General features: G+C 42.5%; 1 protein-coding gene across 1 annotated transcript; it reads right to left on the reverse strand.

Annotated features, from left to right (window-relative positions):
- Positions 1–17453: 17453 nt before the first annotated feature.
- Positions 17454–25865, reverse strand: LOC126235337 (mucin-5AC-like). The gene is made up of 2 exons (XM_049944059.1): positions 25796–25865; positions 17454–20666 (listed from the first exon to the last, which is right to left on the reverse strand). The coding sequence occupies exons 1-2, from the start codon at positions 25829–25831 to the stop codon at positions 17454–17456; spliced, it is 3249 nt and encodes a 1082-aa protein (XP_049800016.1). The 5' UTR covers positions 25832–25865.
- Positions 25866–72089: the final 46224 nt, after the last annotated feature.

Below are 72089 nucleotides of genomic sequence, written 5' to 3' on the forward strand. Positions count from 1 at the left end.
GGAAATGAAAACATCGCAACGCATACAACGAGACTGCCATGCCAAAAGAACAAAGTGAGTGACCATTACAGAACATTTTCGTGCAAACATCAGTCCACCTTCCAAAGTGACATCGCCTATTAGTAAGTTTTCTCTTCTTTCACAGGATGACCACCATATTTACGAAAAGACTATGTAACATCAGTATGATCTTATTGTAAAGTTGTTTTTGTAATGCCATTTAGCCTGAAGATGAGGTTTAACCCTCGAAACATGTGGCTAAATAAATGAGTAATACAATAGGTGACAAAGTTTGTGACTGGTAGTGGTAATTTAAAAAAAAACTTTACATTAACAGAGGTTACTGAACATATACAAATAACAGAAGCTCAAATGATCACAGGTTTCTTTGACTGACAGGAGAGCGCGACAGAGGTGTTGGGAAAATTTGAACTGGCAACTTTTGAACTCAAATTATTCCACGAAATCGTAAACACAAAGTTTCAATAACCGACAGTAAGCGATGAATCTACTGCAAGATATGTTAAGTACAATTCGTCACGACCATTTGTCTAGACCGAGAAGCTCCATAGCTGTATGACCACCTTCATTGGTCTCAACGTGTTATCCGTTACGCCCAGACACTGTTTCTCTACCTGACACATTACGACGTTCTCTAGAATGACATAACAGTAAACGGAAGGATAGGATCGTTTTCTCTCTAACTACGGTATTAGTTATCTCATTCTCATACTGTAGGCTGTAGTGACTGTGGATACAATTTGAACGTGAACGTGGTCATGAAGATCATGATTGCCACACTTACATACCACACAGACACGCATGACGTCACATGCATGCCTCCCGTACCTGTGAGGTCATTATCACCACACGACACGTCATGCGTCCTTTCTATGTCGTAGTCGAGACTCTCCCCTAACTTCACTATCCCCGCCCTCATGGTTGCATTGTGTCTAGAGTAAATATAGCTTTCCTACTTTTATGTTCTGGGAAATGTGGGAGTGACTGAATGTTGTGTTAATTTCGTAATTATAATAGTACTGATCTGAATGCAGCATCTGCCTAATAAATGAAGATATAGGGAGCACCAGCCATAAGATTCTAATTATATTGATTAAATAGATTTATCTTCACAAACAGAGGTTTTTTGGTCCATGGATATAAATAATTCACAAACCAGTATTACAAAAGGTCTTCCATTACTACCAACGACTTAACAATGTGCCCATCATTAATAAGAAACCTTTCAGGATCGTTACTGGTGTTTTTAATCGTGGTTGCTAAAAGGGAAACTCACAGTCGGGCTTTGATGCGAGGGTAACAGTGGAAGTTATTTACTTGGCGAATGTTAGGCTATTGGCAGTGTGTGTAAATGTACTGGCAGTATCTCCAGCTGACAGCGTCGACGCGTCAACGGTGCTGTCGTTTGACTACGGCCAGAACATGATGTCCAGTTTAGTGGTACGACTGTCAGGAGAAGCGTGGCAGAAAATCCCAAGTTTTCTTCAGATGTTAAATCAGTAAACGGATCGAAGACTTCTGTGCAGATAATTGGTGGCCGTAATGGAGAATGACAGACACAAATATAAAATATCTTTTTCCAAAATTGTTTCACTAAAGAGTATCGCACTGTGGTTACTGCTTTAAATCGTTGCATGAACGAAAAAAATGACATATATCGTAATAAATGACTCTGGGATAGAAAATCAACTGTAATCGCATAATAGGGCAAAGGTGACTGGACCTGACCAAAACCGACTCAAAGGAAGGCCTCGGAGCTTGTTGGTGACGTCACGTCAGATAGGCACGGCGAACGTCAGGTCTGTTGTAGGCAGAAACGCCTCGGCGTGCTTATCACTATCACTATAAATCTCTTTTGAACAAAATGTTTGGTATTGTTTTAGATTCTGCAGTTTTATTTAGATGAAAGATTTTCTTAGTATCGTAAAGCTACAAATGAAGATCATAGTTCTGTATTACTGAATCCTGTCGAAACATAGATCAATATGAGAAGACACTTTGCCCCATTCCAAGCTTCGGAAATTTTACATTCAAGTAACTATATTTACTTGATCCATTTTGTTATCGAAACTTACCCCAACCCCCTTACAATGAACTCGTTTCTTTTATTTATTTTCGTTTGAGATCGTCACTGGAAATGTGAACTAATTTACATGTGTAAATGTCCAACTGTTGCCAGTCATTAGATTACAGTCGTTTTCAACGAAAGGAATTCTAAACAGGATACAAAATAGCTTCATACATCGAAAATACTGCTGAGCTTAATTCTTTTTAAACATGCATGTTAGAAAAGAGAAATATTCCCCTCTTGTAACTGAAAGGAGAAACTTTATAAGAAAAAAAATATTTATTTGATAAAACAAGTATCTCTCTTTTGCCTCTTCTTCTGTCCCCCACCCCCTCCCCAAAAGTGTAAAATCGCAAGATATTTCATTAACATTCAGTGCTCCTCACCCCATAGTCAATCAAGATACCTAAAGAAGAGCACCAATATGTTCACAGTTTCTTGTAAAAGCAACCCAGTACAAACGTAACTTCCTCAGATATACAAAAGAGGTAAAGAAGTAGGAATTCTGTTGCTGCTGGACCATGAAGTTGTTTTTGTATGTCAATCCTTAAAACAGGTGGAAATTTAATTTCAGGAGTACATTATTTGTTAAGAATTGTAATGAATTACACAATTAATTGATTGCAGAAATCACTCTGAACAATGTGTGTTGGTCAACTACCGCCAATAGTTTCACATTTTCCTGTGTCAGGGAGGGAGACACCACCATTATGAGTATGCCTGCAACAGACCTGGCGTTCGCCGTGCCTAGCTGACGTGACGTCATGAACAAGCGCCGAGGCCTTCCTTTGAGTCGGTGTTGACCTGACAGGGTGCCAGTAAGATTCTACATAGGGCATGCAACAGAGCTTGCTCTTCTTCTAACAGCAGTGTACTGTAGTTTGCTCGAGGAGAGAAGCGTTCCTAATGATTAGAAAAAAGTGCACGTCATTTCCGTATTCAAGAAGGATCGTTGAGTAGACAAACAAACTAGAGACATATATCTCTGACTTCAGTCTGATGTAGAATTTTGGAACATGTTAGTCTCGTGTTTTATGAAATTTCCGGTGAGCGAAAATCTCCTCGGTAGAAATCAACTTGGGTTCCGAAAGTAACGATCGTGTGAAACTCATCTTCTTCCCCTTCGTCACTGAGAACCAGGAAGTGGCAGATACGGGCGCTAAGGGTGATGCCGTGTTTCTTGAAATCCGGAAGGAGTTCGAAGCAGTTTCGCACTGGCATATAATGAACAAAATACCAGTGTACGGAATGTCAGGCCACCCACGTGATTGGACTGAGGACTTCCCAGCAACCAGAACACAGAATGTAATACTGAAAAGGAGAGAAATCATCAAACGTAAAAGAAGCTTCAGACATACCACAAGTGAGTGTTATGGAGCCATTCCCTTCCACAATGTATACAAAGCCCTGGTGGATAACGTTGAAAGTTCCATGAGGCTACTGTTGTATACAGAGACGTCGCAACGCTGGAAAACTGTAATGAAAAGCAGGAAGACCTCCAGAGAATCCACGCTTGGTGGAGGGATTCGCTGTTGATGCTCTATATGAACAAATGTAACGTATTGAACGAAAAGGAGGCAGAATCACCCACTATTGTATGATTATACAATTGGAGTACAATCTCTTGGACACAGTCGTATCCATTAAATATCTAGAGGTATTAGAATGGAATTATTTAAAGTGGAACGACCATATAAATCTAGTTGCAGGTAAGGCACGTGGCAGACAGATTCATTGGAAGACCCCTAAGGAGGTGTAGTCTTTTAAGAAAAGTTAGCCAAAAAAACCAAGGATCCAAACAGGAGCAGGGCGTTCTTCAGGTCCAGCTAGTAAGAGCAAAACTTTCAAAGACGAGTTCAGCCAGTTCCAGTGCCAGATGCTGGAAAAGAGGCATTCTGCAACAGGGTGTGGTTTACTGTTCAAATTCTGAGAGTGTAGGTTTCTCGAAGAGGCAACCAATATATTGCTTCCTCCTAAGCACATATCGCGAAATCATGAGGGTAAAATTAGAGACGTTCAAGCTCACACAGAGGCTTACCAACAATCCTTCTTCACGCCAAGCATTCACGACTCAAAAAGGAAGCGAGGGAAGTGACAGTGGTGCACAATGTGGCCTCCGTCCCAAACCGTAGATGCAGATGTAGAAACGTTATGGAATTTTGGCGACTAAGACAAGTGTATATTATATGAACCAAACATGATCGCAGATCCAGTGAAGGTTTTCATGTCCAAAGTAATGAACTTCGTTATCTACCACCAAAAATTATGATGGTAGAAAATCACTCTCAACCGCTAAAAAAATTTGTTCCTAGAATGAATCTCGTCGCTCGGCATGTTTTATCTCAACAAGTTTCAACGTCCTTGCTTATGCAACCACTCGCAAAGTGCCTTTTTATCTGCTAATACCAGTTCCCACACGGCCTGACAATATGCGTTTGGTCCATCACTTGTCCGATACTTGTTCCAATATGGAATTCTCACTCCTTACTCCAAGCTGCACATTTGTTCATTGCTCTGGCACCACTCACAATCTGGCATAGATTGAAAATCTTTTCTGAATGCTATACCGCAATGCGCAAAGAGTAAGCTGCAGACTGCGTCTGTTTGCTGACGATGCTGTGGTGTATGGGATTGTGCCATCATTGAGCCACTCTAAGAGTATATGACTTAAAGAAAATTTGTAGTTGGTGTGATGAATAGCAGCTAGTTCTAAGAGCAGACAAATGTAAGTTAATGCAGATGAGTAGAGAAAACAAACCTATGATGTTCGATGCAGCATTAGTAGTGTGCTACTTGACACAGTCATGTCGGTTAAATATCGGCGGCTTGGCCAGCATCAGCTCCAACGAGCTTACGATTGAACAAGTTCACTTCTAGGCAATGACCCGCTTAATGACTACCTTGATCAGGCATGGCCTGCATCAGCTCCAATGGGCTGAGGATTGAACCAGTTCCCCTCTAGCCACTTATCCCCTTAATGGCTTCCTTCATGAGTCGTGGCGAGCCAGACGTTAGAGGGTGGGGTCTTACTGACTGTATGTGATCACTTATGTCGCCAGCCACTGCTGGCACAGACCACTGGCGCAGACAGCTGGTGCATCCAGTTCGCAACATAGCTGTGATGGTCTACACTGCCTGCAACTGACGCGACTCCGGCCAACGGCTGGGAATGCTTATCGCGTAAGTCGCTCCGCTACTGGGACATTCTGCTCCCTGGCAGCTGTGGTCGACGATATGGCGTTACAGTGTGGCTAAGGGCTGTGGGTTCGACACCCACATGTCCTACAACAGAACACGGGCGTACAAGAGAAATTAATCAATTATCTCCAAGATGATTGCGATTGCTTCCCATTAGAAAAACCGCTTACCCAGGGTGACGGAGTCAGACTCAACACACTGGTAAGTCAGCCCCTTATATCCCACCGTTGAGTGTGGCAGACGGTACCCAGCACTCTCAACGCTGGAAAAAATGAAACATCCAGTAGTGTCCACTGCTTGGTCCCATCAGTATACGGTATACTGATGTGACAAAAGTCATGGGATAGTTCCATACAGGTTGCAGATGGCGGTAGTATCGCATGCACAAGGTATAAAATGGCAGTGCATTGGCAGAACTGTCCTTCGTATTCGGATGATTATTGTGAAAAGATTTTAGACTTGATTATGGCCGCACGATGGGAATTAACCAACTTTGAACGTGGAATTTTATTTGGAGCTGGATCCATTTGACATTCTATTTTAGAAATCGTTGGAGAATTTAGTATTCTGTGATTCACAGTGTCGAAAGTGTGCTGAAAATACAATTCAGTCAATACTTCACACCACAGACAATGCAGTGGCCATCAGATTTCTGTTAACGACCAGCAGCAATGGCGTTTGCGTTGATTTGTCAGTGCTAACAGACAAACAACAAAGAAACCAAAGCGGGACTTACGAGAAACGTATCCTTTAGGACATCGCGTTGAATGTTGTCGTTAATGTACTACTGCAGCAAACGACCCAAGCGGGTGCCCTTGCTAACAGCACCACATAGCCGGCAGCGCCTCTCCTGGGGTCTTGACTATATCGGTTGATCACCGGCTGACTGCTAAACCGTGGCCTCGTCAGATGAGTCCCGATTTCAGTTTGTAAGAGCTGATGGTAGGGTTCGAGTGTGGCGCTGATCGCACGAAGCCACCAACCCATGATGTCACCGAGGCACCGTGCAAACTGGTGGTGGCTCCATAATGGTGTCGGTTGTGTTTATATGGAATGGTCTAGGTCCTCAGGTCAAACAGAATCTACTTGGAGACCATTTGCAGCCATTAATGGACTTCAGTGTTCCCAAAGAAACCTGGAATTTTTATAGATGGCAATGCGCAGTGCCACTGTGCCACAGTTGTTTGCGACGGGTTTGAAAAATATTGTGGACAATTCGAGCGAATTATTTGGCCACCCAAATCACCCGACATGAATCCCATAGAATATTTATGAGACATACGAGATCCAGAGCCAGTTCGAGCACAAAAACCTACACTGGCGACTCTTTCGCAATAGTCGACAGTTATAGAGGCAAGGCAGAGCTCAATATTTCTGCAGGGGCTTCCAGTGACTTGTTGAGTCCATGACACGTTGGTTTTCTGCACTACGCCGGGAAAAAGGAGGTCCGACATGATATTAGGAGGTATCCCATAATTTTTGCCACCTCAATGTACGTTAAAATAATGGCGATCATTTAATGTGTTAAAAATAATTTCTTGGCCCCATTACTTAAGGCCGTTGAGCCTCGAGATCCCGTGGCCCCATGGCACTGACCGTCCGCCTCGCCTACCCTGCCCTAGCTACCGGCTCCACCCTTCTGCTTCTGGTGCAGCTAGTCTCGGCGGAGCTGATGGATCGGCGCCGCCCTCGTTATATACATTCCGCGCGCGCCGCGACCGCCATAAATAACGGTGTCAGCTCAGCGCGCTTTTTATTATCACTGCCTTAATCCGGATCACGGTCCTTATTGTTATTCATGCGCCTGCACATTTATCCTCCCTTATTTATGTTCCGCTTTCGCCAGCCGTCCCTGCGCCCCGCTATCCGAAGGGCGGGCGGCTATTTCGTTGCGGGAGCCCGCCCTCAGTCTTAACGTGTAATTTCCTGTCCATTCATAACCGCGCCACGCCTGGCCCGTCATCTGTCACGGCGAACGCCCCTCCCCTCGACTCCTCCTCCGCCATCCGCCCATCCTCTCTGCAATATTTGCCTCACCACTTCTTCTGCTTCTCCCTCTTCTGCGCCAAATACTCGTCTCTTTAAGTGAATGACACTACATTTTCAGCCAATCTCTACTCCTCGAATAATGAAGATTAGATGAATGATGAGATTCGAGAATGTCAACACCGCTTTGAAACGGTAAACCTTTCTCGTGAACAGGTTGTGGTTAAGGGCGTGAGAGAGCGGCAATATCAAGATGGAAATCAAGGGTACGTACACGTTATTATTGGATACTTTCATCTGGATTACATTACTGAACATAATAAAGCAAAATGGATGTTTAGATTGACAAAAACGATGGGTCATCGATTTCATTAATCTCTTTCCATGAATGTAGAAGCAAGAAAAGTTGCTCTAGTAGTGTAAGGTGCACTATTTTCAGACAATGGCCTAATTCGGGATTGTAGTTGCAACACTTCTTTATTGACTACACATACACATGAATTCATCAGCAGTAATAATCAATTAACAACATTTGCATATCAAGGCCCTAGCCACAATTAGTATTTACAATATTAACCGTCACACTTGTGACAACGGCCCCTTTACGTGCCGGTAACAACAACCAAAATAATAGATGAAGTAGATAACCAAATGTTTACAATGCCGGCTATTGCCTTTCAAAAAATTGTTCAAATGGCTCTGAGCACTATGGGACTTGACATCTGAGGTCATCAGTCCCCTAGAACGTAGAACTAATTAAACCTAACTAACCTAAGGACATCACATACATCCATGCCCGAGGCAGGATTCGAACCTGCGACCGTAGCGGTCGCGCGATTCCAGACTGAAGCGCATAGAACCGCTCGGCCACACCGGCCGGGCTATTGCCTTTCTCACTCAGTTTTACACTTACTGAAAAGGTAAAATTAATTGATGCTATCTGACCTGAAGGGTACTATTAATTGTTCTGTTTACACTTAGCATTTTACTACACTCAAGGTTCGGAAGATTCTATACTTTATGCAACCTTAAGGTAATACGTCAATTTGATGAACGTGTGATGGACGCGAGCAAACGTTAATCTACTACGATTTCACAAACACACGACCCAAAAGGTGAACTTATATTCAACTTTGGGCAGTAGGAAATCTTCTGCCTAAAACAGGCCTCACGTTGAATGGAATAGAGAAATCGAGCATTAACGGGGTCCGGACGGCCCTGGGTTCAAATCCTGAGGTTTCCGTCACACTGCAAGCTCGCGGGGCGAGGTTTGCTCGCGTCGACCACTATACACGTTGCTGAAAACAGGAAAACATGAGCGTCAGACACACTGTAGCATATACAAGCTACACAAATATATATATAGAAAAGCAATACCTTAATATAAACATATTACAAGTTAACCAATGAACAGAATTAAGGAGCTTAGTTTCCTTTGACACAAAAAAAACTAGATACTAGGTGAAAAGATGTATTAGTCCACACCCAATGACTTACCTTACAACATAATCTGTCTTTGCTGAATGGCTGACACCACATAAATCAATCGTGCAGTACCTAACGTGACAATCAACCTTCAGATGGGTATTTGCAATAGAAAACTAATGTCACTTCAATAGGTCGCTAATGCAATAAGCACGGCCCCTATGGCCACAGACCAAAATACACACGGCCTCTATTCGACCATAAAACACAATGTTACCTGTATTTATCATGGCCACTTGCCTTCCATACACACAAGAAATTATTAAGAAACAACAACTACCACTAATTCGTAAAACCAGAAAATTCTAAATCTACAAGTAAATTAAGAAATGACGTTCAAGTGAACCAGCCACCTTCAGCGTGCCACTAAGCACCAAATCCAAATTTACAAATGCGTGGCGCTATTTCTAGCCACTTTAGTAACGTAATTTCATGGCCGTTCCAGAACATAACTCGCGTCGCCACCTCTGCAGTCATTGTTTTGCTGGACACTAGCACGAGCAACTGCAACAGTCAACAGTCCTTAAGTACACAATAACATTCACTGTATATGGAAGGAGAAACCCACCACGAAAGCTTGGCGATTAATTTTTTTCTTCTTCGTGTGAAATTTACACGCCATCCATCCGCATAGCGCTCGAGGTATTAGCAAATCCTGGTCGCCACTGGCCAGCCGTGTCAATACAACTTTAATACTTTCCGGCAGCGGCCCATGCTTCTTCGGTGCTCCAACTCAGCTAGTCCTCACGGCATACGGCCGTGACACGTGACATGGTGTCGTCAACTCCCACAACGACAACATCGAAAGCACGTTACGTCAAGACTGACTCGGCTCATGCGCGGACCCTCTTTCCTCGACTTGCGCACGCGCGCCACCATAAATAGCCTGCCTCAACGACGCAAAGAGAACAAGGCACAAGGGCAACGATCAAAGATAGAAGCAAGAATAGATATCACCTGGCGCCAGAAACCCACCGGCTCATCGGGATTGGTGCTGCTGAACTCCTGGTGCTTCCGCCATTTTCGTTCCAGCTAACCTGCTCGTAACTGTTTTTTTTTTTTTTTTTTTTCATCGTCCTACATTTGAATGTAATATTCTGTAGACACAATGTAAGCATCACAGTTGCGTGATAACTAGTTTGATATTTAGTCTAATTTATTAGCATTATTTATTTTAGTCTTATTTATTTAGTTTAATGACACTTGTGAGTTACCTAATTTCGGATGATGCTGGGGTGCCTAATTTCGACCAGTCAACAAATGGGCCCCATTATAGATTTCACATTTATTTCTCTTCAGGACCTGGCTGACAAGGGAAAAAAATGTTGGGAAGAGGAAAATATGAGGAACGCAGTGGAAGCCATAGAAGTAAAGAAATGAGGTTCTTAAAGACATCCACAATGTTTCAAGTATTAAAATATACACTTTTGGATTACGTAAAGACAGGAAACTTGGAAGAAAAACTAGGCTATATGATAACACAGAAATGTGCTTTATGGGGTGATCTTGAGAACTTTCAAAATATTGCCAAGTAATGGATGGGACATATCAGAAAAAGTACCGCCACAGTTCTATCTTGAGAATGTCGTAGATACCGTAGATATCCGAAAATAGGGCACCTTACCCTATGATGTGCTTCTCAGTCGTTATCGACAAATCTCGGATCAAAATTTTGCGAGCTTATTGAATGTCAAATGAGAGTAGCACCAAACACTTGTACCGCTGCCAGAAATCACTCTTTTTTCCCGTAAAGGTACAGTACTAAAAATGATAATAATCGTGGGACATTTGTGGTGATGTGTAGTCAATATGTAACAAGAAAAATGTTGATGAAATGCGAATATCGCACTTTTAAGTGACCACTTGCTGTCTTCGTCACTGCCATTACCAAATACTGTATACAGCTTAGAATATGACAACGATTTAACAACAGAATAATATGATGCGCTGCTAATGACTGACTGCTGAAGCACCCTACTCTATTGTTCTCATACGCTTGACACTTCCAATGTAACACAGCTGCGACATGAAGCCGCATAGGAGGCAGGCGACAGTGTTAAAAATGAACAGTAGTAATGCATAAAGGTTGGACTGGTTGCTAGTCAAAGAGCCATGTTCCTAAAATGGAACGACGTCATTGCTCGTAACGTGACGCAAATGTCTAGGAGCAACATTTTGCCCCTAGGTATATATGCTGCAAGATGAGCGTGCAACAATCATAAGCAGTCCGATGTACGCTAGAATAACTACCTGCTTCCACTGACAATATCAGCCCAAATGCTATCTTTTCGCTTGCCACCGAGTCAATAAAATAATTCAGTGCAAGACAAGTAATACGTTTGAACAAATATGCCTATAGCCTTCCTACAAATGTAACTGGTAACGAAATACACACACATTAACACATCTACAATTACACGAAAACAGGTTCTGACTACATAAAAGATGAATTGTTCTCTGGTTTCTACTGAATTATTGTGTGTAAACATATTTATCGAACCCCTTACTCTACGGAACTAATAGTATGTAAACGAGAGTGAATTATTAACATTTACTGTGTAAATTATGACAATATGAATGAGGTTAACAGTATGTGCTATCGGAATATTGGTAGCATGGTATAAGTACGGCTTTCATACAGTAAAGTCACTGGTGTATAAATTTTTATGAGACGCTAAAATTTGCAGCACTACTTCCGTGTAAAATAACAGATTGAAAAGTAAAGATTACAGACAAACATTTATGATTTCACAGTGAACTTAGTGGGACAACTTTGAACAGAAAGAAAATTTGAGTTGGAGTGGAGAATTCAAATGCAGTATTTAACCTATTATTCTTCTAGGCAACTATTTTTAATTTTTGTGTTTCTTTTACATTCGAGTAACTTTAGTTAACGTTCACGCGAAAGTCTGTGTGTAGATACATGGCTACGGAGATAAAAAGCATTATTCGGCACCGAGATCAATCACCGCAGTATTTCCTCAGCGCATCCGGGACGCTGCTGCTGCAACCATCAATCGATGGTGCCGTCATGCGGCATATATTCGGCAATTGACGGAAAAATGACAAGATGGTTGGTGCAATTTCCTCGGCGAAAAAAATTATTTAAATGATTCAAAGTAGGTTCCTGCCACTTCAGCGATGCACCGTCCCGGTGTAAAACTTTCACTGTTAGAACTCTTTAAATTCTTATATTTCCCTCTTCTACTTCGAGCTTCGCTTTCACCAACATAAAACTGCCTCTCCTTGGAATTATCCCTTTTTCGGGGATTCAACGACATGGTTCTGCATGGCCGTCTTTAGGTTACTGAATCGCAGCACTTGTTACTTTATCGTTAGCAAAATTTTTCACAGGCTCAACTTTTCCGACAGGACCAAAGCGTCCCCTTGCATGTAAATTGTACACAATTATGGTTACGGATAATAATGCAACATATTTTCAGAAAGTATTAAGTTTCCTTAGAAGTTACACAAAACAAAGAATAAAGGATATATACAGTGTGTTTCAAAAATGACCGGTATATTTGAAACGGCAATAAAAACTAAACGAGCAGCGATAGAAATACGCCGTTTGTTGCAATATGATTGGGACAACAGTACATTTTCAGGCAGACAAACTTTCGAAATTACAGTAGTTACAAATTTCAACAACAGATGGCGCTGCAAGTGATGTGAACGATATAGAAGACAACGCAGTCTGTGGGTGCGCCATTCTGTACGTCGTCTTTCTGCTGTAAGCGTGTGCTGTTCACAACGTGCAAGTGTGCTGTAGACAACATGGTTTATTCCTTAGAACAGAGGATTTTTCTGGTGTTGGAATTCCAGCGCCTAGAACACAGTGTTGCTGCAACAAGACGAAGTTTTCAACGGAGGTTTAATGTAATCAAAGGACCGAAAAGCGATACAATAAAAGATCTGTTTGAAAAATTTCAACGGACTGGGAACGTGACGGATGAACGTGCTGGAAAGGTAGGGCGACCGCGTACGGCAACCACAGAGGGCAACGCGCAGCTAGTGCAGCAGGTGATCCAACAGCGGCCTCGGGTTTCCGTTCGCCGTGTTGCAGCTGCGGTCCAAATGACGCCAACGTCCACGTATCGTCTCATGCGCCAGAGTTTACACCTCTATCCATACAAAATTCAAACGCGGCAACCCCTCAGCGCCGCTACCATTGCTGCACGAGAGACATTCGCTAACGATATAGTGCACAGGATTGATGACGGCGATATGCATGTGGGCAGCATTTGGTTTACTGACGAAGCTTATTTTTACCTGGACGGCTTCGTCAATAAACAGAACTGGCGCATATGGGGAACCGAAATGCCCCATGTTGCAGTCCCATCGTCCCTGCATCCTCAAAAAGTACTGGTCTGGGCCGCCATTTCTTCCAAAGGAATCATTGGCCTATTTTTCAGATCCGAAACGATTACTGCATCACGCTATCTGGACATTCTTCGTGAATTTGTGGCGGTACAAACTCCCTTAGACGACACTGCGAACACCTCGTGGTTTATGCAAGATGGTGCCCGGCCACATCGCACGGCCGACGTCTTTAATTTCCTGAATGAATATTTCGATGATCGTGTGATTGCTTTGGGCTATCCGAAACATACAGGAGGCGGCGTGGATTGGCCTCCCTATTCGCCAGATATGAACCCCTGTGACTTCTTTCTGTGGGGACACTTGAAAGACCAGGTGTACCGCCAGAATCCAGAAACAATTGAACAGCTGAAGCAGTTCATCTCATCTGCATGTGAAGCCATTCCGCCAGACACGTTGTCAAAGGTTTCGGGTAATTTCATTCAGAGACTACGCCATATTATTGCTACGCATGGTGGATATGTGGAAAATATCGTACTATAGAGTTTCCCAGACCGCAGCGCCATCTGTTGTTGAAAATTGTAACTACTGTAATTTCGAAAGTTTGTCTGCCTGAAAATGTACTGTTGTCCCAAGCATATTGCAACAAACGGTGTATTTCTATCGCTGCTCGTTTAGTTTTTATTGCCGTTTCAAATATACCGGTCATTTTTGAAACACCCTGTAAATACCTAGGATCTTCGTTACCCATGCAGTCGCACATTGAAAATGACTTACCTCAATTTTTCACAGGGAAAGTTTCCATTGCAGTACCACCATGATTTCCTTTTTGAAGATATATGATTGTTTATCGCGATTCAAATATCTGGTAGAGAATTAGGGGAAAATTGTGACAATTCGTGAATACAGTACGTTAAGAATTCTTGTTCGCTACTGTTCGACGCCTGCCAGTCTCGTATGGTATTCATAAAACTATGAACATCGCTACATTCCTTATGACTATATTTTATATCACATGTAATTTTTCTAAGTACCACATGACGTAAATATTTCTATAATTTGATTGGCTTTGTCATACCTGAAATTCACGCCTTGTATCTGTACAGTAACGTTTCTAAAGGCGTGCTAAAGAACATAGTTAGAAGCCACTATCTTGAACAGTATGGTTAACGAGACTCTAATTTCCTGTATTTGAGGATGAAGGAGATGTAATAAATGATATGCATGCTAGAATTTTTACGCACCCTAATCAGTAGATTAATGTCCCGTTTAAAATATAGCGAATGTCTCTCGTGAAAGTATTTTGTTCTTGCTGACATTTGAGTTCATGACATTACTGATTTAACTAAATCCAAAGCATTTGTTGTCTCACCTTGAAGATAGTTCGCTCTCTTTTTAACTAAGAGTTTGTAAGGTTAGGAGAGATATTCATGAAGTTGAAAATTAGCACCTCCATGAAACAGTGCAGCGAAAAAAGGTTAGTACGCAAACGACGTGTCCGAAATACTATTTCCTTTGAAAAAATTTTTGTGTTAAACTGTGAACGCAAAAACTGCATTTTAGATTTAGTCGAGTTTTGTTATAGTACAGTAGATATCTTACTAAAATTTATTCTTGTATGTACGCGAATACTGTAGATTGAAAGTATACTATCCTTTTTGGGGAGAAAACTGTTATTGTGTATACGAACTGAGAGCGCAGTCCGTGAATTTAGCGGCCAACATACACGCTTTTTTGTTTGCCACATATATTCCACTGGTAACGTTCTTACGTTTTTAAAACATGGCAGTTTGTTTTCCTTATGGCAAACAATTTCAAGTTGTCAGTTCCATCCGAGCTACATCTTACCAATACTATAACTCTTTATTTGGAAATTTTGTGCTCTGAACACAACTGCCCTGTGAAAGATAATGTATAATGTGTTACAGGGTAACCAGCGATAAATGAATTCTCGTAGGCGTTGAAGACAGCTTATACTTGCTCACGGATTGAAGGCAACGTAAACCGCAACCAGTCTGCATTCTTAGTTGGTAAAAATTGGTTACTTGCATTATCAACATTTTAACACTGTGTCGTTCCTTTTCTCAAACATTCTCTGCATCCTGGATTTGTAGAAAAAGGAATATGCATTTGTTTTCCAAATTCATAGCGGTCTTGATATGGGAGCATAATGTGAGCTACCCTCCTCGAATCAAACAAACAACGCAGTCTCAACCTCTTCTACAATATTTTCTCCCCAACTCGAACAAATTCCTCCCGAATGTTTCCATAATTTAATCTCTCCTTTTTATCACCGACGATGTACAACTTATAATGACAACTCTTCACAGATATCCACTTCCAATCTCCGTTTTTTATCAACTGCGTTAAGCAGTTCCATCATGATATTAAGCGAAATGGTATCTTTTGCTACGTGACGATCTTATCTATAACTCATAGAAATGTTTTATATGACTTCACGTGTTCAAAGTGCGTAAATCGAATTGTTACGCATCACGACGAACGTGTAAGTGGATTAACGACGTCTGAAGATGGCAGTCAACTGCCGAAATCGATAATCTGAGCATTATATGAATTAAGCGATCATGACGTAATAAATGATTGTGTTAAGTGGAATGGTGGTTTGCTTCTCTCTAGACCTGTCTGCAATTGAACTCAAAGAATCTATGCTTATAAGGAAAGAAAACAAAAAAAAATTACATAAAATTTATTTATTTCGGCACAGAGTCTATCGACTTCGGCACACCGATTGTCGAGTTTAGAAAGCCTAGCATTTCGACGTTGGTAGTACGATGTCCAAAATCAAACTGTAACGAAGCATCTGTAACAAGGATTGTTTATATTGTGCAGTGTAAGGGGCAAGAAAGCAAATAAACCTCGGGAAGTTGCGGTACGAGACAGAACGTATGGTTTTTTTTTTTTTTTTTTTTTTTTTGTCCGAGAATCGAAATCTTCAGTGCTCAACGTTTTCTGTATTGTGTTATTAGAGAAAAAGATACGAAGTATTGCTTTGTGTTAAACAATATTTGTGTTAAAAGTTTTGATGTTAAACGTTGTTCAGAATATTTTAAGTTTCAGAAAATTTGCTTATCGCTCGAAAGTAATTTTAAAAAATGGAACCTGAGTGATTAAAATATTTATAGCATCAGATTTACAAAAATTGTGGGGCAGAACGATAAAACCAGCCTAAGATGAAGTAAGTTTATAAAAGCCCCAAAATACTAAATGTGAACGTGTAACCAAGGTTTTTTCCGTCTTCAGTCTCCACTGACAACAAACGAAGAGCAGTGGACTTCAGAAAATGTAAAATGGCAAAAACCCCTTGTGTAAGTTGTACGCCAAATTTATAAAGAAAATATGTTTTTACCATATAAGTACCAAAGGTGTAAACATATATATACCATATTTCTGGAACAACTAATGAAGACGCTTTGTAAGAAAAAGCGAAAAGCGTTAGGTGGAAAACAATCCTAAATTGCAGTAATCTTAAGAAGGAAAGAAACATTAATAACTGATGAAACTTCCTGGCAGGTTAAAACTGTGTGCCGGACCGAGACTCGAACTCGGGACCTTTGCCTTTCGCGGGCAAGTGCAGAAGTAAAGCTGTGAGGACGGGAAGTGAGTCGTGCTTGGGTAGCTCAGTTGGTAGAGCACTTGCCCGCGAAAGGCAAAGGTCCCGAGTTCAAGTCTCGGTCCGGCACACAGTTTTAACCTGCCAGGAAGTTTCATATCAGCGCACACTCTGCTGCACAGTGAAAATCTCATTCTGGGACATTAATAACTGATGTATATCAGCTGCTGCAGAAGACTTGTGCACGTAAAGTTATATGCCTATGATCAGAAAACATAATACAGTTTTAAATATTATTTTTGTTTTGGTTCACTGTCTCATTGTCTTTTGAGAATAAGGACATGGTCTGTGCGTAAATCACACACGCACAGAAATCCGATGCATACCTATCCACATGTACCAGTGACTTAATAATACGTGAAATGAAGCGTGAAGCTTAAAATACACACTTTAAAATCACTAATTGTTGAGACTGGTCAATTGCACACATAATAAACAGATTAAAGACTACTTGAAACATGTTTTTATTCTCGTGAGACAGTGCCCCATTTCCCAATAATGAATTACTTCAATCTACAAGAGAAAGTTCAACGAGATCTGCAGTGCAGCCGATACGGTCGGTTAAAGTAAAAAGTATTTGTGATTGCCAACTACTGTTGTAGGTTTATTTACTAGAAGTTAATCAAAGAGTATCGAATTACAAGTTTTTATTTAGAAAATATGTACAAAATGGCGTTGCTAATTAAATGAAAGTGTAGAATATAAATAAGCGGCGTTTAGAGATTCCAGTGATCTTCAGTGTGATCAGTGGCGGAAGTCAAACATTCGGAACAGCGACCATCTTCTGTCCTCAGAGCTACCGGAATCGGAATCGGAGTCGGTATCGGAGTCGGAGTCGGAGTCGGAGTCGCCGTCGTCGTCGAACCAGTGACGAATGAGCGGGTCGGGCCTGCAGTCGGCGAGAGGCCGCCACACGCAGCGGCGCTCGCTGCGACTGAAGGCGCTGCCCCGGGGACAGCTTAGCTTGAGCGCGCGCCACTGCCATCCGGTGCGGTAGCACAGCACGAACTGGTCGCAGCTGTCGGCCGATGGCTGCGCGCCCGCCGCGCGGCACTCCGGGCTGGTGAGCGCGGCGCGCACCGCCGCGCGCAGCTGCCGCGACGCCAGCACCAGCCGCAGCTGCGACGCGACGTCGCCGCGCAGCTGCCCCGCCAAAGAGCCCAGCAGCTGCCGCCACTGGCGATCCGAGGTCGCCTCCTCCAGCTTGGCGGCGATCGTCTCCCAGTAGGGGCTCTCTCTGCGGTACGATTCCAGGACCTCCCTCACGCTCGACGTCATATCCCACACTGTCGGCTTATGAGAAGCGGACACTCTTCTGAAGACTTCGGTTACGTTCTTCCAGAAGTCGTTCACCACCTGGCGGCAGTGGACTTCTGCCAAACCTTCCAGAAACTTGGTCGACATCTCTTTCATGACGAGGATAGAATCTCCCACAAAGTCCCCTTCAGGGGTAGTTGGGAGCGATGTGGAAGCAACTGAATTCCCCTCCGAAGATGACAGTCCGGTGGGGGGCTGGCTTGTTGATCCAGGATTAGGCAGAAGTGATGTATAACCGACTGCATTCCCATCAGAAGACGACACTCCAAGCGTGGGCTGACTGGTGGATCCAGCAGGTTTAGATGGAAATGACGCCGAAGCAATTGAATTCCCTTCAGAAGATGACAACTCAACTGGGGACTGGCTGGTGGGTCCTGCAGGATTGAGTGGTAGTGAAGCAGAAACAACTGAATTTCCTTCAGAAGATGGCTCTCCAACTGGGGCCTGACTGGTGGGTCCAGCAGAGTTAGATGGAAGTGATCTGGAAGCAAGGGAATTTCCTTCAGAAGGTGACACTCCAACTGGGAATTGGCTGAAGGATCCAGCAGGATTAGGCGGTAGTGATGCAGAAGCAACTGAATTTCCTTCGGAAGAGGACACCCCATCTGGGAACTGGCTAGTGGATCCACCTGACAACCCAAGCTGTGGGGTAGACTTAGCACTCTGGTTGGAGCTGCTGACTCCTTCTGGTAATTTGGTACCTTTCGAGCCTGTAGAATCTGATACTTCAGAATTACTTGGTAATGTTTGTGATGAGAAGTCCACAGTCTGATTTTCTGATCTGTTATCAGAATTTCCCTCTGTTTCTGTAACTGACGTCTTTTGGCCACCATTTGCTTCGTTTTGGTTGTTTCTCAAGGGATCCTGCCCTGATGACGAGTTATTTGATGCTATTGTTGAACTCATTCCTCCACTAGTAGGCTGCTCTGCAGTTGAATTAGAATTTCCCAAATTTTCTTCCAGTATAACTGGTGGCTGCACTTTTGACTCCTCACCATTAATATGTGCTGGGTTTTGTGTGAGGGCAACTGTACTTTCTGTGCTGAAGACGGTCGATTCAGTTGTCGCTTCTACTAGATCCACTGTAGGCTCTGTTTTTGATGTAAATATTCCTTCTCCCTGATCTGGCTGCGTATCCTTAGCTGGTGAATCTTGTAGAACACCTTCTGCAGTCTGATGAATTGATGATTGTCCTCCGCTTGTTACTTGCTCTGAGACTAACGACTGTTCATTTTCAGTAGCTGAATCCCCATTCGTAGATTGCGTTGTGCCAAATTCTTGAGTTGGTATATTTTGCGAATTCAGATTCTGAACCTCAGAGAAAGCGTCGATGCTACTTTGCGCTTCCTTAATTATTCCAGTTTCCGGTCCCACGTCTGATGCTATGAATGTGGAGTTACTAACCTGTCCTACTTGGATTTCAGACTGTGCAGAAGACACACTAGCATTGCTTCCATGTCCTGCACCTTCAGTTTCCACTCTATTTATGTTACTTCCTGAAGAAGATATGTATAAGCCATCTGTCGCTACTTCTGTAGTAATAGGCGCTTCGGTTTCTGATGTTACACTAGTTGATAGCTGTTCCACATGCAGTTGCGCTTCACTTATCGACTCTTCTGTACCATTACTTCTGTCGTCTGGTACGTCCTTCTGTTCTTTCTCCAGTACATGGGTAGTATCAGGTGACTGATGCATGCTCGGCGTTTCACTAGAATTCTGGATGCCAGATTGCTGAATAAATAGTCCTCCCTCATCTAGCGATTGCTGTCGCTCGACTTGTGGAAACTGGTCATGGGTTTCTGCATTATTAAAGGTCTGGTTTGTAGGACTTTCTCGAACTGCAGGTGAATCACTACTTTTATTTCCTGGCACTGGCATTTGATCTCCTCGTTTCACTGTCTTCAAATTTGTGACTGGTGCCTGGAGAGATCGAGTACTGTTACGTCCATTATGGCCACCATCGCCAACGAGTTCACTCTGCTCTCCTACACCCACATAGAAGGTAGTCACGTTATGTGGCTCTATATGAAGCAGTTTGTTCTGTGGCTCTACAACAGATCTATTGCTAGTTGTGTTATGCGGTTTTATATGAAGGAGTTTGTTCTGGGGTTCTACAAGAGATCCATTGTTTTTCTCGCCTGTCGTCGCTGTCGGTACACCTACATTCCAGCTAAAATCTGAACCACCGCTTACTTCAAGATCTACTTGCTCTTGTGGAAATGTGTTGTTAAGAGCGATTACTGATTGCTCTCCACCAGGGAGCGCATTGGACACGTTGAGAGTTTCATTCCTAAGTGACTGGAACTCCGAAGTGTGATTTGTTTCTTGAGGAATTACGCCACCGTCGTTTGCTTGTTTTACTGCCTGTTGCTCATCTTGTTGTGTAATCAGAGGCGTTGCCAGGTCAGTGTTGATGGCAGGTGCTTCTCCCGACGCGTTGAGTGCCTCCGCCCCATTCCAGGGTGTGGTGGCGGTGGGAGGCGGCTGCGTGGCTGTCCTCTCGGCCACCTGGCGGCAAAGCACCTCTAGGAAGGGGTTGGGAGCACCGCCTGAGTTGCCGATCTCGTTGCAGAAGGCGGCGAACTCCGTCAGGGAGGGCGACTGCGACAGTGCGCCGTTACGGCTTAGCAGCGCCGTCGTCTGAGAACACCAGACGAAAAGCAAACATTAGTTACAAGGCTGCAGCGTCAGCTTATTTGCATATGCATACTTGGTATGCAAACCACGGTGAAGTGCATGCAGAGGGTACCTAGCGTTCTGTTACATTATACTGTTTCTTTCCTTGAAAAACCCGTGAGTCGTGTATCGACTCGTGCTGCACCTTGTGTTTAGATTGCATTGGTTTTCCTTTTCTTCCCCTGACATGTTTCTTTGATATGTTGTCTGTCATTAAGTGGCTGCTTGGTTGTCTTTTCCCTCTGCTATCGATATCTGCGTTTTTGCTTCCGAGAAATTGCTATGGAAGAAGTGAGATCTTTGACCGGTTGTAACCTCGTGTGGTGGCGCGGAATTAGGGGGTTGCGGGCAGAGAGTGTGGTGGACGCGGGAGAGCAGTGTGGCTCTCCAGTGCGAAGCAGGCGTGGTCGATTGTACCGAGTCGCCACGAGATGTATGTCGGTTGTGTGTAGTGAGCGGGTCGAGTTGACGGAAGAGCTCTCCGCGTGTTGGTTGTATACAGAACCGCCCCACGAGTAGGTGTTCATTTCGCCTTGGTGGGACGTTAACAAGCTTCTTTAAGTCCGTTTCAACACTGGAGCTTAAAAAGGAGACACCTAACATGAAGGAGCGGTCACTACCCGTCAACGTTGCAGAGAAGACGTGAACTCCGGTGACAGAGCGTCTTGTCACGTGACCGTGGCGTGTTGGGTACGCTGGCGACGCGTGCGCGGTCGGATGTGTGGATCCTTGCCATCGGAGGTCGTGTACTGCCTGTTCAAGCATAATTGCAAATTAAGTTCGTGGAAGGTTTAATCATTAAGTAATAATTTTGTGTAACCAGCGTCTCTTCCGCCTTGTAGCCTCCGACGACCGGGTTTCCTGTCCCTGGCACCGGCGAATTCAAGACAGTGATCTTTCCTCCTCCTCTCGTTACTGTCCGATGGGAGGTGTAGTTTTGGCAGTCTAATTGTTTCGCTATTCTGTCGTGGGTTATGAGTAAATTCATGCTTCTTGTTGGTTGATCATGTCGTCGCTCATTCAGGACTGTGTGGTGTAATGTTGCCTTGCACGAGGTTAGCTCTAATTCTGTCAGCAAGTTAAGCCATCTTATAACAAGTTTTCGCTGGCTAAAAGTCGGTGCAGTGACCAGTCTGAGAGTGGTCAGTATTCTGTCTAGCCTGAGCATTCCTGAGTGTGATTTGTGGCCGCCTTACACGGGTCCGTCATATCTGTTATGTTCTAATGATACTCCAGGACACTTTTGCTTAATTTTTTTTTAATTCCTCCGAGCTTGTAAATTCCTTTTATTGCCATTAATCGTGTGTGTGCTGAGACCTGTTTAATTTTTTAAATGGTGATATTGGCAGCTTCACTACCTCACCGTACTTTATTAATAAAGTTCTGTATTTACTTTAGTAGCCTGTTTACTAATGTTCTTTAAATTTTTTATATTGTTGTATTGCCATAAATTACTTTGATTGCCGTTAGCGGCGTGTTTTAAAAGGTAGTTTATTACCGTACTGCTAGCTTCGTTGTCTTTCTTTAAATTTTCTTAAACTGTTGTATTGCTATGAATTACTTGATTGCCGTTATCGGCGTGTTTTAAAAGTCTGTTTATTGCCGTACTGCTAGTTTCTGTGAGATACGAATAAAACATTGGTGAAAATCTCAACTCGACAGTAAACTACTAGAAATTTGGTCCTGTTTCCAAACTTGTGGTGTGGCTTGTAGTAACCGAAACCACTGTGTGTGTCAACCCGGTATGGAGCGCGGGAAGAATGTTTACATACCTTTGTGCGCTCTGTAACTAGTCTAAGGTTGTCTTGGTAGTCCTACCCGCCTCCATACCCGAGGTCGCTAAGGCGCAACTCTGCTGTGGCACTCTATTGAGACGTAAGTAATTCTGGTTCTGGATGAAACATGCGATGTGAACAAAAATGTGGGAACACATTACCAAGATTAATAGGGCGTTCGAAAACTGTTGGCGTTCAAAACAGCTTCCAGTAGTCTCGGAATGGATGAAAGCTGTGTGATTTTAAACCTAATCTTTAACCATTCTTCCTGCAAAATAGTGGCAAGTTAATGTAACGATGATGGAGGTGGGTAGCAATGTGCACCCTTTTCTCAAAAACAGAACCACAAAGTCTTAATAATAAGGAGATCTATTGACTGTGGTATCAGGGGAGACGTGACAATCCAAGTTCGAGCTCACAAAACCAATCCTGGACGATACGCACCCGCCGTGTAAAAAGGCGCCTCCAGTCTTGAAACACAGCATCACTACGGGAATGACTGATCCGACAAAATAGCCAACTAGTCCTTGGCATTAATGCCATCTTTTAGAGTACACACCGGGCCTATGGAATACCACAGTATTGCTGTCCACACCGAAACCCCTGCATGTTTAGTTCTTGGGACTTAAACTCGGTCAGAATTTGGACTCATCCGACCAGATATCTTCCACATTATATGACTTCGGCAGCTCCGACGAATCGTTCTAGAATCCCAGTTCGCCCTTAACTTTCCAGTTTATGGAACCCCCTTGGTGTTGTTTTGGTGCTGACAGGGCTCGCGAGTGCGACATTCAATTCTATAGTGATTTTTGTAGCTATCGTCGTCTTACGTCTCGTCACGATCCTCTTCAGTGCCTGTGCGTCACGATCTACTGTATCAGCACACATACTCGTCCGCGTCATGACTTAGTGGATGATATCTTTCCGCTTTCCCTGTATTTGTTATACCTCTTTGACACAATGCTTCTTGAAACACAAAAAAATTCGGCTGCCTTGGTTAGTGAAGCATCCACCATACGAGCGCCAAAAATTTTCCAAGTCACTTAGCTCTGACATAATGCACTCACAACTACACAGAACATTTTTCTGACCACTACTGACTCTTACAGCTTATTCACGACATTGCGCAATTGCCATTCGTGGTCAGCGCAACCTGCAGGCTTGTCTAGCATCTGCATTTATATCCAAGCGTGAATTTCTCGCATAGTTTCTACATTAGTGTCCAGTCCCTGTATTCACTGTCAGCGTTTGGGCGACAAGGGGACAGGAGGTGGGGGAACAAATCATCCGTCTGATCGCCAGTCTTTGCGACAATGGATTGGACTAAATTCGAAACCTCTCCGCAGTGTCTCATGAAACGTGAGCATATCAAACTGTTGGTGGTGAGCCGTCCGTCAAACGCAGAGGACGTTATGCTTGGTGTTATGTGCCAATATCGGACTTTACTCTCTTCTTTTTCTCGTCATCATAATACAATGCAAATCTAACACTACACTATACATGCATCAATTACACTAACGTATACTTCACAAATACGCATTCGACACATCGCTCACAAATCTGCAAAGAAAGGAGCCTGTGTGCACCTATGAAGAACGTCCTTTCCTACGGGCGGCTGAATCCACCCCTCAGCTTATCAAGGCTAATAGTACAGTAGGACATTTACGCTTTTTTGGAGACCTTTGTGGGATCGATACATAGGGAGTTGTAGTATATTCCTAGGGTCCTCACTTGATACTTAATCTTCTCTGTCTCTCTCTCTCTCTCTCTCTCTCTCTCTCTCTCTCTCTCATACACACACACACACACACACACACACACACACATACACACACACAGTCAGACACGCAAACTCAAAACGTCTGGAATGTGCTCACGCTTTAAAAGGAAATAGGGAGAAAAATGAAATCCCTTACCTACCAAACCTAAGAAAGAATTCTATATGTTTGAAACGTAACCATTTGTATTGAGAATGTAAGCTTTAGGAATGTAACTAAATAGTTTTTTGAATCATGATTACACTTTGCGAATTAGTGTGAAGTGCCTGTCTGTAACTACTTGCACTGACATATAGCAGCTCTCGTAAACAAGTAAGTCATTATTGCAGTGAGTCTGGCCGGACGGGGTGGCCATGCGGTTCTAGGCGCTACAGTCTGAACCGCGTGACCGCTACGGTCGCAGGTTCGAATCCTGCCTCAGGCATGGATGTGTGTGATGTCCTTAGGTTAGTTAGGTTTAAGTAGTTCTAAGTTCTAGGGGACTTATGACCTCAGAGGTTGAGTCCCATAGTGCTCAGAGCCATTTGAACCATTGCAGTGAGTCTCTTATGTGATAACTGCGGTAACACATTGAATGAAACAGCTGTAGCAATAAATTTCTTTACATGTGCCTTCATATTATATTCATATGATATCTTCATGAATAATATCTACTGAAAAAATTACAATACCAACATTTTCATTAAGGAAAAGTGCAAGGGTAACCTGGTCGTGGAAACATAAGAAACGATGTTATTCTTTTGAGGAACGATTAATAAAGCAGATTAGTAAAGCCAAGTGCGTGTAGTGTGTGGCCGCATAAAAAGAGTAAAAAAAAACATAAAAACAGATTCTGTTAGTGAAACAGGACTCGAGGTTACGCTACAGAACAGAAGAACTTACTAGCGTAAACCATCCTCAGTATAAAACTATCATTAGAAACGAAAATTTTTTATGAAAATTTTCCTGATTTCTTACTGCGCTTACCGCAAAATAATAAGACTTGAAGGGCATTCTTGCTCAGTACCTCGTAAATAATTCATCAGCGAAGGACATGAGACTATAGATATATTCGATAATACATTAGAGTGATGCGTGGAGATAATCCTTGTATAACCGAGCTAACACAAGACTCCACATTATTTTAACGACGGGAATAAAATAAATTAAGATATGAGGAACGGCACAAAAAAATATCTTCAGTATCAGATGACGACTTGAAGTGGTTGAATTGGATGTGGAGATGAATTTAATTCACTGGTGGGGCAGTCAAAGGTTCAACCGAAAACCGAGATTACAATGGGGTGAAAATAAGTAAGAAATGAGAAATGTATCCGTTTCGTTTACCTCCTCAGTACTACTTACAAAAACAAAAATAAGAAAATCCGTATGAGTAAGTGAGTTCTGTTTCTTGTGAACGGAATTTTGTAGGCACGAAGAAAAGCGAATACGAAGATGATTCAACACAACTGAGTGTATATTGATCATTATAGTTTATATACACTCAGGAATATCAGAAATTAGTAATAAAATTCAATTACTACAGAATCACGGTACTCACCAAAAGAAGGAACGCGAGTGCCACGTACGTGCCCATCTCGCAGGTCGTCTTGTCAGGCGTAGCGGGACACTGATGCCGGTACTCCGTATTCCTCTCATTATAAAGTCCTCGCTCCTTATCTGGCGCACGCGCTCCACAGTAAACATGTACCGAGGGCTTGATCCGTGCTTTACGGCACCAAATAAATTTGTCAGGGCACTTCCTGAGAATGTGGCTGAGCGAGGTGAGCAAGTGTATGACGCATTGGTGTTTCGATGTAACAGTCATTATGTCAACTCATTATCCGGAGGAGAAACGGATGTAAATACTAACATCCACTTGAAAAAGACTTTTCACGAGATTTACTGTGTCTACAAAACTTCCTTACTTTATATCTGCGCGTTGGAGATTTTGAAGTATTCAGAAGAGAAGTGGAGACTCTTAGAATGGTTTAACACCTCTATTAGCTACTCTCGTTATTGTCATCGGGCCGATTATTTCCGAGAACCAAACTGTGTCGGACATAGAAACTTCCAGTGAGTTTAAAACTGTGGTAGTCCAGAGATTCGAAACCGGAAACTTTCCATGGACAATGCTCCTACCTAATGAAGTACGTACGCACGACCTACGGCCTGTCATCATAGTTTTATTTTTGCCAGTACCTCTCTCTTATGTTACCAACTACATCTCATGCATCTCACTCAAGTTACTTTGCCACCAAATATTTATACCAAATAAAAAACGATAAATAATATAGCTAAATCTCTACACGAGGACATAATAATATAACTGTTTTTGTACAAGGGGAAATGTGAAGATGATCAGTTCTTAGTGCAAAGCTCGCTACTAACAGTTAATGTAATTAAGGCCCAATATCGTTTTACAACAAGACAGACTATAGGTCAGAGGAACCAATCATCTAGTACTTATGTGTATCTATAAGGAGCGGTTTAAGTTTGCATGGTCACAAACATGGTTAACCCCATTATGATGGAGCCAATGAAGCCAGAGCCCAGACTGAGATACATCGGCCATAACATAAGAGAGTGTCATACAACCACGAAGGAGGTGGATTACAAAGTCCAGTTCTATAAGTTCCCGATATTGTTCATCAAATTCAAGGAGCAGAGAGCGAGAGAGAGGGAGAGAGAGAGAGAGAAAAAAAAACAAAAAGACTTTCAAAGAACAGATATCCTTAAGTATTTACCACTTATCGGAATTCTTAGTGAGAGTTACAAAAGTGTTCAGAAAACTCCACTGAAATACGCTATAAAAAAAAGCCCTCTGCGTTGTGGAGAGCCTGTCTTTCAACCCATCCAAAAATATTTTGCTTTCAGTTTCCTCCTTTAAATTTCCCAAGCGGAATTGGTACTTTTTGCAGAAGGCTCTAGTGTTATAATAAACCCCTTTGAAAAGGAAGGAACAGAGAACAAACTATTTATTATTTTATTCAGAAAAGTTATTAAGAGGTTTTCTGAAAACAGATTTTTCTAATTTTTTAGAAAACTCGCTTTACTCACTTCTATACAACAAACAGAGCCATACCAACAACTGCTGTAGCACATGAATAGGAGTCAAAAACATTGCAGAATGCTCAAAATTTTTATGTCCGTTTATAGGTGAAAACTTGAAACGAAGGAGACGAATTACTGAACTGAAGTTCAGATATATTTGCTCTTCGTATGGTTGCTAGTAAAATGAAGTGCTGATTGCACAAAAGAGAGAAGATCGAATATGTGTGGTCTTCACTCACAGTCATCTTGTATGTATCTCGTCAAGGGGTTAGGTTCCTTAACTGCACCGTCACAGTACCTAAATCCGATAAAAAAATCCATCAGCATTTCAGAATACAGGTGATGTGCATACTTCCATTACTAGAAGAAAGATATCCTGTACCATCCGTTATTAAAGCTGTAACTGGTTCAGAAAGGTGTTCAATAAGCACCAACAAAAAAATTTTTGTTCAACAACATTAAATATCTGATGGGTAGAAAAGCAAGTTAAAGTTAATTTAAAATTATTTCTTCTGAACAACTTCTACTCCTAAAAAAAAAAAACACTACTGGCCATTAAGATTGCTACACCAAGAAGAAATGCAGATGATAAACGGGTATTCATTGGACAAATATACTAGGACTGACATTTGATTACATTTTCACGCAATTTGGGTGCATAGATCCTGAGAAATCAGTACCCAGAACAACCACCTCTGGTCGTAATAACGGCCTTGATACGCCTGGGCAATGAGTCAAACAGAGCTTGGATTCCGTGTACAGGTACAGCTGTCCATGCAGCTTCAACACGATACCACAGTTCAGTTGGAGTATTGTGACGAGCCAGTTGCTCGGCCACCATTGACCAGACGTTTCCAATTGGTGAGAGATCTGGAGAATGTGCCGGCCTGGGCAGCTGTCTAACAAGTTCTGTTTCGCAGGGATCGCATGAAGGGTAGAGCCACGGGTCGTAACACATCTGAAATGTAACGTCCACTGTTGAAAGTGCCGTCAATGCGAACAAGAGGTGACCGAGACGTGTAACCAATGGCATCCCATACCATCACGCCGGGTGATACGCCAGTATGGCGATGACGAATACACGTTTCCAATGTGCGTTCACCGCGATGTCGCCAAACACTGATGTGACCATGATGATGCTGTAAACAGAGCCTGGAGTTATCCGAAAAAATGATGTTTTGCCATTCGTGCACCCAGGTTCGTCGTTGAGTACACCATCGCAGGCGCTTCTGTCTCTGATGTAGCGTCAAGGGTAACCGCAGCCATGGTCTCCGAGCTGATAGTCCATGCTGCTGCAAACATCGTCGAACTGTTCGTGCAGATGGTTGTTGTCTTGGAAACGTCCCCATCTGTTGACCCAGGGATCGAGACGTGGCTGCACGATCCGTTACAGCCATGCGGATAAGATGCCTGTCATCTCGACTGCTAGTGATACGAGGCCGTTGGGATCCAGCACGGCGTTCCGTATTACCCCTCTGAACCCACCGATTCCATATTCTGCTAACAGTCATTGGATCACGACCAACATGAGCAACAATGTCGCGATACGATATACCGGAATCGTGATAGGCTACAATCCGACGTTTATCAAAGTCGGAAACGTGATGGTAGCATTTCTCCTCCTTACACGAGGCATCACAACCACGTTTCACCAGGCAACGCCGGTCAACTGCTGTTTGTGTATGAGAAATGGGTTGGAAACTTTCCTCATGTCATCACGTTGTAGGTGTCGCCACCGGTGCCAACCTTGTGTGAATGCTCTGAAAAGCTAATCAGCCGCATATCACAGCATCTTCTTCCTGTCTGTTAAATTTCGCGTCTGTAACACGTCATCTTCGTGGTGTAGCAATTTTAATGGCCAGTAGTGTATTCACTTTACTGTCAAAAAAATCTAGTTTTAAGTGTAGCTGTATTAGTAGGACTCGAAAACAATATGTTCATTATGTACAAAACCTTTTTCACAAATAATACAGCAAGAAACAGCGTGCAGCTATCACAATGTCAACACAGAGTGGGCTCTCTGAACAAAGCACAAACGATGGTGTCGTAGTGCAGAGACGCCAAGAGGAAGTGGGCTGTGTGTCTGCCTGCGGTCGTCCTATGTTGCGGCGGCAGAGGACACTTGTAGTCCAGAGCTGATGGAGCCATGGCCCAGCAGGCATGCACCATTGGGTCCGTCAGATCCCAGTTAAACTCTATCAGCGTTAGACTGAAATTTTCAGTTCCACGCCCGTAGGGTGGCATCGATACGTTATACAGCCGAGGTAGGTGTGGCAGTATGGAAACGGTCAGCAAGAAGGTAACACAACTAGCAACTTCCTAACAGTGTAGCTGGCTGGACGAAATGAAGTTGAAAGCTCGTGCGACAAAGCAGTAGAGACACTCTTGTAGATTCTGCTGATTTGCTGTCAACAAGAGTCATAGATTCCTGGCTGGACGAGTGGATGGTGGTTGATTTTCGTGGATCCAAGGAACGTAGAACTGCCAGGGTAAAAGTTGTTATTAGCTGTGGTGAATGTTCATCTACAACAGTTAACGAAGATTGTGACAGTACCCTTCAGTATTGTGCAGACAGCTGTGTCTGCATTTCTCAGTATGGACTGTGCAGGAAGTCACTTGGCAATTAGGGCCAGCTCACTATAGGTCCCAGGTGTGTTAAACCTTTAGAATCTGTAATTTCTTGCTTATTGTGTTCAGTGAATTTTTGATCCATCTTTACTGCTGACGTTGGGCGATTTTCTATTTTCACTTGTTATGGGCTGTAATCAGCAGTGGGTATCATGTGTTGGTGTACTCTGTTATTTATATTCTGTTTCTTGTTAACTGATCATGTACAATTCGTTTAGGGTGTGAGCATTTGGTCCGGTATATTTTGGGATATTCTGTCTGGGAAAAGTTTCGATCATTGTGTGTATTTTTTATCATCCTTTTTTAATTTAGGTATTATTATAGCAAATTGTTTTGTGTCTCCTTATTCTAAAGCTGAATATATTCTAATAAGAAGACGATTTTACCGTGTCCTCTATTGTGTTAGATATTATGTTTTGCTTTCTTGTACTGTCAGTGTTGGATTCATCACTTCACCCTGCGCATGCTTTCATATTTGTTGGACTTGTCTAATAAATGTATCAAAAAACCGTTAAGATTTTAGTCCCGCACAACCCCTAACCACTGATTATAAATAAAGGTTACATATTTAATTAGAGAAATTGTGATCTTTTACTTATTCAGCTAATTATTCTGTGTCGAATTGATTATCTTCGAGTTTGGTTTATTTCAAAGCCGTCTTTAGATCTTTCAACCTGACTGTTGTACATCTACATCTACATCTACATGATTACTCTGCAATTCACATTTAAGTGCTTGGCAGAGGGTTCATCGAACCACAATCATACTATCTCTCTACCATTCCACCCCGAACAGCGCGCGGTAAAAACGAACACCTAAACCTTTCTGTTCGAGATCTGATTTATCTTATTTTATTTTGATGATCATTCCTACCTATGTAGATTGGACTCAACAAAATATTTTCGCATTCGGAAGAGAAAGTTGGTGACTGAAATTTGGTAAATAGATCTCGCCGCGACGAAAAACATCTTTGCTTTAATGACTTCCATCCCAACTCGCGTATCATATCAGCCACACTCTCTCCCCTATTACGTGATAATACAAAACGATCTGCCCTTTTTTGCACCATTTCGATGTCCTCCGTCAATCTCACCTGATAAGGATCCCACACCGCGCTGCAATATTCTAAGAGGACGAACGAGTGTAGTGTAAGCTGTCTCTTTAGTGGACTTGTTGCATCTTCTAAGTGTCCTGCCAATGAAACGCAACCTTTGGCTCGCCTTCCCCACATTATTATCTATGTGGTCTTTCCAACTGAAGTTGTTCGTAATTTTAACACCCAGCTACTTAGTTCAATTGACAGCTTTGAGAATTTTACTATTTATCGAGTAATCGAATTCCAACGGATTTCGTTTGGAACTCATGTGGATCACCTCACACTTTTCATTATTTAGCGTCAACTGCCAGCTGCCACACCATACAGCAATCTTCTCTAAATCGCTTTGCAACTGATACTGGTCTTCGGATGACCTTACTAGACGGTAAATTACGACATCATCTGCGAACAACCAAAGAGAACTGCTCAGATTGTCACCCATTGTCACCCAGGTCACTTATATAGATCAGGAACAGCAGAGGTCCCAGGACGCTTCCCTGGGGAACACCAGATATCACTTCAGTTTTACTCGATGATTTGCCGTCTATTTCTACGAACTGCGACCTTCCTGACAGGAAATCACGAATCCAGTCGCACAACTGAGACGATACCCCATAGGCCCGCAGCTTGATTAGAAGTCGCTTGTGAGGAACGATGTCAAAAGCTTTCCGGAAATCTAGAAATACGGAATCAACTTGAGATCCCCTGTCGATAGCGGCCATTACTTCGTGCGAATAAAGAGCTAGCTGCGTTGCACAAGAACCATGTTTTCTGAAACCATGTTGATTACGTATCAATAGATCGTTCCCTTCGAGGTGATTCATAATGTTTGAATACAGTATATGCTCCAAACCCCTACTGCATACCGACGTCAATGATATAGGTATACAGTTCGATGGATTACTCTTAATACCCTTCTTAAACACTGGTGAGACCTGCGCAAATTTTCCAATCTGTAGGTACAGATCTATCGGTGAGCGAGTGGTTGTATATGATTGCTAAGTAGGGAGCTATTGTATCAGCGTAATCTGAAAGGAACCTAATCGGTATACAATCTGGACCTGAAGGCTTGCCCGTATCAAGCGATTTGAGTTGCTTCGCAACCCCTAAGGTATCTACTTCTAAGAAACTCATTCTAGCAGCTGTTCATGTTTAAAATTCTGGAATATTCCATTCGTCTTCCCTGGCGAAGGAATTTCGGAAAACTGCGTTCAATAACTCCGCTTTAGCGGCACAGTCGTCGGTAACAGTACCAGCGGCACTGCGCAGCGAACGTATTGACTGCGTCTTGCCGCTTGAGTACTTTACATACGACCAGAATTTCTTCGCATTTTCTACCAAATTTCGAGACAATGTTTCGTTGTGGAACCTATTAAAGGCATCTCGCATTGAAGTCCGTGTCAAATTTCGCGCGTCGGTAAATTTTAGCCAATCTTCGGGATTTCGCGTTCTTCTGAACTTCGCATGCTTTTTCCGTTGCCTCTGCAACATCGTTCGGACCTGTTTTGTGTACCATGGGGGATCAGTTCCATCTCTTACCAATTTATGAGGTATGAATCTCTCAATTGCTGTTGCTACTATATCTTTCAATTTGAGCCACATCTCGTCTACATTTGCATAGTCAGTTCGGAAGGAATGTTGATTGTCTCTTAGGATGGCTTCTAGTGACACTTTATCCGCTTCTTTAAATAAAATTATTTTGCATTTGTTTCTGGTGGATTTGGAAGCTACAACAACCTTGTGATCACTAATCCCTGTATCAGTCATGATGCTCTCTATTAGGTCTGGATTGTTTGTGGCTAAGAGTCCAAGTGTGTTTTCGCAACCATTTACAATTCGCATGGCTTCGTGGACTAACTGCTCGAAATAATTTTCGGAGAAAGTATTTAGGACAATCTCGGAAGATGTTTTCTGCCTACCACCGGTTTTGAACAAGTATTTTTGACAACATATTGAGGGAAGGTTGAAGTCCCCACCAACTATAACCGTATGAGTGGGCTATATATTTGTTACGAGACTCAAATTTTCTCTGAACTGTTTAGCAACTATATCATCTGAGTCTGGGGGTCGGTAGAAGGAGCCAATTATTAACTTAGTTCGGCTGTTAAATATAACCTCCACCCATACCAAATCGCACTGAGTATCTACTTCGACTTCACTACAAGATAAACCACTACTAAGAGACACAAACACTCCAAAACCAATTCTACCTAATCTACCTTTCCTGAACATCGTCTGAGACTTCGTAAAAATTTCTAAAGAACTTATTTCAGGCTTGAGCCAGCTTTCTGTACCTATAACGATTTCAGCTTCTGTGCTTTCTATTAGCGCTTGAAGCACAGGGACTTTCCCAGCACAACTACAACAATTTACAATTACAATTCCGACTGTTCCTTGATCCAAGCACGTCCTGTTTTTGCCATGCACCCTTTGAGATTGCAGCCCACCTCGTACGTTCCAGAGGCCTTCTAACCTAAAAAAACCGCCCAGTTCACGCCACACAGCCTCCGCTACCCAGGTAGCCGCCAACTGAGTGTAGTGAACTCCTGACCTATTCAGAGGAACCCGAAACCCCACCACCCTATGGCGCAAGTCAAGGAATCAGCTGACAACACGGTCGCAAAACCGTCTGAGCCTCTGATTCAGACCCTCCACCCGGCTCTGCAACAGAGGTCCGCAGTCGGTTCTGTCAACGATGCTGCAGATGGTGAGCTCTGCCTTCATCTCGTAAGCAAGACCGGCAGCCTTCACGAAATCAGATAGCCGCTGGAATCTAGAGAGAATTTCCTCAGATCGAAAGCGACACACGTCATTAGTGCCGACATGTGCCACCACCTGCAGCTGGCTGCACCCTGTGCTCTTCATGGCATCCGGAAGGACCCTTTCCACATCAGGATTGACTCCACCCGGAATGCACACAGAGTGCACACTGGATTTCTTCCCCTCCTTAGCCGCCATATCCCTAAGGGGCCCCATTACGCGCCTAACATTGGAGCTCCCAACTACCAATAAGCCCATCCTCTACGATTGCCCGGACCTTGAAGGCTGAGAATCATCCTCTGAAATAGGGCAGGCAGCTGCATCCGGCTCAGGCAGAGACAGCACCTGAAACCTGTTTGTCAGACGCGGCGGGGAGGCTTTCTGATCAGCCTCCGGAGACGTCTCTCGCTTCCTGCCACGCCTTGGAACGACCTCCCAATCAACCACAGACGAGGGATCAGCCCCACTGCGGGCAGCAACCAGGGCAACCACAGCGGCAGACCGATCTGGGGACAGACGGGACGAGGTTGACCAAGGTTGACACCCCCATGATACCCAAGTCCAGCTCCCCACAGTGGTGCCCATTGGCAACAGCCTCAAGCTGTGCGACCGAAGTCAACGCCGCCTGCAGCTGTGAGCGAAGGGATGCCAACTCAGCCCTCATCCAAACACAGCAATCACAGTCCCCGTCCATTCTAATCGATGTTGAACAACAGTTACTGAAACATGAGTCCGTGCCTAGATAATGCAAGGGAAACACGCAAAGAATGTATGAACTAACCTGTACAAATGCCTAATGACTGCGCTACAATCTGCCTGAATGTGGAGTACAGTAACTAAAACTCGAAATTACACCTCCTATACGAAACTCACACGCAATTTAAGTAGGAATCTACGAAGTAAACACAGAAAAGAAGCTATATGCGTATCTTTCTGCGCTGTCGATGTGCACCAACTGGAAGCTCAGGCTACACTGTACATGATTAAAAGAGTCCAGGTCTTATTTCAGTGTTTGGTGCATACCTATGGCTATTTGAACACGTCTCCTCCTGAAGCAAGTCCAGTGTTTTAGCCACTGTACAGTCTAAATATTTGAGGATCAGAGGCAAATATTGCACCAGGACGTTTGAAAATTCTGTTTGAATAAGAGCTTATTTTATCAGTGATAGCACGTACTCGTTAACTTTGGTACACGATGATATATGGACCCCAAGCTGAATTAGCGTGCTGCGTGACGTATAGTCTTTCATTAGTGCATCTCCGTTTTTTACACATACAACAATTGGAACTGTACGACACTTTGAGACGTGACAGTGATATATCATTCTGCTGCCTAAGTCCCATTACCTACTGCAAAAACTATATTCCTGTTTACTAGTCTTGGACATATGCAAAGGGGAAATTTCCAGTTCATAAATGCAATTTGCACTGAAATCTAACTTAAGGTTTGATTTCTATGCAATTTTCAATCTAACATAGCGGCGGAATACATAGGGTATATAAATGGAAATGCCGTGTGGCTAGGGCCTCCCATCGGGTAGACCGTTCGCCTGGTGCAAATCTTTCGAGTTGACGCCACTTCGGCGACTTGCGTGTCGATGGGGATGAAATGATGATGAAAGACACACAACACCCAGTCATCACGAGGCAGAGAAAATCCGTGGCCCCGCCGGGAATCGAACCCGGGACCCCGTGCGCGAGAAGCGAGAACGCTACCGCAAGACCACGAGCTGTGGACACATAGGGTATATAAGAAAGCCATGTTAGCCATTGGTCCGGAATTCTAGAAGTGGCTTTGCGAGCGGGTTGAAGATGTATCCGATGGAGGTGTCAACTGGCTTCTCGAAGCTTATAGAAGGCTGCCATAGGGATTCATTTCCAGTGAAAGGAAATATGAGAATTTGAGCTTGGAACTGGAGGAATGGACTAAACCATATCCCTGTAATGGAAGGAATATACACACATCAGAAAAAGTTTCTAATCACCCCAGTTCCCAGAACTCCTGAAGATAGACATTGCCTGTGGATATTGTATGACAGACACCGTGCCTTTGCCTCTTCAGAAATGTCTCTAAACCCGCCCAAACACGCAAACAATCATGCATAAGCAGCGCCTACTAGACGGAGGGGGTCCGAGAACCGATCAGTTCCACCAGGAAGGAGGTACATGGCTTGTATGGTCTGTAGTTCAACCATGCGTAGACGGTCAATACCGCGGTTCGATTGCGTCCGCATTGTTACTTTGTACCAGGAAGGGCTCTCAAAGGGAAGTGTCCAAGCGTCTCGGAGTCGACCAAAGTGATGTTGTTCAGACATGGAGGAGATACAGAGAGACAGGAACTGTCGATGACATGCCTCACTCGATCCGCCCAAGGGAAACTACTGCAGTGGATGACCGCTACCTACGGATTATGGCTCGGAGGAACCCTGAAAGCAACGCCACCGTATTGAGTAATGCTTTTCGTGCAGCCACAGGGCGCCGTGGTATGACTCAAACTGAGCGCAGTAGGCTGCATGATGCCTAACTTCTCTCTCGACGTCCATGGCGAGGTCCATCTTTGCAACCATGATACGATGCAGTGCGGTATTGATGGGCCCAACAACGTTTCGAATGTACCGCTCAGGTTCCGAGAGTTCGTCCACAGCAGAAGTATCCCTTGGACGGATCGAATAAAGCATATCATCGAAAGTTCCTGTCTGTCTGTATCTCATTCATGTCCAAACAACATCGCTTTGGTCCACTCAGAGCCGACTGGACACTTCCCTTCTTTCCTAGTAGAAAGTAACAATGCGGACGCCATCGAACCGCGGTATTGACCGTCTAGACATGGTTAAACTACAGACAACATGAGCCGTGTAGCTCCTTCCTGATGGAATGACTGTAACTGATAGGCTGTCAGACTCTCTCTGTCTAATGGGCGCTGCTCATGCATGATTGTTTGCATGTTTGGGCAGGTTTAGTGATATTTCTGAAGAGTCAAAAGCACTGTGTCTCTGATACATTATCCACAGTCAACGTCTGTCTTCAGGAATTCTGGGAACCGGGTGATGCAAAAGTTTTTTTGTTGATGTGTCATATGTGGGGAAGGATTTATTTGTTTCATGGAGGTCGTGACGAGTGTTGGCTAGATCATTTCGTCAGTGGTGGCCGAATTTTAGTGGGGCAGTACGATGGATAGAAGTTTAGTTGATGTTGCTAACATGTAAAAACGCTTATGGAGTATCTTTGAATGCTGATAGTTTGTAATGGTGAGAATGACTATACACTTACATACGGTTAGATAAAGAGAAACAAAGCTTACACCTCTTCATTGCGTCATTGTGCTCCATTATGATGGTAATTAGGGAAATGCTACATATTCTGCTGTACAATATTCTGAGTGCTGTTTGGATACCCGTACGTTGTCATGATGACAATTAGTGGGTAAACGTTACGGTAGCGGAGAATCCATTGGTGAACGGTGCCGAACGGTGTTTCATCCTGGCGCTATAATAGCAAAGTCGCTAGTGGCAGAATATTTTAAAAGGCTTCATTATATGTGTTAGAATAAATGTGTAAAACAGGGATGTAGTCTTTCGTCCTACTCTTAAATCTGTACAAGAAGCAATGACGGAAAGCAAAGAGTGGTTTAAGAGTGAAGTTATAATCCACGGTAAAAGGATATCAATAATAAGATTCGGTGATGCCACTGCTGTCCTCAGAGAAAGTGAAGAATAATTATAGGATCTGATGAATGCAGTGAACAGTCTAATAGGTACAGAATACTCATTGACAGTATACCGAAGAGAAACGGGAGTACTGTGGATTAGCAGATATGAGATTACTGATAAATTTGGCATCGAAAAGAGGGAATGTGTGGCCAATAGAGGCCTGCTAGTATGAAACATCTACCTTAACCTCTGTTCTATTTCTAATGAATCACAACCGCCCATCTGCTCAAGCCGCAACACACAAATCGTGACGTCGTTGCCCTCTTCATATGAAAGAGACTGCCGTCAGTAGAGATTCTCGGAATGTGTACTCCCACGCATCGTTGCATTACAGTGACAGCTCGTAACACTGCTGAAAAGACAAGTTACGTATGAGGTATTCTTATCTTGCCCTCTTTTTGACGAAACATCCGGTTCGTCAGTAATACCTCGCATCAGATAAGGCCTCTCCGAATTTTTATCAGACTGTGGTTGCTTGGTACCGAATGAAACTTTATTAACTGGAATAGGAAAATTCCGCAACTGAGAAGCCGTACTTGAGGCAGAAGAAACATGAGAAGCAGAATGGTAGTCAACTTTGTTCTGATCGAACGAGGGGCAGTATGATTAAGAGACTGGGCCCATTTACCACGACAGCAGGGTTCTTATTCCCGGCCGGATATTCTGATTTGTTCATACTCAATCTTCCACTCTGCAAAAGAGAGTCCATTTTGTTTTACAGCTTGTTGTCGGATTAAAACTGTGTGTCACTGGCTCCCAAATGGTGCTTGCAGGACTTCGTCAGTAAGAAAACAACGTGTCTAGGCGAAGACTGTGATCACGTCTTATTTCAACAAAATATTTACTATTCCTCAGAACTATTGGTACAAATACGGGTCACTGCTGCATTCATCGTATTTCAAAAACAACCTTCATATGTTAACATTACCACAGTGATCAGATTAAAAACATGCTGTGTGAAATTAATATGTGTTACCCAGTTTTTAAGTGAGACTATATGGAATATAACAAATCTATCTATTTTGTGATTATTTGTGCACCCCGTGACTTTGACAGCGTTCGTATTAGTTTGATGTTTCGACTGGATGTGTTTGTATCTGTGTGGATATTCCTATTTAAGTCATATAAATAGTGCTCACTACTAGCTTTTATATATTAAATGGAACAAGCGCTTGTTTTGTAAAAAACTGCATGTACTGATTTGTTATACGCTTCAGGATGCCTGATCATAAACAGTGATACTGAAAACTGCAATCGTAATCAATAAAAATAGATTATTTGACAACTGTAAGTGGAAGGAAACATCTTTAATAATCGTGCATCAAACTATGAAATGGATACTAGCGGTCCTGAAGGATAATAAACACTCTGTTGAAGTAAAAGCACAGTGTGTGTAAAGCACTTGTCCGGATTTGTATTCCAGCACACAGCTGTAATCTGCCAGCAAGTTTTTCCTTGTAATTTTTTGTGAATTGCCTCTACTTCTTCTGATAGCTGGTGGGAAGGTTCTCATGGATGTGTTGCTGTTAATTCCTTACCCCGTACTTCCAATACTAAAGTACGTGCAGCATCGCCGTTGATCATAAACGATCACTAAAGAACGCATGTTCATCGTTGCTCACAGGTACGACAGCGCCATACCAGCTTTCTCTGACTCTTTTTTGCACAGAACTCCACTGTATTTCTTTTCTTTTTTTTTTTTTGCCGGCTTACTGCCTTTGTGTATTTGTGTCTGTGTGTATGTGTGTGTGTGTGTGTGTGTGTGTGTGTGTGTGTGCGTTGCCCGCATCTCGTGGTCGTGCGGTAGCGTTCTCGCTTCCCACGCCCGGGTTCCCGGGTTCGATTCCCGGCGGGGTCAGGGATTTTCTCTGCCTCGTGATGGCTGGGTGTTGTGTGCTGTCCTTAGGTTAGTTAGGTTTAAGTAGTTCTAAGTTCTAGGGGACTGATGACCATAGATGTTAAGTCCCATAGTGCTCAGAGCCATTTGAACCATTTGTGTGTGTGCGTATCTGTCGAGAAAGACCTAGAAATCAAGTAACAGCAAATAATTTCTTTGCGGATGAGTAATCAAGCGTATATGAACAAGCGTGCCTTGAAGTACACCATTACATTAACATCCCTCCACTTTGCTTACAAAGGGCTTCAGTATTAAAAAATGGTTCTAGTGGCTCTGAGCACTATGGGACTTAACATTTGAGGTCATCAGTCCCCTAGTACTTAGAACTACTTAAACCTTACTAACCTAAGGACGTCACACACATCCATGCCCGAAGCAGGATTCGAATCTGCGACCGTAGCGGTCGCGCGGTTCCAGACTGAAGCGGCTAGAGCCGTTCGGCCACACCTGCCGGCCCTTGAGTATTAACTAATACCAAAAATTGAAAACAGTATCCTTGCGTGGTGTATATGTTGTCATTTATTCGTGAAAGTGACGTTTATCCTCTGCTTTGTCAGACTGAGGCGTAGCGAAATGGTACACTGTTTGTGAGAATTAATGTAGTGACCCATGTGTTTCATATCGTTCACTCAGTATCATGATACGATACACAAACTACATGTGGGATACATGGTGTAATATGTTTCACATACTGTCAGATATCGACCCTTTTCTTTAATATAACATTAGTCTACAGATGATGTTTCACATAACGCGTGAACAGTAACAATGATCAGTGGCATGACAATTAGTTCTCTACAACTCTCCGTACATCTCACTGCGTTCTCTTCCGAGGCGTCTGGTTTGGCAGTGTTGGTAATTCCTCAAATTGTGCTTGGAATAATCGTACTAAAATTATTAAAATTCTTATCGAACAGAAACTTGATACTAATGAGCGTGAAAGGATTTTTAATGGTGAGGAGGATATCACACCGGGCTTTTTGGGACAGTGTTTTCCTTACGTGCGATATTGACACGGTGTTCAGAGACCTTGCAGCCTTCTTAAAAACACTACTGGATGGACGTACGACTTTTGTGTACTATTCGTTAGTTCCAGGTCGGGGTGGCGACAGGGAGAGCATCCGGCCCCCCTCCGATACTAAAAACGCCAAATCAATAGTAACAAGGCCGAACCCGCATTAAAGTGGGACAAAGGCACAGGAAATGATGATTCGTTAGTTCCACGTGAAGTTTGCTATTCTCAAAATGTGAAAGAGGCGTGATTTCCGTTGAAATGGTAATAACATTTGAGTTAGCCCCTTGGTAAGCAAGAAATGAATTTATAGCGAAATACGTGGCAGAATCTAGTGGAATTTTGAGTTCTAGCACTACGATCATAACATACCATAACTCTCCAAATAATGAAATCTGTTAAATACCACAGTACACAAAAAGTTTTTAAGAAATGCTCAAAAAATTATGTGTTTGTTGATAAGTTATACATAATGGAATGATATGGAAATGAGTGTATGGCATCGTTGGCCGGGAGGCCCCATCCGGGGAAGTAGGGCCGCCAGGTGCAAGTCTTATACATTCGACGCCACATCGGGAGACTTGCGCGCCGGTGATGAGGATGAAATGGTGATGAAGACAACACAACACCCAGTCCACGAGCGGAGAAAATCTACAACCCGGCAGACCCAGTTTGCATGGGAAGCACGCAAGTTACCACCCAGCAAAGCAGGCGAAATATAGAATGGTATGTTTTTGATTCACTCTAACATTATACGTATTATTATGCACATTGATGTAATGATCTCGCTGTTCTGCAATTATTAACCGTGTTGTTAATAATAAGAGGGGACAGCTTAGAGGACAGTGGAATATATCAGAAGCAACTGACAGAACGATAATTACAATCGCCACCTTTGCTCCAGTCTTGATATCTATCCCAGAAAAAACTGAGGAAGTGTTCGAAAGGCAGCAATTCGACTTGTGTAATAAAATTTAGATCTGTGCTGGTGGACTTCCAAGAGCTGCCTTCGCTCTCTGCAGCACATAGTCCGACAACTGAACTCTACGAGGACAAATGTTGACCTCACAGAAACGGGAAATGTCTCCATTGGTACCAGCATGCGGCATAACACAAGTTCCAAGTGTCGCATCGATATGACGCGACACTGAAATTATTTTTTACAACTTTAGTCTTTAATAACCAGCTATGTAGTGTAGTTTTAAAGTTTTAAGTGTCAAGATCTGTGAATTTAATTTGTAGATTCCAGCTGTAAAAGAATCGCTAAGTATGTCATGGGGGAGCGTACGTCGACCACTGTTGATTGCTGCCTGCACGACAAATTTTTCACCCCTATCCTGTTGTATTTGAATAAATCATGTTGGACTGTTCCTCGTCGCAATCAACGCTCAAAGTTGACACTAGATCGAAGGTTCGTTAGAAAACGAGAACCGTACATCTGAATTGTTCGCTTCAACAATAGGTAGGCATTTTCTGCCTGAAAGCTTTTTATAATAGCAGATCTGTATTATTTTGTCAAAGGCCACACGGATATGAGGTGTTCAGAATACAAGACAGTGGCGAAAGTCAAAAAAAAAGTTAGAACATAGGCGTATTACACTCTCCAGTATGGTATCTTCCCAGAAGGCTGGGGAATAAAGTCCCTAGTTTAGGTGTTTGTTAAGAGAAGGCAGAAATTTACTTGGCAACTGAAAAAGTTGTTATTTCATAAAATAAGTGAAGCAAGTCGACACTCCACGCTGTGTTTCAATGTTTTGTTGTGCGGTTACACCGGATAATCATTAGTACAGGCAGAGAAGAGCTTTCATAAGAAAATGAAGGTAAAATAACTTATTTTAAAATGTTCTGCGAAACAAAGCTTACTGTTTTTAGCACTTATATCCTTCGTCTGTGTGATTTTTAAATAAAATAACCCGTTTTGAAACCAATGATGATGATGACGTCCCATACTCCTCGACAGAGCGTAGGGGACGATGTGAGGGACCCGCACCGCCGTACTAGGCAAGGTCTTAGCGGAGGTGGTTTGCCATTGCCTACCTCCGATCGTAATGGGGATGAATGATTATCATGAAAGCAACACAACAACACCCACTCATCTCGAGGCAGGTGAAAATCCCTGACCCCGCCGGAATCGAATCCGGGACTCCGTGTTCGGCAAGCAAGAACGCTGCCTTCAGACAACAAGCTGCGGACTTTGAAACGAATAGTGAACCCATGTATACTCCGTAATTTTAATTATTGGGTTTGTGAGAGTTACTTTTATTTTATATTTTTCGTTATAGGAGAGGAAAATTCTCCAAATTCCTTGACAAGATCTCACAACAAGAAAAGGAAACAAGCTTTTACCTACAATATGTACTTGTTGTTCTTGTTGTTGTGGTCTTCAGTCCTGAGACTGGTTTTATGCAGCTCTCCATGCTACTCTATCCTGTGCAAGCTTCTTCATCACCCAGTACCTACTGCAGCCTACTTCCTTCTGAATCTGCTTAGTGTATTCATCTCTTGGTCTCCCTCTACGATTTTTACCCTCCACGCGGCCCACCAATACTAAATTGGTGATAACCTTGATGCCTCAGAACATATCCTACCAACCGATCCCTTCTTCTGGTCAAGTTACGTCACAAACTCCTCTTCTCCCCAATTTTAATCAATACCTCCTCATGAGTTATGTGATCTACCCATCTAATCTTCAGCATTCTTCTGTAGCACCACATCTCGAAAGCTTCTATTCTCTTCTTGTCTAAATTATCTATTGTCCATGTTTCACTTCCATACATGGCTACACTACATGCAAATACTTTCAGAAACGATTTCCTGACACTTAAATCAATACTGGATGTTAACAAATTTCTCTTCTTCAGAAACGCTTTCCTTGCCATTGCCAGTCTACATTTTATATCCTCTCTTCTTCGACCATCATCAGTTATATTGCCCCACAAATAGCAAAACTCCTTTACTACTTTAAAAGCATCTCATTTCCTAATCTAATTCCCTCAGCATCATCCGACTTAATTCGACTACATTCCATTATCCTCGTTTTGCATTTGTTGACGTTCATCTTACCTCCTCCTTTCAAGATACTGTCCATTCCGTTCAACTCTTCTTCCAAGTCTTTTGCTGTCTCTGACAGAATTACAATGTCATCGGCGAACCTCAAAGTTTTTATTCCTTCTCCATGGATTTTAATACCTACTCCGACCTTTTCTTTTGTTTCCTTTACTGCTTGCTCAATATACAGATTGAATAGCATCAGGGAGAGGCTACAACCCTGCCTCACTCCTTTCCCAACCACTGCTTCCCTTTCATGCCCCTCGACTCTTATAACTGCCATCTGGTTTCTGTACAAATTGTAAATAGCTTTTCGCTCCCTGTATTTTACCCCTGCCACCTTGAGAATGTGAAAGAGAGTATTCCAGTCAACATTGTCAAAAGCTTTCTCTAAGTCTACAAATGCTAGAAACGTAGGTTTGCCTTTTCTTAATCTTTCTTCTAAGATAAGTCGTAAGGTCAGTATTGCCTCTCGTGTTCCAGTATTTCTACGGAATCCAATCTGATCTTCCCCGAGGTCGGCTTCTACCAGTTTTTCCATTCGTCTGTAAAGAATTCGTGTTAGTATTTTGCAGCTGTGACTTATTAAATTGATAGTTCGGTAATTTTCACATCTGTCAACACCTGCTTTCTTTGGGATTGGAATTATTCTTCTTCTTCAAGTCTGAGGGAATTTCGCCTGTCTCATACATCTTGCTCACCAGATGGTAGAGTTTTGTCAGGAATGGCTCTCCCAAGGCTGTCAGTAGTTCTAATGGAATGTTGTCTACTCCCGGGGACTTCTTTCGACTTAGGTCTTTCAGTGCTCTGTCAAACTCTTCACGCAGTATCATATCTCCCATTTCATCTTCATCTACATCCTCTTCCATTTCCATAATATTTTCCTCAAGAACATCGCCCCTGTATAGACCCTCTATATACGCCTTCCACCTTTCTGCTTTCCCTTCTTTACTTAGAACTGGATTTCCATCTGAGCTCTTGATATTCATGCAATTGATTCTCTTTTCTCCAAAGGTCTCTTTAATTTTCCTGTAGGGAGTATCTATCTTACCCCTAGAGAGATAAGCACCTACACCCTTACATTTGTCCTCTAGCCACCCCTGTTTAGCCATGTTGCACTTCCTGTCGATTTCATTTTTGAGACGTTTGTATTCCTTTTTGCCTGCGTCACTTACTGCATTTTTGTATTTTCTCCTTTCATCAATTAAATTCAGGATCTCTTCTGTTACCCAAGGATTTCTACTAGCCCTCGTCTTTTTACCTACTTGATCCTCTCCTGCATTCACTATTTCATTCCTCAAAGCTACCCATTTTTCTTCTACTGTATTTCTTTCGCCCATTCCTGTCAATTGTTCCCTTATGCTCTCCCTGAAACTCTGTACGACCTCTGGTTCTTTCAGTTTATCCAGGTCCCATCTCCTTAAATTCCCACCTTTTTGCAGTTGCTTCAGTTTTAATCTACAGTTCATAACCAATAGATTGTGGTCAGAGTCCACATCTGCCCCTGGAAATGTCTTACAATTTAAAACCTGGTTCCTTAGTCTCTGTCTTACCATCATATAACCTATCTGATACCTTTTAGTATCTCCAGGGTTCTTCCATGTATACAACCTTCTTTCATGATTTTTGAACCAAGTGTTAGCTATGATTAAGTTATGCTCTGTGCAAAATTCTACCAGGCGGCTTCCTCTTTCTTTTCTTAGCCCCAATCCACATTCACTGACTACGTTTCCTTCTCTTCCTTTTCCTACTCTCGATTTACAGTCACCCATGATTATTATATTTTCGTCTCCCTTCACTAATTGAATAATTTATTTTATCTCATCATAAATTTCATCAATTTCTTCATCATCTGCAGAACTAGTTGGCATATAAATTTGCACTACTGTAGCAGGCGTGGGCCACGTGTCTATCTTGGCCATAATAAGCGTTCACTATGCTGTTCATAGTAGCTTACCCGCACTCCTATTTTTTTATTCATTATTAAACCTACTCCTGCATTACCCCTATTTGATTTTGTATTTATTACTCTGCATCCACTTGACCAAAAGTCGTGTTCCTCCTGCCACCGAACTTCACTAATTCCCAATATATCTAACTTTAACCTATCCCTTTCCCTTTTTAAATTTTCTAACCTACCTGCCCGATTAAGGGATCTGACATTCCACGCCCCGATCCGTAGAATGACAGTTTTCTTTCTCCTGATAACGACGTCCTCTTGAGTAGTCCCCGCCCGGAAATCCGAATGGGGGACTATTTTACCTCCGGAATATTTTACCCAAGAAGACGCCATCATCATTTAATCATACAGTAAAGCTGCATGCCCTCGGGAAAAATTATGGCTGTAGTTTCCTCTTGCTTTCAGCCGTTCGCAATACCACAACAGTAAGGCCGTTTTGGTTAGTGTTACAGGGCCATATCAGTAATCATCCAGACTGTTGCCCTACTGAAAAGGCTGCTGCCCCTCTTCAGGAACCACACGTTGTCTTGCCTCTCAACAGATACCCCTCCGTTGTGGCTGCACCTACGGTACGTCTATCTGTATCATTGAGGCACGCAAGCCTCCCCACCAACGGCAAGGTCCATGGTTCATGTCGCCTAAAATGCTCTTCAAGTATAACTGAGAGTCAGTCTAAGAACTTGTTTGATTCTTTCTGGAAACTAGGTAACTATTCGCAACAAAATGTTTATCACTGACAAATAGCGCAATAATTCAATGAACCTAGGGAACGGCCGAGAAATAGTTCTGGAAATGAAATAAAAGCGTCATTTAAGCATTTCAAAAGCATGCAGGTTTGTAATTTTTTTTTCTGGACACATTTCAGACATCTGGCGGACGAATGTACCGCTGCATATCAAGCCAGACATATTTGCAGTAGTCGAGTCGCGTGGCAAGAAAAATTCAAGCAATAAAACTGGTGACACTGACGTTGGTTATTTTCTGATTATCAGAGCCGTTACACAAGAAACAAATATTCTGAAAGAAATTATTTAAACCCAGATTTCTCAATTCGCAAAATGGACAGTACGTCCATAAATGTGAAGAAAAACACCAGTAAAAGATAAATTCCCCTACAATGTCTCACCAATAAAATTCATCTCCATTTAGAGCTACCATCAAACGACACGAGCAGTTTCTGTGATGGGATTAACACGAAGATTTCAATGGGACAGAATTAAGGTGAATTTACGTTCCTGAAACAGGAAAGAGAAGAGCGCTTAAGATAAGTTGTCCAGGCTAGGGCGAATGTGAAATTAGATGCAACGAACATTTCAGATAAATTTTAGGTACCTACTCTTGATTTACAGAACGCACCCCGCATCCAAAACTGTTTGCGTAGTTACTATTACAATACGAATTTGTATGTGTAGGAGACATTGATGAATTGTTCTATGAGTGAATATATCAATAAATATACTCAACATAAGAAAAATTAGAAACTGAAATATTATGTTATGCACTAGTTTGTTGTAACAATTTTTATGACACTGCCAAAATAAGTGCATAAGTTCCGGTTAGAAACATATTATAGCGTCGAATTATTTATTCTATGTACTTCATGTCGCATCTAACAAGCAAGGTACGGAGTATACTTTTCTGTCTTCCAATTAACTAAATTTAGGTTTGTAAAGCATATGTTTTACTGTATGGTTAAACGATGGTGGCAACCTCTTGGGTAAAATATTCCAGAGGTAAGATAGTCGGATCTCCGGGCGGGGGCTACTCAGGAGGTCGTCGTTATCAGGAGAATGAAAACTGGCGTTCTACGGATCGGAGAGTAGAATGTCAGATCCCTTAATCGGGCAGGTAGGTTAGAAAATTTAAAAACGGAAACGGATAGGTTGAAGCTAGATATAGTGGGAATTTGTGAAGTTCGGTAGCTAGAGGAACAGCACTTCTGGTCAGGCGAATACAGGATTATAAATACAAAATCAAATAGGGATAATGCAAGAGTAGGTTTAATAATAAAAAAATAAGAGCGCGGATAAGCTGCTGTCAGTATCATAGTGAAAGCATTATTGTAGCAAAGATAGACACGAAGCCCACGCTTATCACATTAGTACAAGTTTATATGCCAACTAGTTCCACAGATGACGAAGCGAATGAAGAGATGTGTGACGAGATGAAATAAATTATTCAGATAGAGAAAGGAGACGAAAATTTAGTAATCATGGGTGACTGGAATTCGAGAGTAGGCAAAGGAAGAGAAGGCAACGTAGTAGGTGAATATGGATTGGGGCTAAGAAATGAAAGAGGAAGCCACCTGGTAGAATTTTGCACTGAGTGTAACTTAATCATAGCTAACACTTGGTTCAAAAATCGTGAAAGAAGGTTGTACACGTGGAAGGGGCCTGGAGACGAAGGAAGGTTTCAGATAGATTATATAATGGTAAGACATTTAGGAAGCAGGTTTTAAATTGTAAGACATTGCCAGGGCCAGATGTGGACTCTGACCACAATCTATTGGTTATGAACTGTAGATTAAAACTGAAGAAACTGCAAAAAGGTAGGAGTTTAAGGGAATGGGACCTGGATAAACTGAAAGAACCAGAGGTTGTGTACAGTTTCAGAGAGAGCATTAAGGAACGATTGACAAGAACGGAGGAAAAAAACACAGTAGAAGAACAATGGGTAGCTTTGAGAGATGAAACAGCAAAGACAGCAGAGGACCAAATACGTAAGAAGACGAGGGCAAGTAGAAATCCGTGAGTAACAGAAGAGATATTGAATGTAGTTCATGAAAGGAGAAAATATAAAAATGAGGTAAATGAAGCAAGCAAAAATGAGATCGACACGAAGTGCAAAAAGGCTAAGCAGGGATGGCTACATGACAAATGTAAGGATGTAGAGGTACATATCACTAGTGGTAAGATAGATACTGCCTACAGGAAAATTAAACAGACTTTTGGAGAAAAGAGAACCGCTTGTGTGAATATTAAGAGCTCAGATGGAAAATCAGTCCTAAGCAAAGAAGGAAAGGCAGAAAGGTGGAAGGAGTATATGCAGGGTCTATAAAAGGGCGATGTAACTGAGGGCAATATTATGGAAATTTAAGAGGAAATCAAAGAAGATGAAATGTGAGATTTGATACTGCGTAAAGAGTTTCACAGAGCACTGAAAGACCTGAGTCGAAACAAGGGCCCGGGAGTAGACAACATGCCATTAGAACTACTGACGGCCTTGGGAGAGCCATTCCTGACAAAACTCTACCATCTGGTGAGTAAGATGTATGAGACAGGCGAAATACTCTCAGACATCAAGAAGAATATAATAATTCCTATCCCGAGGAAAGTAAGCGTTGAGAGGCGCGAAAATTACCGAACTATCAGTTAAGTAAGTCACGGCTGCAAAATACTAACACGAATTCTTTACAGACGAATGGACAAACAGGTAGAAGCCGACCTCGGGGAAGATCAGTTTGGATTCCGTAGCAATGTTGGAACACGTGATGCAATACTGACTCTACGACTTATCTTAGAAGAAAGATTAAGGAAACGCAAACCTACGTTTCTAGCATTTGTAGACTTAGAGAAAGCTTTTGACAAGGTTGACTGGACTACTCTCTTTCAAATTGTGAATGTAGCAGGGGCCAAAAACAGGGAGCGAAAAGCTATTTACAATTTGTACAGAAACCAGATAGCAGTTATAAGAGTCAAGGGGCACGAAAGGGAAGCAGTGGTTGACAAGGTAATGAGGCAGGGCTGTAGCCTATCTCCGATGTTATGCTGTATACTGAGGAAGCAGTGAAGGAAACACAAGAAAATTTCGGAGTAGGAATTAAAATCCATACAGAAGAAATGAAAACTTTGAGGTTTTCCGACGACATTGCAATTCTGTCAGAGCAAAGGACCTGGAAGAGGAGTTGAACGGAATGGACAGTATCTTGAAAGGAGGAGGTAAGATGAACGTCAGCAAAAGCAAAACGGGGATAGTGGAATGTAGGCGAATTAAATTAGGTGATACTGAAGGAATTAGATTAGGAAATGAGACACTTAAAGTAGTAGATACGTTTTGCCGTTTGGGGAGCAAAATAACTGATGATGGTCGAAGTAGAAAGGATATAAAATGTTGACGCAATGGAAAGAAAAGCGTTTCTGAAGAAGAGAGATTTGTTAACATCGAGTATAGATTTAAGTGTGAGGAAATCTTTTCTGAAATTATTTGTATGGAGTGTAGCCATGTAGGGAAGTGAAACATGCACGATTCTGAAGATTAGATGGGTAGATCATTTAACTCATTAATACTAGGGAGAAGAGGAATTTGTGACACAACTTGACTAGAAGAAGGGATCGCTTAGCAGGGCACTTTCTGAGGCATCAAGGGATGATCAGTTTAGTATTGGAGCTAAGTGCTGAGGGTCAACATCGTAGAGGGAGACCATGGCATGAATACACTAAACAGATTCAGAGGGATGTAGGTTGGAGTAGTTACTCGGAAATGAAGAAGCTTGCACGGGATAGAGTAGCATGGAGACCGGCATCAAACTAGTCTCTGAACTGATGTTCACTACAACAACAACAAAGCGTATTCTAATTTTATTGTTCTCAGATCAGGGACAAGGGCATCATCAGTAGTGCTACTGGGAAGAGTGATATGACCGCTATATTTTCTGTAGACATAAATTGTATGGGGAAAGGATGGACAGCAGTCTGTGGGTAATGTTGTTGCTGTGGTGTGTGGGATGCTGTTGAAGTTTAGTGACGGGCTGTAGAAGGATACAATATGACTTAGACAGAATTTCTAGTTGGTGTGATGAATGGCAGCTAGCACTAAGTGTAGATAAATGTAAAGTAATGCGGATTACTAGGAAAAGTAGTTTCGTAATGTCCGGATACAGCATTAGTGGTGTGCTGCTTAATACAGTCAAGTCGTTTAAATATCTAGGCATAACGTTGCGAAGCGATATAACTGGGAACGAGCAAGCAAGGACGTGGAAGGGAAGGTGAATGGTCAGCCGGTTCATTCGAAGAATTTTAGCAACTTATGGTTCATCTGTAAAGAAGACTGCGTATGGAACACTACAAATGCTCGAGTGTTTGGGATCCCACCAGGCCCGATTACAAGCAGACATCGAAGCTATTCACAGGTGGTCTGCTAGTTTTACTAGTTTTGTTACGTTAAGATTCGATCAATGCGCTATTATTACGAAGATGCGCTGTGAACTCAAGTGGAAGGATGGAAGACGACGTTCTTTCGCAGCAGCACTATTGAGAAAATTTAGAGAACCTCCATTTTAATCTGACTGCAGAATGATCTACTGCCACCAATGTACTTTTCGCATAAGGACCGCGAAGATAATAGAAATTAGGGGTCGTACGGAAGTACATAGATAGTACTTTTTTCATCCGCTCTGTTTGCGAGTGGAACAGGAAGGAAATAACTATGAAACTTCCTGGCAGATTAAAACTGAGTGCCGGACCGAGACTCGAACTCGGAACCTTTGCCTTTCGCTGGCAAGTGCTCTACCAAATGAGCTACCCAAGTACCGCTCACGCCCCGTCCTCACACCTTTACTTCTGCCAGTACCTCGTCTCTTACCTTCCAAACTGCTGTGAGAACGGGGCGTGAGTCGTGCTTGGGTAGCTCAGTTGGTAGAGCACTTGCCCGCGAAAGGCAAAGGTCCCGATTTCGAGTTTCGGTCCGGCACACAGTTTTAATCTTCCGGGAAGTTTTATATCAGCGCACACTCCCCTGCAGAGTGAAAATCTCATTCAGGAAGTAACTAACTATGGTACAGGGTACCCTCTGCCAGGTACTATACGGTGACTTGCGGAATATGTATGAAGACGTAGATGTAGATGTAGAGCTCTTTAACCTCCAATACCTCAGAGACACTTTCTCTGGACTTTCAGCACGTGAGCACGTGTATTCTGAATGCGTCATATACTCGTATCACTCGCAAATATCACTTTCGACTTCATGTGGAGGACGTGCGGATCAGTTCTGCGACTTTACTCAACTACGTGCCCAGCGGCGTGAGCTCACCTTCTGTATGTCCTTCAGTCCTACGTTGAAAGAGTTTAGTATTGTACTCAGTACTAGTTATAATAACTACAGCGTAGTACACAGAGATAGAGGAATGACCAACCCACCCTAGGTTGGCAGCTATCAAAGGACAATAGCTTGGAAATAACCACTGTGTTACATCTATCGCAGTAAGTCATCAGCAAAAAGGGGTGCTGTATTCAAGTCCACCTGTGATCCCTAACGTAGCCCGTGATGTCAATAATAGAGAAAGTAATCGAAATGTTGGGATTTTATCCGAATTCGACGTTTAAATCTAACCGAAAACTTGTTGTCTAGTGATCCCTAACTGACTGAAAAGTAACCAGAAAGCAAGATAAGACCAGCGAACACTTTCTGGCTGTGGCAACTATTCAGCCCCCTGTCACCAAAGGCTTCACAGAAGTTGTGAGTTTTCTATAAAAAAGTTTGTCTATACGTGAGAATACTGAAATTTTGTTTTTGTGTAACGTGTACGGTAGGTGTCGTGTTCAAATGCTGAGCAATACTGGCTGTTGGTTGGCCTGTGTTGAGCATATGAACAGTGTAAAAGAAAGCTTTGAACTTAATGAAATGCAGAATTTGAAATAACGAAAGTAAATCTGTTTAACTGCCAAAAGAAACTAATTGTGTGCTCCTAGAAAACTATATTACTGAAAATCAGTACCGAAGTACCTTATGACAATTGCGTGATATCAAGTGCATTGTTTGACTTGGAATAACCACAAAAATAAATCACTGCTCTACTTAGATAATAATAACTGTGTGAAATTACCAACACTGTTCACTGAAAATTGATCCGCTTGCTTGGTGCAACACCTGATAATTCTGACTACTTACTCTTTCCTCATAAGAATGCAAAATGAGATGTGCTCTGAAATAAATGTGACTTACTTCTTTCTCAGCGTGCTATTCTGTCTTTCACGTACTGACGTTTTCAATAGTAAATACAAATCAGCGGATGCAGTAGCTAAAGAATAATAATAATGATTATTATTTATTTTGCTGCGTGTGGAGTAGGACGCAATGCACACACGGCAACAAATTCAAAATTTTACTAAGAATGGTGTAAGTGGGTTTTAGTTTAAGGAAAATCATTCTTGAACACCTAAATTCTGATTATTGACAAACAGTACTGTACAACACAAGAAGACTCTAACAACTGCGAAATACTCTCGTTACAAAAATTACAGACACCTCAACCAACAGCTTAATTTGTGACGTAATGGAAATGAAGAGATCAAATTAGCACTAATCATAAGTATTACGAGTTGTCCGAGGCACAAAGGTCTCCTTTAGTAAATAGTTCTGAGAAACAAACGTCTTATTCTTGCACATCCATATATTACCTTCAAAAATTCCTCCAAAATTCTCCATTAATACACAGTATTAAATAGCTTTGCGGGAAAATTTTCATCTACATAATAAAATATTCCAGATGGTTTTCCCAGATTCACAAATAACAGATCTCATCGCCTGAGAACCTCTACTGCTGCCTACTATGCCTCGAATAAGAATGCCCCAGGGCATGCCGTCCGGGCATTCAGATTTAGCTGTTCTCTGATTAACTTTAATTGCCTAAGGGAAATGTCTAGAAGATTCGTTTGAAAATAGCCATCCCGCATCGAAGCACGTGCGCTAACTCTAACGAGCTTGTTGAGGACGGGATATTAAACTGGTCTTTTTCTTTCTTGGAACGAGTACCACATTCGGGACAAGCAGCCAAGCGGACTCAGAGAAGACAGCAAGCAGAAGACGTTACTTCTTTATACATTCACTTCTCTTTATCCACAAAATTTATTGCCCATGAACAACTGTGCTTGATTCAATACATATTAAAAGGTGATCGAGAAATTCGACTGGATTTGAACATACGATCATCAAGAACTAGCAAATGATAGGAATTTCGAGAATAAAAGTAAGTTAATGATATATCAGCTCAGCAGCTGTACTCCATCTTTGAATACAGTTCTGTACCGAAATTCCTGTTAGCCTCTCTTTTTACCATAATATACTGCAAATCCCTAGAAAAAAGAACAGCACACAGTAGTTGGAAGAGAGCACAGGACACTCCCATCTATAAGCGTGGTAACAGAAGTCATCCACAAAACTACTGTCCAATATCAGTAACATCCTATTTCTGTACAAAATTAGAACATATTCTGAGATGAAACGTAACGACGTATCTCAAACAGAATGATCTCTTCCATGTATACCAGGATATATGCCGAAAACTTCGATCGCGTCAGACTCGTCATTTTCTCACATGCCATCCTAAAAGCAATGGATTCAAGCAGTAAGATTGGTGTAGTATTTCTCAATTTCCAAAAAGCGTTACACCCAGTACCACACCCAGCTAAGTGTCGAAAACAGGGTCGTATAAGACGTCAAACGAGAACTGTCTTCGTATTGAGGATTGGATTTCTTGATAGGGTGAAAGTCGCGTTTTATCTCAGATAATGAGTCATATACAGATAGATGTAGAAGTAACTTCAAGTGTGTCTTTATATTCAATTTCTTCATTAATGAGCTTTCAGACAATATTAACAGTAACAGAATACCGACAGTTACCTATAATGAATCATGCCTTAAGAAGTATGCACAAATGTTGAGTCAGATCTTCGTAATTTTTCAAAGAACTGCAAAGACTTAGATGGCCATAAATGTAAAGTTGTGTACTGGGGTGGGGGAGAGTCTGGGGAGGGAGGAAGGTCTGGGAAATGGTAAGCTGCCGGGGATAATTTTAACCAGGACATTAGCACAACGTTATTGTCCACATGTTCTTCTAGTAAATGACAATTTTTTTCGCATACTTGCAAATTTCATTGTGAAACCATTTACTGAATTCAATCGCAAAAAAAAAAAAAGAAAAGGAAATATCCGTGAATTTAACAAGTTAACTGAAGTGTTTAACAACCATTACTTCAGAATATCAGTGAGATTATTAAACAATAAAATGTTTAACTAACTGTATAATGAATGACTCATGTACCAAAATAGTAAATGAAGTATCCTTCTGATAAATTGCTGTTGGAATAACAAGTCGACTCTCGCCTTGGAATGGTAATAACAAATAAATGGGGTAAGAGTAATGGATTACTATAGCAGACAGAAAGCAATAGAATTAAAAACAGCAGTTAGACCGTTAAAACATCAATTTCAACACAAACAAAATCTGACCTCTAGAAGCACGGGACATGCAAAAACATACTTGGCTAAAACTTTAAAAAATAAAGTTACAGCAGAGTACAGGGTAACCCAACAGTCTGTTAGCATTTGAAAAAGAGCTAATTTACGGAATACTGTAGGTAGAAAGGTAATACTTGACACAAATGCCTGAAATCACGTGATGGGTTTTAGTGAAACCAAAGAAGGAGTCCAAAAGTCGGCTAGTATATTCCGCTGGGCAGCAACATGTCAGTGATGCCGCATGAGAATCGCGTATAAAATGAGCTGTAGTGAGAGAGAGAGGGAGTCATATTCGTCAGCAGCCAGGGCACGTTTACAGCATTTTAACAGATGGTTGGGAACTCTCACTATTTACGCCCAAGAGCATAATTTTTACATTTTTCTTCTGTTACTTCGATGATATACATCCAACCATCTTTTGCTCAGTCACATATTTGTATTCACCATTTGTTAACGATCGGGCTGGTCAGCTCTGACGCTGTTCGCCGCTAGATGGCTTTACTTTCCCTTACAGTACGACGCTCGTTAGTTCCCGCGCTTGGCTGCCTCCTACAATCGCGTCACGCAGTACCTCGGCTTTGTGTGTGCTGTCACCTGCCTGCAGCCTGGTGTCCACGGTGCGGTGACCATGCCCCTCACTGTGTAAATTCTCTTATGTTGTAAACTGATTTTCTCTTAGTTTTCTCCTCATTTTTTTCTTCTTTCGACGGCACACTCCTTCAGATAATTTTGTCGATTGTATGGTGTGACAACCGTTCTTCATTCTAATCCGACCATACCAATTTCATAATTAAAGCTGGGCAGTGCTTCCCCAATATTACTATAACAACTAACCTCTTATTATAGCTACACTGTTTTCCTGTTGCAGACTTGCTCACCTGAAGATGGGCTTATAATCGCCCGAAAGTGGTCGTGATTGAACCAATAAAACTATTCCCAACTGAAGCGGTTTGTTATCTGACTCCACTATAATTGAGGACGTCCTATTACCAAATTTTATGCAGTAATCGCAAAATAATTTCGAACAAGGCCACATGGACTCAAAAGCAGGTGCAATATGCTGTAAGAGCTTGCAAAGATGGGAATTATATAAGGTCAACACGAAAAAAAAAGATAAAGATATCCTTTCAGTACCTCCAGGACAGAATAAGACAGGAGTGCAGGAGGCACAGAACGCGAAGCAAATCAATGTTGTTGTGGTTTTCTTCAGTCCAGAGACTGGTTTGGTGCAGCTCTCCATGCTACTCTATCCTGTGCAAGCTTCTTCATCTCCCAGTACCTACTGCAACCGACATCCTTCTGAATCTGATTAGCGTATTCATCTCTTGGTCTCCGTCTACGATTTTTACCCTCCACGCTGCCCTCCAACGCTAAATTTGTGATCCCTTGATGCCTCAGAATATGCCCTACCAACCGATCCCTTCTTCTAGTCAAGTTGTGCCACAGATTTCTCTTCTCTCCAATTCTATTCAATACCTCCTCATTAGTTATGTGATCTACCCATCTAATCTCCAGCATTCTTCTGTAGCATCACATTTCGAAAGCTTCTATTCTCTTCCTGTCAAAACTATTTATCGTCCACGTTTCACTTCCTTACATGGCTACACTCCATACAAATACTTTCAGAAACGACTTCCTGACACTTAAATCTACACTCGATGTTAACAAATTTCTCTTCTTCAGAAACGCTTTCCTTGTCATTGCCAGTCTACATTTTATATCCTCTCTATTACGACCATCATCAGTTATTTTTCTCCCCATTTACTGCTTTAAGTGTCTCATTTCCTAATCTAATTCCCGCAGCATCACCTTAATTCCACTACATTGCATTATCCTCGTTTTGCTTTTGTTGATGTTCATCTTATATCCTCCTTTCAAGACACTGTCCATTCCGTTCAGCTGCTCTTCCAGTCCTTTGCTGTCTCTGACAGAATTACAATGTCATCGGTGAACCTCAAAGTTCCATGGATTTTAAATCCTACCCCGGAATTTTTCTTTTGTTTCCTTCACTGCTTGCTCAATGTGCAGATTGAATAACATCGATATTCACTGTTTAACAGGAGAAAGAAGTTACAGAAGATGTCAAGGAACTGGCAAACATGTTTTATGACATCGGTTCTCTTTATCCATCGATTCTCCGTATCTCAGAGTAGCTGCATATGAATTTGAAGAAAGGAACCAAACAGGTAACAATTTCAACCCAGTTTCGCATATGGCTGGTAGAGATTGACTAGACAGTTTTCTCAAGAGTAATCCCACCATTTCTGTAGAGAAACCAGAATCAATCAGAGTGTGCCGGATTCGAGGCTTCAGTAAGGAAGAAGTCTCCGTTGTCTATAATCTTCTGACTGAAATGACACTCAGGCTTCAGCATATTCCAGAAAAAGAACGGCACTTCTCACTAATCCTCAGTCCCTCTTGATAAAAATTCTCGACTAAATAAGGGCATAGAAGGCGGAGAATAGGATAGCAATCCTTGAGAAGAAAGGTCTAGATCATAAGAGGAATCTAACTGTTGCATTTGTTGATACTACATCGGAGAGTGATAATTCGGTCGACGACAATGAAACTGACGAGGAAAAGTGTCTAGTTTGCGCAGACTACGCAAAGGACCAGAAAATACGGTAGAGATGTACAATCTGTGGTTTATGGCACATTAAGATTGTTCACGGTGGGATTAACCAGACTACTACAACTGTGGTTTTAGCTTAAACACAAGAGCAAACTGTTTAAGAAACATTCACTTATTCAAATTTCGGCAAGCTATTATTTTTGTGAGTACCTTACGTCCCATTATATGGAATTTAAATATGCTTCTACATGTATTCTTCCTGATTTGAGAGTTGGTTTCCTTCGTTATAATGCTAGTTCTTTTCTTTTCATTTTTGTGACTATATAACATTTATTCCGTAAACTTAACTCCGTAAAGACCGTTACTACCGCTATCTGTTGGTACTTCCAGTCAGAGTACTATCTTCACGAAAGCTGATAAATCCGTGTGTAAGGTATTCTAATTCTGACTCCTCCGTAAGCGACTGCGATTTCCCCAATCTGACAGCTACGCTTTGGTTTCCAGATTACTGTTGTAGATGCCAATGTTGTACAACAATTGTTGACGGAGGTCCAGAATCCATTGGAAACAAATTAGTTCCTAACACTGGCAATAAGACATGATGTGTAGGTAATGTTGTTCTAACTAAAGGATAGAACAAGCAGCAATATTCACTGAAGAGCCAAACAAACTGGTACATCTGCCTAATATCCTGTAGGGCCCCCGCGAGCACGCCGAAGTGCCGCAACACGACATGGCATGGACTCGACTGATGTCTGAAGTAGTACTGGAGGAAATTAACACCACGAATCTTGCAGGGCTGTCCATAAATCCCTAAGAGTTCGAGGGGCGGAGATCTCCTCTGAACAGTACGCTGCAAGGCATCCCAAATATGCTCAACAATGTTCATGTGTGGGGAGTTTGGTGACCAGCGGAAGTGTTTAAACTCAGAAGAGTGTTCCTGGAGCCACTCGTAGCAATGCTTGATGCTTATGTGCGTATCAGGGGTCCTATATCACTCCAACTGCACACGGCCACACCATTACAGAGCCTCCACCAGCTTGAACAGTCCCCTGCTGACATACTGGGTCCATAGATTCATGAAGTTGTCTCCTACCCGTACACATCCATCCGCTCTATACGATTTGAAACCAGGCAACGTATTTCCAGTCATAAACAGTCGAATGTCGGCGTTGACGTGCTCTGGCGAGGTGAAAAGCTTTTATGTCGTGCAGTCATCAAGGGTACACGAGTGGACCTTCGGCTCCAAAAGCCCATATTGATGATGTTTCGTTGAATGGTTCGCATGGTGACAGTTGTTGATGGCTCAGCACTGAAATCTGCAGCAATTTGAGGAAGGGTTGCATTTCTGTCACGTTGAACGATTCTCTTCAGTCGTCATTGGTCCCCTTCTTGCAGGATCTTTTTCCAGCCGGAGATCTGATGTTTTACCGGACTCCTGACATTCACGGTACACTCGTGAAATGGTAGTGCGGGAAAATCCCCAGTTGATCGCTCCCTGGGACATGCTGTGTCCCAGCGTTCTCCGACTACAGCACCACGTTCAAACTCACTTAAATCTTGACAACCTGCCATTTTAGCAGCTGTAACCGATTCAACAACTGCGCCAGACACTTGCCTTATATAGGCGTTTCCGACTGCAGCGCCATATTCTGCCTGTTTACACATCTCTGTATTTGAATACGCATGTCTCTACCACTTTCTATGGAACGTCAGTGTATTTATTGTATATTAAGAGTCAAACTCGGCAAAGCACAGTTTTCTAATAATTGAATTGCTTAAAAATGTGGAAACTCTGATGTTGTGTCTGCCAGAGTACTTAATTTGATACATAAATTAGTTTCTCTACTCCTTTTACTTATATTGAACTATATTGCGAACGTTCTCTCGGAACTTGGTGGTATCAAAGTCAAAGTGGGGAACTCCTGATGCAGAGAACGAATTGTCGGATTTTCTAAGTCAGGGCAATGTCTCTCAGACAGTAAGGCTGCAGACCTGTAATTAAATACTTTCTGGAACTGTGTCACCTACAGGAAAAAGAGGAGGAGGAGATGCACCCTGAATTGCCTGACTTTTACTGCCACGGAAGCGAATGCTACAGGCAATGTTTACCTGCTTTGGTAACCTTGCAAAGTGATATTTGTTTTTTTTTTCTGTGACAAGCTACATCTCGCTTATCTTTTAAGCAAATTATAAACTTTTCAGTATTTTACAATTTACCAATATTATCTGTCTAGACCTACGAGAGGGAGTGATTCGAGAGCACAATGAAAAAATCTGGACTTATTCACATTGAGGCAATGGTTGTCTTAAAAAACTTTCCTTAGGCGTGTATGTACTTAACGAAATGTATTTGAGGTCAAACTTCAGTCCTTGTCCTTATATTCATTTAATAATAGCAATCACTTTCTTTAAAATCATCCCACAAAATTTTAAATCCTGTGCACGTGTCGAAGATTTGAAATTATAGCGCAACACGAGGAATCGTCTAGTATGTGGTCATTGGAACAAATGTTATGGAACACTACTTCCTATGAGAATCGCTGACGTCAATAAGAAGGTCAGTGCCTCTATGGCATCAACGAACTTGACTTCTCTCTGTTATAGTAGGGGGCGGCTTTTGTGTTGCTGTCGTATAATTGTGTCAACCCCAATGTGTAACCAGTCCCAAAAACTCGTCACTATCAGTTGTTGTTGGCAACGATATAGCACATGTTGTGGCATTAAAGTTTAAGGGAAAAAAGGACTTAATTCATATATTCAGAACTAATGAGACAAAAGATGGGACACGACATCGTCCGGAATTTTCCTGATGTAATTTGCGGAAACCACTGAAAATTGGAATTACCGGATGGAGATTAGAGCTTCCCTCCTCCCAAGTGCACTACTGGCCATTAAAATTGCTACACCAAGAAGAAATGCAGATGATAAACGGGTATTAAAAAAAAATGGTTCAAATGGCTCTGAGCACTATGGGACTTATCATCTGTGGTCATCAGTCCCCTAGAACTTAGAACTACTTAAACCTAACTAACCTAAGGACATCACACACATCCATGCCCGAGGCAGGATTCGAACCTGCGACCGTAGCAGGCGCGCGGTTCCGGACTGAGCGCCTAGAACCGCGACACCACCGCGGCCGGCACGGGTATTCATTGGACAAATCTATTATACTAGAACTGACATTTGATTACATTTTCACGCAATTTGGGTGCATAGATCCTGAGAAATCAGTACCCAGAACAACCATCTCTGGCTGTAATAACGGCCTTCATGCGCCTGGGCATTGAGTCAAACAGAACTTGGATGGCGTGTACAGGTACAGCTGCCCATGCAGCTTCAACACGATACCACAGTTCATCAAGAGTAGTGACTGGCGTATTGGAACGAGCCAGTTGCTCGGCCACCATTGACCAGACATTTTCAATTGGTGAGACATCTGAAGAATGTGCTGGTCAGGGCAGCAGGCGAACCTTCTCTGTATCCAGAAAGGCCCGTACAGGACTTGCAACATTCAGTCGTGCATTATCCTGCTGAAATGTAGGGTTTCGCAGGGATCGAATGAAGGGTAGAGCCACGGGTCATAACACATCACAAATGTAACGTCCACTGTTCAAAGTGCCGTCAATGCGAACAAGAGGTGACCGAGACGTGTAACCAATGGCACCCCATACCATCACGCCGGGCGATACGCCAGTATGACGATCACGAATACACGCTTCCAATGTGCGTTCACCGCGATGCTGCAGTCCGGAACCGCGGGACTGCTACGGTCGCAGGTTCGAGTCCTGCCTCGGGCATGGATGTGTGTGATGTCCTTAGGTTAGTTAGGTTTAACTAGTTCTAAGTTCTAGGGGACTGATGACCTAAGATGTTAAGTCCCATAGTGCTCAGAGCCATTTGAACCATCACCGCGATGTCGCCAAACACGGATGCGACCATCACGATGGTGTAAACAGAACCTGGATTCATCAGAAAAAATGACGGTTTGCCATTCGTGCACCCAGGTTCGTCATTGAGGACACTTCGCAGGCGCTCCTGTCTGTGATGCAGCGTCAAGGGTAACCGCAGCCATGGTCTCCGAGCAGATCATGCTGCTGCAAACGTCATCGAACTGTTAGTGCAGATGGTTGTTGTCTTACAAACGTCCCCATCTGCTGACTCAGAGATCGAGACGTAGCTGCACGACCCGTTACAGCCATGCGGATAAGATGCCTGTCGCCTCGACTGCTAGTGATACGAGACCGTTGGTATCCAGCACGGCGTTCCTTACTACCCTCATGAACCCACCGATTCCATATTCTGCTAACAGTCATTGTATCTCGACCAACGCGAGCATCAACGTCGCGATACGATAAACCGCAATCGGATAGGCTACAATTCAACCTCTATCAAAGTCGGAAACGTTATGGTATGCATTTCTGCTCCTTACACGAGGCATCTCAACAACGTTTCACCAGGCAACGCCGGTCAGCTGCTGTTTGTGTATGAGAAATCGGTAGGAAACTTTCCTCATGTCAGCACGTTATAGGTGTCGCCACCGGCGCCAACCTTGTGTGAATGCTCTGAAAATTTAATCATTTGCATATCACAGCATCTTCTTCCTATCGGTTAAATTTCGCGTCTGTAGCGCGTCATCTTCGTGGTGTAGCAATTTTAATGGCCAGTAGTGTATAAAACAAGTCTATTCGAAACAGCGCAACTTAATTCAGATTATTCCTAAGGGACAATACTGCTTCGTTTATACATATAGATACAAAATATCTATATGTATATAAAAATCTACTACTACCAGTTCATTCATTTATGAGTACAAATCATTCCTCAAATTACTCATATCTGGTCAAATGAGTCCATACACCTGTTGCTGTACATTAAGATGAGGTTTATTCGAGGACACTTTCAGCGAAGTGTGTGAACGTCTGCGGAGGAATGACAGCCCATTCTTCCTCAAAAGCCGAAATGAGAGAAAGTTGTTACGATGGACGCTCTTGTCTGAAACGAAGTCGACGTTCTGACTCATTAGAAATGCGTATTATTAGGTTCAAGTCAGGACTCTGTTGGGTCCAGTCCATTTCAGGACTACTGCCTGAAAGCTGGTACGTTATGAAAGGGTCCTTTGTCATGCTGATGCCATCGTTGTCCCGTTCTATTCACGTACTGTACGCTGTACGTGGTGCTGTACAATATGATCCTTTATTAACCGCCATAAGCGAGCCACACCTAACCACGAGAAACATCTCATACCTTAACATCACACACTCCAAACTTTACTGTTGGCACTACATACAGTAGCAAGTAGTGTCCTCCAAGCATTCGCCGAACACACACCCTTCCAGTGGATTTTAACAGGGCGTAGTGTGATTCATTACTCGAAATCAGTCGTTTCTGATCATCCACTGCAGTGCCGTCTCCTTTACACAACCTCAAGCGTCGTTGAGTGTCGACTACAAAAACGTATCGCTTATGGAAAACTGCTCGATCGTTGTACTCCAACCCCGTGAGTTCCCACGCACAGTTATTGTGCTACCTGGATTGCTGGTATGGCTTTGTAAATCACGAATGATTCCTCCCGAAAATTTCATGAGATTTTTTACAGTCACACTCAGCAAAGTTGTACGGTCCCTGTCAGTAAGTAGGTCTGCCTAGTCTTGCTTCGACTCTCCTCTGTTCCGGTTTACCACTGTCCATGATTCACTATTATACAACGCTGCGCACCAAACGTACATTCTCAGGAGTTTCTTCCTCAAACTGTGTCTTGTGTTTGATATCAGTCTCTTCTCTTGAACCGGAATGCCATCTTTGTGTCTGCTGTTCGGCTTTCTGTAGCCTCCTTCCTTCGTCTGCATGGACAATTTTGCTTCCGAGGTATCAGAATTCCTTAACTTCGTCTACCTCACTGTTAAACTTCTCGCTATTCTGATTTCTGCTATTTCTCATTTATTTTGTCTCTCTCAGTCTGTATTCTGTACCCATTAGACTGCTAATTTTATCCAACAGGTCCCTTAATTCTTCTTCACTTCCACTGAGGTTAGCAATGTCATCAGCGTATCTTATCACAGACACCCTTTCACATTGAATTTTAATTCCACTCTTGAACCTTTCTCTTATTTCCATCATTGCTTCATCGATGTAAAGAATACACTTTAGGGACGAAAGACTACATCCCCATCTTACACCTTTCTTAATCTCAGCACTTCATTCTTCGTTCCCCAGTCTTAGTGATCCTTCTTGGTTCTTGTAGATATTGTATATTGCCTCTCTTTCCCTACAGTTTACACCTACGTGCCTTTACCTTTCCTAAGGTCAAACTGGTCCTCATCTAACATATCCTCAATTTCTATTTCCTCCAATTCATTACAAACAGCCAATTATTCTGATGTTCTTGGCAGCCAGAGAATCGAGACACATCTAATGGTTCAGAATTTATCAGGTGTAGAAGTATGAAACCGGAATTTCCCTGCTAGCTGTCAGTGTAGGGCCCTGGAGACCGCGTCTGCAGCGCCGTCTGCTTCCTGTAACGGCTGACAGCGAAGTCACAACACAGTAACCCAAGTTCCAGCACCGGCATCGGTATCTGTTTCAAACCCGTAAACGTGTCTTGTTTTGTGCCTACGAATGACGATTTGCGAACAGCATTGGTTTTCTGTTATCATTTGAAGAAAACTGCTACAGAACCGCATCGAATGCTTGTTGAAAGTCTCGGGAACATGCTCTTGGAAAAACACAGTGTTTCGAGTGTTTCAAAAAATTCAAAAGTGGTGATTCCGACGTGAGAAACGACGAGCGCGGGAAACCACCAAAAATGTTCTAATGCAATGAATTGAAGGCTTTATTGGACCAAGATGATGCTAAAATTCAACAGGAGCTCGCGGAACAATTGAATGTGACGCAGAAGGCCGTTTCTCTTCTGTTGAAAGCTATGGTAAAGCTGCAGAAAGTGCAAAAATGTGTTCCGCAAGAACTGAATGAAAGACAGCAAGCTAATAGAAAGACCACTTGTAAAATACTGCTCTCCAAATACAAAATAATGCGTTTCTCCATCGAATAGTGACAGGTGATGAAAAGTGGATAGATTTTGAGAACTATAAGATTCGTAAATCATGAGTGAATCCCGGCAGATCATCGACATGCACTGCAAGACGAAGATGCTTTGGAAAGAAGTTAGTGCTCTGTGTTTGGTGGGATCAGAAGGGTGTCATCTATTATGAGCTGCTAAAAATTGGTGAAATCGTTACCAATTACCGCCTCCTACAGCAAAAAGTCGATTTAAATCGAGCTTTACGTGAAAAGCTACCGGAATATGGAAAAAGGCAACACAAAGTCATATTGCTCCATGAGAACGCCCCATCACACATAGCAAAACGAGTCAAGGAAACGATCGAGGCGATCAGTTGGGAAATACTAGGGCATGCAGCTTACTCTCCAGACTTGGCTTCGTCCTATTAACCGCGGGTCGGCGGCTGCAGGCTCCTGCGCCGACGATGCGGCGAGGGTGATACATCCTTTTGTAGCGACAAGTGTCGGTTTCACAGCTCGTTCCAGTGCCTCGGCAGCGCTGTGACTGAGGGTCTCCGTGCGCTGAACTGGTTGAAACGCCTCGTTAGCCACGGTGTCGACAGTTGGTTGGTATTCCATAGGGTCACCGTCTGGGTTAGTTGTTCTACGAGGACCTTCTGTTGTCACTCCGTGGTTAGAGGCAGACGACGATAGTTACTCAGAATCATCGTCTGTATCGTCGGTACGGCGTATTTTTGAAGCTTCTGTGCGGTGATGTCGATAGTCTTCGTACTTCTCCTTCCGGTGCTTGGCCTTTGTCTCTGATATAGACCTAGGTTTCAGGCTTTGCTTGGCCGTGTTATTCTGTAGTTGCAGTACAGTGTCACTCAGTGCAGTGTCCGATGAGGCGTTCATGACGTGAACCATGTCGTTTCAGATGGGGAGCCCATAGCAGCCTGCAATCGTACGGCGACACGTCCGTGAAAAACACAATTGCGCAAGTACTTCCGGGAATACTTCCGCGAATACACGAAAAACGCAGTACCTAACCTTGTAGGCTTCGGGAAGACTATTTCGATACAATCGAAAACTGCCTCTGTCGTGAATATTATAACTACAGAATGGCATGATGGCGTGTGCAGAGGTGACGCCCTCCACGTCCATAGATTTTGCTTGCGTTCTCTACTTATCGTTGTTTCCGGCGTTATCTGTCACGTCGGGAGGTGAACTGCGAGAAGTATTCCTATGTGTTTCTTCCTTATCACTTGCACGCTTCCACACGTTGCTAAGTGCGTAGTCGGTGTCTCTTTTGAAGCTGTTTTTACAAAATCTAATTTCAGCTACTTCTCTAATCAATAAAGAGTGCAAAAGAAAACTTAAGATTTGTTGGATGACGGTAATTTTGGATTTAGGAAAGGTAATGGTACCAGTGGGCCCGTGGTCTAGGGGTAGCGTCTTTGATTCATAATCAAAACGTTTTCGGTCTCTGGTTCGAATCCCACCGCTTCTTAAATTTAGATTAATAATCAGCATTGGCGCCCGAAGACTTCCGGCATAAGAAGTCACCCCCCATTCTGCCAACGGCATTGTCAAAGAGGGCGGACGATTGGACACAGTTTCAGGGGACTCTCTTGTCCTAGGGGTGGGGAACTGCCCCTAAAGGCGGAAGAATTAGCAATGATGAACGGCATGAGGATGTAGAAGGCAATGGAAAACACTGCATTAAAGACGCGTGGCGTATATCAAGAGGACGTGTAGCCTGTATTTGAAGAAGTGACATGATGATCTCTCCATTGGCTTAAGATTCCACAATAGTCCCCCATTCGGATCTCCGGGAGGGGAGTGCCAAGGGGGACGTTACCATGAGAAAAATATTGAATAATCAACGGAAGGATAACGTTCTACGAGTCGGGGCGTGGAATGTCAGAAACTTGAACGTTCTAGGGAAAGTAGAAAATCTGAAAAGGGAATTGCAAGGCTCAGTCTAGATATAGTAGGGATCAGTGAAGTGAAGTGGAAAGAAGACAAGGATTTCTGGTCAGATGAATATAGGATAATATCAACAGCAGCAGAAAATGGTATAACAGGAATAGGATTTGTTGTGAATAAGAAGATAGGGCAGAGAGTGTGTTACTATGAACAGTTCAGTGACGGGGTTGTTCTTATCAGAATCGACAGCAAACTAACACCAACAGCTGTTGTTCAGGTATACATGCCGAAGTCGCAAGCTGAAGGTGAAGAGATAGAGAAAGTGTATGAGGATACTGAAAGGGTGCTACAGTTTATAAAGAGGGATGAAAATCTAATAGTCATGTGGGACAGGATTGCAGTTGTAGGGGAAGGAGTAGAAGAAAAGGTTAGAGGAGAATATTGGCTTGGGACAAGCAGTGAGAGAGGAGAAAGACTAATTGAGTTCTGTAACAAGTTTCAGTTAGTAATAGCGAATACCCTGTTCAAGAATCACAAGAGGAGGAGGTATACTTGGAAAAGGCAGTGTAATGCGGGAAAATTTTATTTAGATTACATAATGGTCAGACAGAGATTCCGAAGTCGGATACAATAAGGTAGTGATGAACAGTAGGCTGAAGTTTAAGACATTAATCAGGAACAATAAATAGGCAAAGAAGTGGGATACGGAAGTACTAAGGAATGACGAGATACGCTTGAAGCTCTCGAAGGCTATAGGTAGAGCAATAAGGAATAGCTCATTAGAGAGTACAGTTGAAGAGGAATGGACATCTCTAAAAAGGGCCTTCATGGAAGTTGGGAAGAAAAACATAGGGACAAAGAAGATAACTTCGAAGAAACTATGGGTAATGTTCCAGGAAAGGCAGGAATACAGAAACACAAGTCGCTCAGGAATGAAATAAATAGGAAGTACAGGGAAGCTAAGACGAAATGGCTGCAGGGAAAATGTAAGGATATCGAAAACGAAATGATTGTCGGAAGGACAGACTCAGCATACAGGAAAGTCAAAACATCCTGAGGTGACACTAAAAGCATGGGTGGCTCTGAGCACTATGGGACTTAACTTCTTAGGTCATCAGTCCCCTAGAACTTAGAACTACTTAAACCTAACTAACCTAAGGACATCACACACATCCATGCCCGAGGCAGGATTCGAACCTGCGACCGTAGCGGTCGCGCGGTTCCAGACTGTAGACCCTAGAACCGCTTGGCCACTTCGGCCGGCAAAAGCAAGGGTGGCAACATTAAGAGTGCAATGGGAATTCCACTGTTAAATACAGAGGAGAGAGCAGATAGGTGGAATGAATACATTGAAAGCCTCTTTGAGCCGGAATATTTGTCTCATGTGACAGAAGAAGAAACACGAGTCGATTTAGAAGAGACAAGAGATCCACTATTAGAATCAGAATTTAAAAGAGCTTCGGAGGACTTAGGATCAAATAAGACAGAAGGGATAGATACCATTCCATTAGAATTCCCAAAATCATTGGGGAAAGTGGCAACAAAATGACTATTCACGTTGGTATGTAGAATGTCTGGCGACATACCATATGAACTTTGGGAAAGCATCATACACACAATTCCGAAGACGGCAAGAGCTGACAAGGGGGAGAATTATCGCACAATCTGCTTAACAGCTCTTGCATCCAAGTTGCTGACAAGTTTTCAGAAGAATGGAAAATGAAGTTGAAGGTGCGCTAGATGATCAGTTTGGCTCTAGGAAAAGGAAAGGCATGAGAGAGGCAATTCTGACGCTGCTGTTAATAATGGAAGCAAGACTAAAGATAAATCAAGACACGTTCATAGGATTTGTCGACTTGGAAAAAGCGTTCGACTATGTAAAATGGTGCAAGATGTTCGAGATTCTAAAAAAAGTGGGGGTAAGCTGTAGGTAGAGAAGGGTCATATACAATACGTACAAAAGCCAAGAGGGAATAATAAGAGTGGACGAACAGGAACGAAGTGCTCGTATTAGGATGGGTGTAAGACAAGGATGTAGCGTTTCGCACCTACTGTTCAATCTGTACATCGAGGAAGCAACGATGGAAATATAAAAAAGGTTCAGGTGTGGAATTAAAATTCAAGGTGAAAAGATATCAGTGACAGAATTCGCTGATGACATCGCTATCTTGAGTGAAAATGAAGAATAATTAAATGATCTGCCGAGCGGAATGAACAGTCTAATGAGTACACAGTATGGTAATTTACAGTAGAGTAAATCGAGAAAAGACAAATGTAATGAAAAGCAGTAGAAATGAGAACAGGGAGAAACTGAACATCAGGATTGATGGTCACAAAGCAGATGAAGTTAAGGAATTCTGCTAACTAGAGCGGTTCTAGGCGCTTGAGTCAGGAACCGCGCGACCGCTACGGTCGCAGGTTCGAATCCTGCCTCGGGCATGGACGTGTGTGATGTCCTGCGGTGTTAGGTTTAAATAGTTTCTAGTTCTAGGGGACTGATGACCTCAGATGTTAAGTCCCATTGTGGTCAGAGCCATTTGAACCTTTTTTTTTTTTTTTTTTTTTTTTTTTTTGCTACCTAGGCAGTATAATAACCAATGAAGGATGGAGCATGGAGGACATCAAAAACAGACTAGGTATGGCAAAATAGGCATTCCTGGCCAAGAGATGTCTACCAATATCAAATATCGGCCTTAATTTGAGGAATAAATTTCTGAGAACATACGTCTTGAGTACAGCATTGTACGGTAGTGAAACATGGACTTTAGGAAAACCCGAAAAGAAGAGAATAGAAGCATTTGAGATGTGGTCCTACAGACGAATGTTGAAATTTAGATGGACTGATAAGCTAAGGAATGAGAAGGTTCAACGCAGAATCGGAGAGGAGAAAAATATGTGGAAAACACTGATAAGGGGAAGGGGCAGGATGATAGGAACTATGTTGAGCCATGAGGGAATGACTTCCATGGTTATAGAGGGAGCTGCAGAGGGCAAAAACTGTAGAGGAAGACAGAGACTGGAATTCATCCAGCAAATAATTGAGGACGTAGGTTGTAAGTACTATTCTGAGATGAAGAGGCTAGCACAAGAGACGAATTCGTGGCGGGCTGCACCAAACTAGTCAGAAAACTGATGACCAAAAAAGAAAACGGTCCCAGAAAGGCAATTCTCACGTTGCGGTTGATAATGGAACCAAGACAGAAGAAAAATAAGTACACGTTCATTGAATTTGTCGACTTGTATAAAGCGTTTGATAATGTAAAATGTTGCAAGATGTATGAAATTCGGAGAAAAATAGAGGTACGCTATAGAGAATACAATATGTACAAGAACCAAGTGGGAACATTAAGAGTGGGAGCCGAAGAACGAAGTGTTCAAATTCAAAAGTAGTAAGACAGCGACGTAACCTTTAGCTCCTACTGTTCAGTCTCTACATCGAAGAAACAATGACGGAAATAAAAGAAAGGTTCAAGTGTGAATTAAAATACAAGGTGAAAAGATATCAGTGATAAGATTCGCTCCTGTTACTGCTATCCTCACTTAAATGAAGAAGAATTACAGGATCTGCTGAATGGATTGAACAGTCTAATGAGTACAGAACATGGATTCAGAATAAATCGCTTTTCTTGGCGTCCTCGTTCGCCGGATAACAAATTGTTACCTCAGCCACGGTGTCTACATAAAATCCACAAACATGGATCAGTATCTGCACGGTCTCAGCCATCGCCTTGGGACACAGAATCGTAGCATTCTGAACATCCACATCCACCATGGCAAAGTCGTCGCAGACGAGGGTATTTCTGGTGGGACGCGCAAGAAAAAAAACACCGAAGAAGAGTGCAGGAAATGTGGCAGTGTCGGAAAAGACCAGCAGACTCCTGAAGAGACACAACATTTCTTCCGTGTTCAGACCCCAGCAAAAATACGACAGTCCAGGGGGCCTGTGAAGGACGATCTATGGCTCAGAACGCCTGGGGTGTACAAAATACCATGTCAGTGTAGCTGCTATTATGTCGGCCAAGCTGTACGCACAGTGGAGCAAGACCAGACGGAAGGCGAGAGGTGGTTACGCCTACGCTCTTCAAAAAAATTAGCCGTGGTAGAATATACTTTAGAACATCGACATAAAATTCTATTGAACGAAACGTCTATCATCAGGAAGATGAGGGGATTTTGGGACAGCGTTATAAAAGAAGCCATAGAAATAAAAATGTCTGAAAACATCAATATGGATGGGGGTTTGCAGCTCAGCACAGCCAGGTATCCGATCATCGCGAACATGAACCGGGTGCGACGGTCGCAGGACGAATACATTGCCCCATTTGGCGAGGGAGAGAGTACCAGTGACGTCACAACTAGAAACACTTCTGTAGAGCGTTGAGGCCACGGCGGTGCGGTAGTCATTCACCACTTGACAGTGGCCGAGGAGAGCTCGTTCGAAAACTCGTTGGTTTTAACTACCTGGCTCCGGTGGAGGGCGCATAAGATTTTATTAAGTCTTTATTGTATCCATAGTGGATGTAAGGTCATGGTCGTAAAAATCAGTATTACAATATCGGCTCTACCATCCATCTACGTTGTAAAAGACACTAGAATTTAGGCGTTTCAAAAGTCAAGCCTTCATCATCAGAACAATCGTTCAAGGATCTTTAAAAGTTATCATCATAAGAAATAAGACACAAGACATAAGCAGGAAGATTAAAAGTACTCATACTAGTAAACCAATGTGGCCATTTCTCTTACAGCCGTGTCCTCTTAAGATGGATACCGCACCACCGTCAGCCGATAAAATAGATTAAAATGGAATTTCGTATGTTATCCTGGTCGTTGGTAGTGTCACAGTGACAGGAATATGCATACGTCCCTGTATCTTCTTGCCGGCCGAAGTGGCCGTGCGGTTAAAGGCGCTGCAGTCTGGAACCGCAAGACCGCTACGGTCGCAGGTTCGAATCCTGCCTCGGGCATGGATGTTTGTGATGTCCTTAGGTTAGTTAGGTTTAACTAGTTCTAAGTTCTAGGGGACTAATGACCTCAGCAGTTGAGTCCCATAGTGCTCAGAGCCTTTTGAACCATTTGTATCTTCTTGAACAATATGCTTCTCAAAGTGGTTGCAAAACCACCACCAGTTATGCTAGAAAAGACGCCTCCCTCTCGCCCACATAAGGCAGAGTTGCCTTCTTCCTGTTTATGTTTAATGATATGCACCAAGTCTCACTCTTTCCTCTTGATGACCTAAAAAAAATTAACGTTATCAACGAAATTACATATATCAAACGAAATTCCAACATGACTGATAAACTTCAGAACACAAAGGAAAAAGAAACAATCTACTCCTGCTAATACATGATCACATAAACAAACACACATGTGCCTTCATCTCCTTTATAGAAAAAATTTCATACCAAGTTGCTTTTACGTAGCATTGGTATCCAGATATACTTCAGCACAAACAGTAATTTGCAATAGTACAATGTCTTTGTAAGTCAGGTATTCACAAACTTCTACGTGATAGTTGCCCACAATTCTACACAGACAGCTAGGGGCTTCACTCTAAAGCAACAGCAGCAGTTTGATGCGTTTCGGCAAGAAAACTTTATAACACTTTTGAAAGGACAAGGTTACTCAACTACAGACATAAACAGAAACTTCAGACTATACACACTGTCACAAGATGTAAGAATAAGAATCTTATTGAAGACACTAAAATTTACATTCTCAGTTTCAGCTCACCACATCTAATCCTAAATAAACAGTTAGACCTAGCAATCAAGTTATTTGCACATATTTTGCATGAATTATTTAGAAACAAAAGCTATTAACTATTTGTCCTCTCATAACCACAAATCTTGTACTAAACTCCTTCGCTTGTAACATAATTTCATGTAAATTACTTAATTTGTTTAACTCTTATGAATGTTCATGATATGAATATTGAATATCAACTTTCTATAATAGA

The sequence above is a fragment of the Schistocerca nitens genome, chromosome 2 (genome assembly GCF_023898315.1).
Source record: "Schistocerca nitens isolate TAMUIC-IGC-003100 chromosome 2, iqSchNite1.1, whole genome shotgun sequence".
NCBI lineage: Eukaryota > Metazoa > Arthropoda > Insecta > Orthoptera > Acrididae > Schistocerca > Schistocerca nitens.

What these genes read in the sequence shown, in the direction of transcription:
- LOC126235337 (XM_049944059.1), bottom strand. Translation starts at nt 25,831, where the DNA reads ATGGGCACGTACGTGGCACTCGCGTTCCTTCTTTTG. An exon ending in CACTCGCGTTCCTTCTTTTG is followed by an intron (nt 20,667 to 25,795) that starts GTGAGTACCGTG and finishes TGGTGTTCTCAG; the next exon opens with ACGACGGCGCTGCTAAGCCG.